The 72089-nt window shown below is 38.6% G+C and overlaps 1 protein-coding gene and 1 pseudogene across 1 annotated transcript; both read right to left on the reverse strand.

Moving 5' to 3' along the window:
- Positions 1-15770: 15770 nt before the first annotated feature.
- Serpinb3c (serine (or cysteine) peptidase inhibitor, clade B, member 3C) lies at positions 15771-22941 on the reverse strand. The gene is made up of 8 exons (NM_201363.2): positions 22897-22941; positions 21423-21609; positions 20832-20888; positions 19505-19627; positions 18668-18785; positions 17653-17795; positions 17223-17378; positions 15771-16600 (listed from the first exon to the last, which is right to left on the reverse strand). Exons 2-8 carry the CDS (start codon positions 21582-21584, stop codon positions 16199-16201), a joined length of 1161 nt encoding a protein of 386 aa, NP_958751.2. The 5' UTR covers positions 21585-21609; positions 22897-22941; the 3' UTR covers positions 15771-16198.
- An 11969-nt stretch (positions 22942-34910) lies between these two features.
- Positions 34911-46924, reverse strand: Gm8089 (annotated as a pseudogene).
- Between the last annotated feature and the right edge of the window lie 25165 nt (positions 46925-72089).

The raw sequence follows: 72089 nt of genomic DNA on the forward strand, positions 1-72089 counted from the left end.
GTGTGTGTGTGTGTGTGTGTTTACTTTATGCAAATAACACCACGAGTCAACAAGTAAGTGATTTTTATCTGGTTCAGTCTCTTGCATGGCAGGTAAGTACACTCAGGTGTTTTGTCTCATCTTTGATTTGTTTTTGACAAGGCACACAGCTAACCACTGGGCAAGTGGCTCATGTTATTATCTTTTTCTTTGAGGCAAAATATCTGCCTACACCCTATAGGACCCATGTTTCTCATTTCATAAATGTTTAGAGAAATCTAATCTTAGATAAATTCAGTCATTCTAGAGTGGGTCTGGAATATATTTCACTAACAGGTACTCAATATTCAAACATTTCAGTCCCAGCTAGTTATATTAGTTTCACTACCTGGGAATATGCTGTGTAGGATCCAAGAATTTTAACAATTTTCCCCTACAGGATGACAATTCTTCCAATGGTGAATCAAGATGTTTTATATTTATAGGTCCAAATGAATTTTTCTGCTTCTATAGATAACCAGATTCTATAGATCTAGTTTAATTACATTCAATATATATTTAAGCACTTGTAGCATAGAATGCAATCCATTGAATGGATCCAGGACAGTTCTTACCTTGAAGGATGCCAGTTTGCTACTAGAAAGAGGGAGGTGAGATTAACATCAGTAATGTTGCTTATCTCAAAGAGACTTGTAGTCAGTTCAGAGGTTAAGGTGTGAGAGTGCATAAACTGGAGATGGATCATAAATACTTTCTGGAATAGGGTTTTCACATTACTCAAAGTCATGCATGTGGTGTGTGAACTATAATCAGAAGCATTTATCGACTTAAGAGAGAAGAGCTAAGTTGTAAGCTGTGCTTAGTCATCTTGGAACCTCTTCTGGATAGGCAGGTGTGGTCACCAACAAATTATAGTATAAAAAGTAGCTTGGTAACAGAAGCATTAGAAAAGGAAACTTGAATATTGCTGAGATGATAATAACATGTATAAGCCACTTCTTTGTTCTGTGAACTGCCATTTTCAACCCACAGAAGGCAGCTATTTGAAGCTATTTGTTTGTTTGCATTTTAATATTTCTCATGTGATACCAAAAGCTTCTTTAAAGAAATACAGAATTCCACCTAGAGTTACTGTATATTCAACCTTTTACCAATGAAGTCTTCAAAAGCCCTACTTTATTTATAAATTCTAAGTATACTCCAACTTGGTTGTAATCATCCATCTCTTCAAAAATGTTATTTTATATTGGCAACATCACATCAATTGACATGGATTGGGAGAATTTGTATTTTAAGGAAGTGATAGATTTGGTCTAGTCTTAAGGTCAGTGGTTCTCTAGAGATGAGCTGCATATGGTCTGTTTTATTTTATTTATTTTTTAACAATTATTTATTAGATATTTTCTTCATTTACATTTCAAATGCTATTCTGAAAGTCCCCTATCCCCTCCCCCCACCCTGCTCCCCAATTTGCCCACTCCCACTTCTTGGTCCTGGCATTCACCTCTACTGAGGCATATATTGATTGCAAGACCAAGGGTCCTCTCTTCCCAATGATGGCAAACTAGGCCATCTTCTGCTACTTAAGCAGCTAGAGACACAAGCTCAGGGGGTATTTGTTAGTTCATATTGGTGTTCCTCCTATAGGGTTGCAGACCCCTTCAGCTCTGTGGGTATTTTCTCTAGCTCCTCCATTGAAGGCCCTGTGTTCCATCCAATAGTTGACTGTGAGCATTCACTTCTGTATTTGCCAGGCACTGGCATAGCCTCAAAAGAGATAGCTATATCAGGGTCCTGTAAAAAAAATCTTGCTGGTGTATGAAATAGTGTCTGGGTTCGGATGTTGATTGATTATGGGATTGATCTCCTGGTGGGGCAGTCTCTGGATGGTTCATTCTTCCATCTCAGCTCCAAACTATTTCTCTGTAACTCCTTCCATGGATATTTTGTTCCCTATTCTTTTTTAAAAAATTTTTTATTAGGTATTTATTTCATTTACATATCCAATCCAATAATCCAAAAAGTCCCCCAACAAATCCCCCACCCACCCACTACCACTACTTGGCCTTGGCGTTCCCCTGTACTGAGGCAGATAAAGTTTGCACGACCAATGGACCTCTCTTTCCACTGATGGCCATCTAGGCCATCTTCTGATACATATGCAGCTAGAGACAAGAGCTCCAGGGGGTACTGGTTAGTTCATAGTGTTGTTCCACCTATAGGGTTGTAGATCCCTTTAGCTCCTTGGGTACTTTCTCTAGCTCCTCTATTGGGGGCCCTGTGATCCATCCAATAGCTGACTGTGAGCATCCACTTCTGTTTTTGCTAAGCCCCAGCATAGTCTCATAAGAGACAGCTATATCTGGGTCCTTTAAGCAAAATCTTGCTAGGGTATGCAATGGTGTCAGAGTTTGGAAGCTGATTATGGGGTGGATCCCTAGATATGGCAGTCTCTAGATGGTCCATCCTTTCGTCACAGCTCCAAATTTTGTCTCTGTAACTCCTTCCATGGGTGTTTTGTTCCCAATTCTAAGAAGGAGCACAGTGTCCACACTTTGGTCTTCATTCTTCTTGAGTTTCATGCGTTTAGCAAATTGTATCTTATATCTTGGGTATCCTAAGTTTTGGGCTAATATCCACTTATCAGTGAGTACATATTGTGTGAGTTATTTTGTGATTGGTTTACCTCACTCAGGATGATGCCATCCAGGTCCAACCATTTGCCTAGGAATTTCATAAATTCATTCCTTTTAATAGCTGTGTAGTACTCCACTGTGTAAATGTACCACATTTTCTGTTTCCATTCCTCTGTTGAGGGGAATCTGGTTTCTTTCCAGCTTCTGGCTATTATAAATAAGGCTGTTATGAACATAGTGGAGCAAGTGTCCTTTTTTCCGGTTGGATCATTTTCTGGATAGATGCCCAGGAGAGGTATTGTGTGATCCTCCAGTAGTACTATGCCCAATTTTCTGAGGAACCACCAGACTGATTTCCAAAGTGGTTCTACAAGCTTGCAATCCCACCAACAATCTAGGAGTGTTCCTCTTTCTCCACATCCTCACCAGCATCTGCTGTCACCTGAGATTTTGATCTTAGCCATTCTGACTGGTGTGAGGTGGAATCTCAGGGTTGTTTTGATTTGCATTTCCCTGATGATTAAGGATGTTGAACATTTTTTTCAGGTGCTTCTCAGCCATTCTGTATTCCTCAGGTGAGATTTCTTTGTTTAGCTCTGAGCCCCATTTTTTAATGGGGTTATTTGATTTTTTGGAGTCCACCTGCTTGAGTTCTTTATATTTATTGGATATTAGTCTCCTATCTGATTTAGGATAGGTAAAGATACTTTCCCAATCTGTTCGTGGCTTTTTTGTCTTATTGACGGTGTCCTTTGCCTTGCAGAAGCTTTGCAATTTTATGAGGATTCATTTGTAGATTCTCGATCTTAAAGCACAAGCCATTGCTGTTCTATTCAGGATTTTTTTCCCCTGTACCCATATCTTTCCCCTACTTTCTCCTCTATAAGTTTCAGTGTCTCTGGTTTTATATGTAGTTCTTTAATCCATTTAGATTTGACCTTAGTACAAGGAGATAGGAATGGATCAATTCGAATTCTTCTACATGATAACCGCCAGTTGTACCAGCACCATTTGTTGAAAATGCCATCTTTTTTCCACTGGATGGATTTTGCTCCCCTTGTCGAAGATCAAGTGACCATAGGTGTGTGGGTTCATCTCTGGGTCTTCAATTCTATTCCATTAGTCTACTTGTCTGTAGCTATACCAGTTCCATGCAGTTTTTACCACATTTGCTCTGTAGTACAGCTTTAGGTTAGGCATGGTGATTCCACCAGAGCTTCTTTTATCCTTGAGAAGAGTTTTTCCTATCCTAGGTTTTGTTTTTTTTTTTTTTTTTTGTTATTCCAGATGAATTTGCAGATTGTTCTCTATTCTAAGGAGGGATGAAGTATCCACACATTGGTCTTCCCTCTTCTTGATTTTCTTGTGTTTAGCAAATTGTATCTTGGGTGTTCTATGTTCCTGGGCTAATATCTACTTATCAATGTGTGCATATCTAGTGACTTCTTTTGTGATTGGGTTACCTCAATAAGGATGATATCCTCCAGATACATACATTTGCCTAAGAATTTCAAAAATTCATTGTTTTTAACTGCTTAGTAGTACTGCATTGTGTAACTGTTCCACATTTTCTGTATCTATTCCTCTGTTGAGGGACATCCGGGTTCTTTCCAGCTTCTGGCGATTACAAGTAAGGGTACAATGAATATAGTGGAGCATGTGTCCTTATTTCCAGTTGGACCATCTTCTGGGTATATGCCCAGGAGAGGTATTGCTGGATATACCGGTAGTGCTATGTCCAATATTCTGAGGAACAGCTAGACTGATTTCCACTGTAGTGTATGCAAGCTTGTAATCCCACCAGCAATGGATGAGTGTACCTCTTTCTCCATATCCTCCCCAGCATCTGCTCTTACCTGAATTTTGATCTTAGCCATTCTGACTGTGTGGGGTGGAATCTCAGGGCTGTTTTGATTCGAAATTCCCTGATGATTATGGGTGTTGAACATTTTTTCAGGTGCTTCTCAGCCCTTTGGTATTCCTCAGTTTATAATTCTTTGTTTATCTCTGTACTCCATTTTTAATAGGGTAATTTTAATTTATTGGGTCCAGCTTCTTGAGTTCCTTGTATATATTGGATATTAGTCCCCTATCAGATTTAGGATAGGTAAAAATCCTTTCCGAATCTGTTGGTGGCCTTTTTGTCTTATTGACAGTGTCTTTTGCTTTACAGGAGCTTTGTAGCTTTATGAGGTCCCATTTGTCAATTCTTGATCTTACAGCACAAGACATTGCTGCTCTGTTCAGGAATATTTCCCCTATGACCATATCTTTCAGGCTTTTCCCCACTTTCTCCTGTATAAATGTCAATGTCTCTGGTTTTATGTGGAGTTCTTTGATCCACTTAGAGTTGAGCTTTGAAAAGGAGATAAGAATGGATCAATTCGCATTCTTCTACATGATAATCACTAGTTGTGCCAGCTCCATTTCTTGAATATGCTATCTTTGTTCCACTGGATGGTTTTAGCTCCTTCGTCAAAGATCAATTGAACACAGGTGTGTGGGTTTATTTCTGGTTCTACAGTTCTATTCCATTGATCTACCTGTCTGTAGCTGTACCAGTACCATGCAGTTTTTATGACAATTGCTCTGTAGTATAGCTTGAGGTCAGGCATGGTGATACGAACAGAGGATCTTTCATTGTTAAGAGTAGTTTTTGCTCTCTTAGGTTTTTTGTTACTCCAGATGAATTTGCAAATTGCCCTTTCTAACTCAGTGAAGAATTGAGTGAGAATTTTGATGGGGACTGCATTTAATCTGTACATTCCTTTCGGGAAGATAGCCATTTTTACAATGTTGATCCTGCCAATCCATGAGCATGGGAGATCTTTCCATCTTCTGAGATCTTTAATTTCTTTCTTGAGAGACATGAAGTTCTTATTTTACAGATCTTTCACTTCCTTAGTTAGAGTTATGCCAAGATATTTTATATTATTTGTGACTATTGAGAAAGGTGTTGTTTCCCTAATTTCTTTCTCAGCCTGTTTATTCTTTGTGTAGAGAAAGGCCATTGACTTGTTTGAGTTAATTTTATATCCAGCTACTTCACCGAAACTGTTTATCAGGTTTAGGAGTTCTCTGGTGGAATTTTTAGGGTCACTTATATATACTATCATATCATCTGTAAAAAGTGATATTTTGACTTCATCTTTTCCAATTTGAATCCCCTTGATCTCCTTTTGTTGTTGAATTGCTCCGGCTAGGACTTCAAGTACTATATTGAATAGGTAGGGAGAAAGTGGGCAGCCTTGTCTAGTCCCTGATTTTAATGGGATTGCTTCCAGCTTCTCTCCATTTACTTTGATGTTGGCTACTATTTTGCTGTAGATTGCTTTTATCATGTTTAGGTATGGGCCTTGAATTCCTGATTTTTCCAAGACTTTTATCATGAATGGGTGTTGGATCTTGTCGAATGCTTTTTCTGCATCTAACGAGCTGATAATGTGGTTTTTTTCTTTGAGTTTGTTTATATAATGGATTATGTTGATGGATTTCCAAATATTAAACAATCCCTGGATCCCTGGGATGAAACGTACTTGGTCAGGATGGATGATTGTTTTAATGTGTTCTTGGATTTGGTTAGCAAGAATTTTTATATATATATATATTTTTTTTATTACATATTTTCCTCAATTACATTTCCAATGCTATTTCAAAAGTCCCACATACCCTGCCCCCCACTCCCCTACCCACCCATTCCCACTTTTTGGCCCTGGCGTTCCCCTGTACTGGGGCATATAAAGTTTGCATGTCCAATAGGCCTCTCTTTCCAGTGATGGCCTACTACTAGGCCATCTTTTGATACATATGCAGCTAGAGTCAAGAGCTCCGGGTTACTGGTTAGTTCATAATGTTGTTGCACCTACAGGGTTGCAGATCTCTTTAGCTCCTTGGATACTTTCTCTAGCTCCTCCACTGGGGGCCCTGTGATCCAATCAATAGCTGACTGTGAGCATCCACTTATGTGTTTGCTAGGCCCTGGCCTAGTCTCACAAGAGACAGCTATAATAGGGTCCTTTCAGCAAATACTTGCTAGTGTATGTAATGGTGTCTTTGTTTGGAGGCTAATTATGGAATGGATCCCTGGATTTGGCAGTCTCTAGATGGTCCATCCTTTTGTCTCAGCTCCAGACTTTGTCTCTGTAACTCATTCCATGGGTGATTGTTTCCAATTCTAAGAAGGGGCAAAGTGTCCACACTTTGGTCTTCGTTCTTCTTCAGTTTCATATGTTTTACAAATTGTCTCTTATATCTCAGGTATACTAAGTTTCTGAGCTAATATCCACTTATCATTGAGTACATATCATTTGAGTTCTTTTGTGATTGTGTTACCTCACTCAGGGTGATGCCCTTTCAGTCCAACCATTTGCCTAGGGATTTCATAAATTCATTCTTTTTAATAGCTGAGTAGTACTCCATTGTGTAAATGTACCACATTTTTTGTATCCATTGGTCTGTTGAGGGGCATCTGGGTTCTTTCCAACTTCTGGCTATTATAAATAAGGCTGCTATGAACATCGTGCAGCATGTGTCCTTCTTACCGGCTGGGACATCTTCAAATATATGCCCAGGAGAGGTATTTCGGGATCCTCCTGTAGTACTATGTCTAATTTTCTGAGGAACTGCAAGACTGATTTCCAGGGTGGTTGTACATGCCTGCAATCCCACCAAAAATGAAGGAGTATTCCTCTTTCTCCACATCCTCGCCAGAATCTGCAGTCACCCAAATTTTTTATCTTAGCCATTCTGACTGGTGTGAGATGGAATCTCAGGGTTGTTTTGATTTGCATTTCTCTGATGATTAAGGATGCTGAGCATTTTTTTCAGGTGTTTCTCAGCCATTTGGTATTCCTCAGGTGAGAATTCTTTGTTTAGCTCTGAGCCCCATTTTTTAATGGGGTTATTTGGTTTTCTGGAGTCCACCTTCTTGAGTTCTTTATATATATTGGATGTTAGTCCCCTATCTGATTTAGGATAGGTAAAGATCCTTTCCCAATCTGTTGGTGGCCTTTTTGTCTTATTGAAGGTGTCTTTTGCCTTGCAGAAATTTTGCAGTTTCATGAGGTCCCATTTGTCGATTCTTGATCTTACAGCACAAGCCATTGCTCTTCTATTCAGGAATTTTTTCCCCTGTGCCCATATCTTCGATGCTTTTCCCCACTTTCTCCTCTATAAGTTTCAGTGTCTCTCCTTTTATTTAGAGTTCCTTGGTTAGCGAGAAATTTATTGAGTATTTTTGTATCTTTATTCATAAGGGATATTGGTCTGAAGTTCTCTATCTTTGTTGGATATTTCTGTGGTTTAGGTATCAGAGTAATTGTGGCTTCATAAAATGAGTTGGGTAAAGTAGCTTCTACTTCTATTTTGTGGAATAGTTTGTGCAGAACTGGAATTAGATCTTCCTTGAAGGTCTGATAGATCTCTGCATTAAACCCATCTGGTCCTGGGCTTTTTTTGGCTGGGAGACTATTAATGACTGCCTCTATTTCTTTAGGGGATATTGGACTGTTTAGATCATTAACTTGATCTTGATTTAACTTTGGTACCTGGTATGTGTCTAGAAATTTGTCCGTTTCATCCAGGTTTTCCAATTTTGTTGAGTATAGCGTTTTGTAGAAGGATGTTGTTTTGGATTTCTTCAGACTCTGTTGTTATGTCTCCCTTTTCATTTCTGATTTTGTTAATTAGTATGCTGTCCCTGTAGCCTCTAGTGAGTCTAGCTGAGGTTTTATCTATCTTTTTGATTTTATAAAGAACCAACTCCTCGTTGGTTAATTCTTTGAATAGTTCTTCTTGTTTCCACTTGGTTGATTAAGCCCCTGAGTTTGATTATTTCCTGCTGTCTACTCCTCTTGGGTGAAATTTCTTCCTTTTTTTCTAGAGCTTTTAGATGTGTTGTCAAGCTGCTAGTGTGTGCTTTCTCTAGTTTCTTTTTGGAGGAACTCAGAGCTACGAGTTTTCCTCTTAGAAATGCTTTCATTGTGTCCCATAGGTTTGGGTACGTTGTGGTTTCATTTTCATTAAACTCTAAAAAGTCTTTAATTTCTTTCTTTATTCCTTCATTGAACAAGGTATCATTGAGAAGAGTGTTGTTCAGTTTCCACGTCAATGTTGGCTTTCCATTATTTATGTTGTTGAAGATCAGCCTTAGTCCATGGTGTTCTGATAGGATGCATGGGACAATTTCAATATTTCTGTATATGTTGAGGCTTGTTTTGTGACCAATTATATGGTCAATTTTGAAGAAGGTCCCATGGCATGCTGGGATGAAGGTATATTCTTTTGTTTTAGGATAAAATGTTCTATAGATATCTGTTAAGTCCATTTGTTTCACAACTTCTGTTAGTTTCACTGTGTCCCTGTTTAGTTTCTGTTTCCACTATTTGTCCATTGATGAAAGTGGTGTGTTGAAGTCTCCCACTATTAGTAGTGTCTTTCTTTTTCCCTGAGGTGGGTTTCTTTTATGCAGCAAAACGTTGGGTCCTCTTTATGTAGCCAGTCTGTTAGTCTGTGGCTTTTTATTTGTGAATTGAGTCCATTGATATTAAAAGATATTATGGAAAAGTAATTGTTGCTTCCTGTTAATTTTGTTTGTTAGAGTTGGGATTCTTTTCTTGTGGCTGTCTTCTTTTAGGTTTGTTGAAGGATTACCTTCTTGCTTTTTCTAGGGTGTAGTTTCTGTCCATGTGTTGGTTTTTTATTATCCTTTGAAGGGCAGGATTCATGGAAAGATAATGTGTGAATTTGGTTTTGTCATGGAATACTTTGGTTTCTCCATCTATGGTAATTGAAAGTTTGGCTGGGTATAGTAGCTTGGGCTGGCATTTCTGTTCTCTTGGGGTCTATATAACATCTGTCCAGCTTCTTCTGGCTTTCATAATCTCTTGGGAGAAGTATGATATAATTCTAATAGTTCTGCCTTTATATGTTACTTGACCTTTTACCCTTACTGCTTTTAACATTCTATCTTTATTTAGTGCATTTGTTGTTCTAATTATTATGTGTCAGGAGGAATTTCTTTTTTGGTCCAGTCTATTTGGAGTTCTGTAGGCTTCTTGTATGTTCTTGTGCATCTCTTTCTTTAGGTTAGGGAAGTTTTCTTCTATAATTTTGTTGAAGATATTTACTGGCACTTTAATTTGAAAATCTTCATTCTCATCTATACCTAGTATCCATAGGTTTGGTCTTCTCATTGTGTTCTGGATTTCCTGGATGGTTTGAGTTAGAATCTTTTTGCATTTTCTTTGATTGATGAGTCCATGTTCTATATGGAATCTTCTGTACCTGAGATTCTCTCTTTCATCTCTTGTATTCTGTTGCTGATGCTCACCACTATGGTTCTTTATTTCGTTCTTAGGGTTTCTATCTAAAGAGTTTTCTCCCTTTGGGTTTTCTTCATTGTTTCTACTTACATTTTTAGATCTTGGATCGTTGTGTTCAATACCATCACCTGTTTGTTTTTGTTTTCCTGTAATTATTTAAGGGATTTTTGTGTTTCCTCTTTCAGTTCTTCTACCTGTTTAGCATTGCTTTCTTGTAATTCCTTGAGGGTATTTTGTACTTACTCTTTAAGGGCTTCGACCTGTTTAGCAGTGTTCTCCTGTATTTCTTTAAGTGAGTTATTAAAACCTTCTACCAGCATCATGAGATATGATTTTAGATCCAAATCTTGCTTTTCAGGTGGGTTGGGGTATCCAGGATTTGCTCTGGTTAGCCTACTGTTTTCTCGTGATCCCAGTGGTCTTGGTTTCTGTTAGTAAGATTCTTTCATTTGCCTGTCACCATCTGGTAATCTCTGGTGTTAGATTTTCTAGCTGTCTCTGGCTGGAGCTTGTTACTCCTGTGATTCTTTAGCCTCTGTCAGCCCTCCTGAGAGACCAACTCCCTTTTGAGTCCCAGTGGTCAGAGTACTCTCTGCAGGCAAGCTCTCCACTTTCAAGGAAGGTGCACTGAAGTCTGGAGCTCAGATCCATTTCCTGAGTCTTGTGGTCTGATTCCTCCCTGGTGGCTGACTCTGTTCTGGCAGGGAAGGTGTCCAGGGGTCTGGGTCTCAGCTCTGTCTCCTGGCTGAGGATGAAAGGCTGAAGAGATCCTGTCTAAGAAGCTCTGTTGCTTCTGCAGCCCATGTGCTCTACTGCATAAACTGGTCTCAGTGCTCCCAAGGTTCTGGATGTTCTAGGGCCTGCACTTGTCCTTTGATCCTGTTGCTACTAGCACCAGACCCTCTGGGATTTTTGAAACTGATGTTGCATTCCACTCACCAGTAATCTCAAAGTCCAGGGTGTGATAAGGCGCCTGCAGAATAAAGAGTCCTCTGGGGACCTTGGGACCGTCCGCTGAGATCATGCCAAAGATGGCACAGGGGGTGGCGCTGACCAGAATGAATCCCAGCCACTGGTAGAGCAGGTGTACTCTGTCCCTGTTCCTGCTAGCCCAAGACCCTCTTGTATTTTTGGAACTGATGTTGGGTTCCAATCTCCAGTGATCTCAACATCCTGGGTGTGTTCGGGTACCTGTAGAGTAGAGAGTCCTCTGGGGACCTTGGGGGTATCTACTGAGCCCTACTTTCACTACTATTAGTTTCAGTGTATTTGTATTAATCCTACTAATCCATGAGAATGGGAGATCTCCTCATATTCTGAGATATACTTTGATTTATTTCTTAAGAGACTTGACATTCTTCTCATACAGATCTTTCACTTGCTTAGTTAGAGTCAAACAAAGGTATTTATACTATTTATGACTATTGTGAAGGTATTATTTCCCTAATTTCTTTCTCAGCCTCTTTATCCTTTTGGTATAGGAATACTACTGATTTGTTTGAGTTGATTTGTATCCAGCCACTTTGCTGAAGTTGATTATCAGCTGTAGTAGTTCTCTGGTGTAATTTTTGGGGTCACTTAAACATCCATTAATGTCATCTTCAAATCGTGATATTTTGATTACTTTCTTTCTAATTTGTGTCCCTTAATCTCCTTTTGTTGTTTAATTTCTCTGGCTAGGACATTGAGTACTATATTGCTTAGATAGCCTTGACTAGTACCTGATTTTAGTGGAATTGCTTCAAGTTTCTCTCCATTCATTTTCATGTTTGCTACTGGTTTGCTGTATATTGCTTTTACTATGTTTACATATGGGCCTTGAATTTCTGATATTTCTAAGACTTTTTATCATTAAAGGGTGTTGAATTTTGCCAAATGCTTTCTCAGCATCTAATGAAATGATCATGTGGTTTTTTTCTTTAAGTTTGTTTAAATAGTAGATTATTCTGTTGGATTTCCTATATGCTGAACCATCCCTGTGTCCCTGAGATGAAGCCGAATTGACCATGATGGATGATCATTTTGTTCTGTTCTTGGATTTTGTTTGTGAGAATTTTATTGACTATTTTTACAATATTCATAAGTGAAATTAGGGCAATGGCACACTTTACAATAGTCACGAACAATATAAAATATCTTCGTGTGACTCTAACTAAACAAGTAAAAGATCTGTACAATGAACTTCAAATCTCTTAAAAAAGAAATCAAAGAAAAGCTCAGAAGCTGGAAATATATCCCATGCTCTTGGATTGGCAGGATTAATATAGTAAAAACGGCCATCTTGCCAAAAGCAATCTACAGATTCAATGCAATCACCAATAAAATTCCAAATCAATTGTTCATAGAGTTAGAAAGCGCAATTCTCAAACTCATTTGGAAGAACAAAAAACCCAAGATAGTGAAAAGTACTCTGAACAATAAAAGAACTTCTGGGAGGATTACCAAATCTGAACACAAGCTGTACTACATAAAACTGATATGGTGATAAAAGTGCTAAAAACTGCATGGTATTGATATAAGTACAGGCAAATAGATCAATGAAATAGAATTGAAGACCCAGAAATGAACCCACATACTATGGACACTTGATCTTTGACAAAGGAGCTAACACTATTCAGTGGGAAAAAAGACTACATTTTAAACAAATGGTGCTGGTTCAAATGGTGGTCAATATGTAGAAGAATGCGAATTGATCCATCATTACCTTGCTGTATTAAGCTCCAGCTGAAGTGTATTAAGGACATCCACATAAAATCAATTTCAATTAATCTAATAGAAGAGGAAGTGTAGAAAATCCTCAAATATATGGGCACAGGAGAAAATTTGCTAAACAGAACACCAATGACTTATGCTCTAAGATCAAGAATCTAAAAATGGGGCCTCATAAAATTTTCAAATTTCTGTAAGGCAAAGGACTCTGTTGAAAGATCCTGACAGAATGTAAAAGGACACAGAAGCCCTGAAATTGGCAAGATAGATGTCAGTGTTAGCAGAACTAGCTTCACTGATTTAGAAAAATAGAGGTGCACAATGCTCTGGCCACTCCTTGAACCTTTGTGTCTGCCAATGTTCTGACCAGGTGTGTGCCCATTGCTGCACCTTCATTAGACTCTTTCCTTGTACCCCTCCCATACCCATTTCTTGAGAATAGACATTGTTTAGATCTGGAAATCCCCTAATCTCCCCCTTCTCCTTTCCCCCCTGAGGGCCTATAAAAACTGGGAACTCTTTCCCCTCGAGGACGACTCCTCTACCCCTGCGTGGGATATGAGTCATCCCCAGAGCTCTGGCTTTCCCCGAATAAAGCCTCATGTGGTTTGCAACAAGCTCGGTCTGTCGTGAGTTCTTGGGTGTCCGCTATTGTCCTGAGGCCTGAGCGAGGGGCTCCTCTCGGAGTCTTTCACTGTCAATAGGACAAAACAACAACAAACTGATTGGGAAAAGATCTTTACCAACCCTACATCTGATAGAGAGAGAATATACAAACAACTCAAGAAGCTAGAGAACTAAATAATCCCATTAAAAATGTGGTACAGAGCTAAACAGAGAATTCTCAATTGAGAATAACAAATGGGAGAACAATACCTAAAGAAATGTTCACCATCCTTAGTCATCATGGATATACAAATCAAAATGACACTGAGATTCCATCTCACTCCAGTCAGAATGATTAAGTTCAAAAACTCATGTGACAGCAGATACTGGCAAGGACTGGAAAAAGAGGAACACTCCTCCACTGCTGCTGGGATTGCAAGCTGGAACGACCAATCTGGAAATCAGTCTGTAGGTTCCTCAAAAAAATTGGAAAATGTACTACCTGAGGACCCAGCTATAGCACTTCTGGGCATTTACTTAGAAGATTCTCCAACATTTAACAAGGACACATGCTTTGCTACATTCATTGCAGCCATATTTATAATAGCCAGAAGCTTGAAAGAACCCTCAAAGAGGAATGGACAAAGACAATGTGGTCCATTTACACAGTGGAATACTATACAGCTGTTAAAATTCAATGACTTCATGAAATTTGCAGGTAAATGGTTGGATCTAGAAAATACCATCCTGAGTGAGGTAACTCAGTCACAAAAGAACACTCGTGATATATATACTCACTGATAAGTGGATATTAGGAAAAGAGTGAAATACCCACAATACAACTCATGGTCCACATGAAGCTCATGAGGAAGGAAAACCAAAGTGTGTATGCTTAGTAGGGGGAACAAAATAATCAAGGGAATTAGAGGGTGTGAGGGATTTCAGAAGATGAGTAGAGGGGGAGGGGAAAAGAGGTGAAGGATCAGGTATGAGAGGAGATGGAGCAGATGTACAGAGGGTCAGGAAATTGAACAGAGGTGTGTAGCAATGGAGGATGGAGAACTAAGGGTAGCAACCAGAATGCTAGGAAAGAAAAAGTCTCCTCAGACAGAATGGGAATGACATTAGCTGAAATACTCCACAGAGGGGAGGGAGAATCTGTTGAGACCATATCCAGAGGTTAGGCATGGACACCTGGTTGAGGGATGGGCCACCCACCCAACTCCAAAAGTTTAACTCAGAATTGCTCCTTTCTAAAGGAAATAGAGGGACTAAGAGTGGAGCAGAGACTGAAGAAAATGTCATCCAGAGATTGCCCCACCTGGAGATGCATCACACGTGCAGACACCAAACCCAGACTCTATTGCTGATACCAAGAAGTGCTTGCTGATAGGAGTCTGATACAGTTGTCTCCTGAGAGGCTCCGCCAGTTCCTGACCAATACCCTTGCAGATGTTAGCAGCCATCCATTGGATTGAGCACAGGGACCCCAGTGGAGGAGGTAGGGAGAGGACTGGAGGAACTGAAGGGTTCTTATCTGGTATCATTGAGAAGGAGGCCATTAGTCCTGTGGAGGCCTGATGCTCCAGTGTAAAGCCAAGCTAGGGGGTGAGGCATGAGTGGGTAGGTGAGTTGGGCAGTACTCTGGTAGAAGCAGGGTAAGGGGGGATGAGATAGGGGTTTGCAGAGGGGAATCCAGGAAAGGGGATTACATTTTAAATGTAAATAAATAAAATATCCAATTCAAAAAAATAAAGGGTGAAAAATAAACAAAAAGAGTGAAAACCACTTGTTTTTCTCTTGTAGTACTTTGGTTTCAAATGTTCCAGTGATTTCTATTCAAACCAAGATTGGATTTGAATTTTAGATAGCTCTATTTTAACTGTTAAGGAGTCAAATCCTTATGTTTTTATTTATTAAGAGCCCTCTTAAGGTACTGATGTTAATTTTTGTCACGGTGTTATCTAGATTTTTAAGCTGAACCATTATGTGTTCTGTGGTGATGGAATCAGAATGATAGAAGTGTTGAAAATTCCAGGGTGCAAGATAGCATATACTAGCCACATCAGCTAGTGGTAGAGAAAGTAGGCTAATTAGGTTAATGTATCTTCATTTAATTTACATGTAACAGCAGCTTTTGAATGATTACTACACTGGGCAACACGGATCTCTAGGAATATCTCACTGGTGCTGCTGATAAAATAAATTATATTACTATTAATATGTTTCTGATCGATCTGTCCTTTGATGAAATTGCTAATTTTTTATAGTATTTAAAATTTTATTTTGGCCTGAGACTTGGCTTAGTGGTAGAAAACTTATCTGATATGCAAGAGGCCTTTGAGTGGGACCCCCGGTACTACAACACATAAGATGTAATTCCACAAAATTTTCTTTCTCTTAAAAATAAAAAAGCATGCACACAATCCCAGAATTAACACAGGCGAATTTGCTTTTAACATTCCCTCCATGAATAACTGACATCTTTCAGTTAAAAGGATGATAAAGTAATAAATAAGTTGAAAAGATCATTATTTTATTGAAAATGTATTTTGTAAAATCACAACATTTATAAGCTTATGAAATTTCCAGATATCTCATAAAGCAATGTAGATGCTAATATTAATCAGTTTAAAAGGAAGGTCTGATTTTTCTCTAGCTCACTTGACACAGGGCACAGATACATGCTAGATTAGAAGAACCTAGATTAAAATATCCCTTCATCCTTTTGTTGAACATTTTCCCCAAGAGAATGTATGGATATATAGAAAAAAATAAGGGAATGAAGAAAAATAGAGTTGATAGAGCTATCCTGGCCCAACTAATGCATTCTTAGCAGAGACTTGGATATGAGAAAAAGAATGAAGGAAGATAAACATGTTTCCATGCCTCAATTAGCTGTAGCAACCTTGTTAACTTTCTGGACACATGGAAGAGACACCACACTTAAGGGGAGGAGATTCTGCCAAAGAAGAGGATGCTGTTGGTCTTGCTGTGAATGATGAAGAATAGGAAAGGATGATCACAACGGAAATCTGCTACCTGTGCTAATCTTAAAATGACTTCCTCCCCCGAGGCAGGATCAGCTTCTGTTCCCTCTTCATTTACCTCCACAAAGGACTTGTGTAAAACTTTAGACACCACGAGACCTTGAGTGCTGCTCATGCCAGAGAAGTCAGCCTTCTGTGGATCAAAGGCATTGACCATCCCCATGCATTCCAATGGGACTGGGAGGTCATACTTCTCTTCCACTTTGAACCGAGGCAACCATAAATACAATTCAGTCAAATGCATGTTTTCTGCTCTTGTCCACTCTAGTAACTTGGCAGCAGTGAGTTGTTTTTCAAGCTTTAAAAGTGGAAGAAAAGAGATTGCCATGATTAACTGAAACACTGCAACTTACATGAACAATGAATTAAAGTGAAAACTCCAGCAATACATAAGTACTGGTTTTTTGGTTTAGATATATTTATTTAGATAAATAAAGTTAGATTTTATTTCCAATATACAAAAATCAGAATCATTGTTTTGAACAAATAAACTGTATACATTATTGTTTATGCTCCCAGCCTACTATATTATTTTGAATAGAGGTTTCTTTATATTTTCCTGAACATAGTATTACATATATCATTGTCATATAATGCTCTATGTTTTTCTTTTCATTAAAAATATTTACAAACATTTTCTAGAGTGCTGTATATTTCTTTCAACCAAGTTTGAGTTGTTCTATATGAGTGGCATCATGTTGATATTTAGTATTCATAACTGCTTAATTTCTGATTAGACAAGTCTGCATTGTGATACAGGCTGTGTGTATAATAATTACTTTACAGGGTGAGACACAATATCTCCCTTTAAACTTTTCATTATTGTCATGTTTTCTTATTTTCCTTAGTGTCTTACATGAATTTGATACATTAGGAGGAAATCAGGTAATAGAGTGAAGAAAAGGAGACACAAGCCTTACCTGCTTCAGACCATCGATTTCCATTGGCAGCAGGACAAACATACTTAGCTCTTTGCCTTTGTATGGTATTTCCACAATCTGGGCCTGCACATCCTCCAGAAAGCTGAACATAAATTTGTTTCTTTGTTTCATCATCGGGACAGGTATACTTGTGTTCTGCAACAAATCAGGATGTCAAAGCATATCCTGGGAGATGTTGGACAGCACAGGTAGCACTGTAGAGACTCCAAACAAATCAGCATTCTTTGAAGATAGAACCCTGAGGTTTTTTGAGGTCTACACAAAGTTATTTTATCATTATTCCAAGTTAAGTTACAAAAATAAAATACATGATATATTTTATATTCGATTTCTGTGATATCACTTTTATTTAAATTAAACCATCCACAAATCACCATATGACATTATGTAAATAAAAGGCCAACAGTACCTTGTTCAGCCAAAACATTTCTTCTATGGTATTGTTTTCATCAAATTTGTGATTCCATCGTCCTTTGAAATACACTGCATTCACCAGAACCAGTTTAGTGCTACTGCTCAGGCTCCCACTAGGAAATAAGTCTTTGATTTTTCCTTCAAGGGATAGAACAAAGTGTCTATCATCAGTACAAGGAGCTTTCCTGGAGGATGCCTTATAAGAGTCACCACTGATCACTGATCACTGTTTATTCAAGTCATTACAAGAAGAAGTTGTTGATCTGTTCATAGGATATAGCCTTCCTCAATGTGCTCTATGAGCTATCTGGAATGGACACATCAGTTCTTGTCATAGGAAAGGCTGTCAGTCTTTCTATCTGGGTGATTATGGCCAACTCTCAGTGAGTACTGAGACACACTGGATCTCTGCTGTCAACTTAACTCTTAACCTTGTTTTTCTAGCCTTCTGCCCAAGGCTTGATTTGTTGTTTTACCCAAATGACATGGATTCTATAGTCTGAAGCACATTCCTGGTAATATCAGAAACTACTTCTGCTGTGTCCTCCTGTTAGCTTTCATAACTGATTGCTGCAGACTTAGCCTATGGTCATAGATGAGATATAGGATAGGTATCTGGTGAGATCTCTGTGCAGGTTGGCAAAGACAATGTAATAAATTCTTTCCAAATGTCCAGGTTAAGAAATAGTCTGAGATCCAGCTGTGGTGACAAAAAGTGCCTTGCTCTTCTAACTGACAAAGGAGAAGGGGACGTTTTCTAACATTTACTCATAGTTTTCCAGAATTACCTGAATCTTAGAGAAACTGATATGATATGAATATATTCCACAGTGGAGGCTCCTGATTCTCAAAGATTCTAGTAACTAATCTATATGTAAACAAATCTCCTTTTATATTTAAACTGATTGACTTTCTGCTAAATTCTCCATACTTCCTCTTGGCTCATTTTGCATTTATGGAGAACATCCCATCTTCTCTGGTGCTTTCTCCATGACCCTTTCACACAATACCGTTTGTTTCGTTTTTCACCCAGAAATTAATCTTCTTTTCACTCTCTTCTGCTGCATGTTCGAAATCCAGTGATTCCACGTTAGCATGATAATATTCCTTAATGTCTTCCAAAAATGTCTTGGAGATGTGAAGGAACCAAAAGGAATTAAGGACAACTTAGACATTACTCAAATTTCATTAGTTGTGATGATACTATAATCTGAGTGTGGACCCTCATGGTAAGTATTAGGCTAGGTACACAAAGATTTTTTACTCAGGTAAAAGGTAGGCAATATGAAAACACAGTGAACTGAAGGCAGCCTTATAATAATATAGCACGTGGCAGATGACAGGTAGAAAAGAAAGCCTGACTTGAAAATTTCATAGCAAAATGTCCTGAAAGAGTTGATTGGCTGATGAACTTTCCTACCACTAAGGTCAGACGTTGCAATTGTCCTTTGATCTTGTGTTCAATGGAGGAAATGCTATATTATCTGCTACCTCCTCAGTTCTCTCCAGGGTTTCCGAAAACCTGCCCAATCCAGAAACATACCACTTGTCATAAATCTCATGCCACAATCTCTGTGATCTAGTTAGTGCTCGTTCATTACTAAAGTCTAATGGGAAATTCTGGTGACATACATTCTCTCCTGGAAGTGTTCCTGAGCCCATGCTTCACACATAGGTCACTAGGCTTGTGGACAATTCATCCAGTTAGAATTTTGATTATGAAGCTGGTGCTCCTTGAGCAAGTGTTGTCTATGTGAATCTGCCTGGTATTATGTTTATGTATGGTTATTTATATATGTAAGACCTAGGATGGAGATTAAAGGGATGCAGAGCCAGGAAAAACTTACCTGGAGTAATGGGAAACCCTTTGCTCCATAGATACTGTTGGCAGCCTTCAGGTCATAATCATCATTGGATTTGTTTAACTGAGTTATAAGCTTTTGAAATTGTTCATGGACATTATCTTCATCCTTCAATGTCAAAAAAGACGTTCATTGAATTACTATGCTAATGCAAATACCAAACCCACAAAATAAATACCCAAACACTTGTAATCTCAATGACAATTTTGAACATTTTCTGATATTTGGTATATTTTAACTTAAATATCTGTAGTTTACATTCAACATTTTTCAGAAATGTCTGTTTTCTTTCTTTCACATTATCTAGTTTTTCATCTTTTGAACTAAATATGTAGTACTTTTAGGTTGATTTGTCTTAAGTTCTTTAAAGCTATAAATCTTGTATCATTTCTAACAATCACAAATATATGGTTATGCTGTTTGCCTATTTCAAATATATTATTATATTCATCCCTGATATATACATATATGTATATGTGTGTGTGTATGTGTGTGTATAGTCTTTAATGATATTGACTAAAAGAAATTGAGTGCAATTAATATTTCTTCTCTCTTGGTAGATATCCTCTACCTATAAGATAGCATATGCCCAAAATTAATCTAAGGACTAGACTATATGTAAGTAAAATAAATCTGAGTACAGTGTAGATAAAAACAAAAAGGTCCAGAGAATTTAATGATCTCTTCAACGAAATGATACAGAGCCAAATTGTGAATCTAAGTATCTCTGAATCAGGACACTTCTGTTTTCCTGCTAAGAATGTAGCATGGTTAAGGTTTTAAACATGTATAGGTTTGATAACAGTTATTTTCAAGATATGCTTAGTTCTCTTAATATGTGAATATGTGATTATTTATCTTAATCCAATTGTTGAATGAAAATACAATTGTTTTAGTCACATTATTCTGATAATGACAGTACTGTTATCTTGCAATATTGTATAACATTTTACGTGTAGCAAGCCAGATATTTTTGTGTTTGTATATGATGAATCATTTTCCTTTCTACTCCCAGTTTACTAGAATCCTTCCCATTGCATCAGGGCAGAGCTTTGGTCATGTTTCCTACCTGTGAGGGTTAGAGCTAGAGCTAAATCTTGACTATCCTCCTCTCCATCCAATACTGACCTTCTTTTGTAGTTAATGAACTAAATGACTACAAGAAAGAAGCATGACCCTAACCTACATCCAAATCTCTTTTGTTTGGAAATTCCCCTCTAGACTGATTCTTTTAGGTGTAAAATGGTCACTTTAAATTATAATGCTGTCAAAAATCTGCAGCTCTTCTAGGCATGAGGTACCCTGCACTTACATCGCAGTGTGCAGATTTTTCTGTTGTCTTCTCGGTGGTTTCATTGCATTGAAGAACCTGGGAGAGACATTAAGTGCAACAAGAAAAGTTCACTTAAAGTTCTGTCTAAATCCAAGGAAACAAAAACAGAACAAACCCCTGAAAAGTAAAGGCAAAAAACTTAAAAATTTGGGAAAATATATACTCCCAATATTTGTACAAGTGTTTGTAAGAAACACTATAAACCCAATCTATCACCAGTCACACAAATAGATGCCCATTCTCTCAGTGCTTAGGGAACACTTCAATTCTCATCACTCAGATCTGAGACAATCTATTTCTTGTATCAATAGTCTCTACCACTTAAGAAATTTCTTGTTGTTGAACACTTGAAGGCAATTATTCTAGCCTAGTGCCCAAGGAATATCAGGAATCACCTGGACCATGTTTGGGAAGGGTGTGCCTCTCCCTTAGTTTCATGGTCACAGTCATGGCAATGCCTACTCAGCATCTTCTTCTCAGGCATCAAGCTTTATGCTCATTTGCTTATACACTGACAGAGTGCTAGGGAGACAAATTCAAGCTGGTCAACAAAACAAAGCTTAGACCTACCTTCTCAATTTGTATTTCAGTGTTTCCTTTGGCTCCAAGCTTGAGCATTCCTAGTGCTGTTATCATGCTGATCGGGGAATAGAAAATGTTCTTGTCTGATTCTCTGAGCTGCCTGTACATTTCAACTGTGAATTTACCATCAGCTTCAGGAAAAAGAATCATGGTGGCTTACTGGGAACTTGAAGTCCTAGAACAGTATAAAGTCAGCAAAAAGATTAGAACGATTTCACTAAATAAAGCATCTCTCTGTAATTATCAGTTCATAAAGAAAATGACATAGCTGTATTATCAGATTATGAGAATAAATTTATTATTTTTAAGCCTTCGGCAATGTACTTCTAACTAGAAGGAATGAATTTAGTGTCTTTAAGACTTTGCAAACAGCTAATAGAGAATTATTTTATCTTTACTTCTCACCAGCTGTCCTAGTTTTGGGTTGAAAGGTTTCAAATTAATTCCAAGATAAAGATTTCTGTAGCTTGCTGGTAGCTAGTTGTCAAAACTCACCTCTCAACTTTTCCTTTTGGATTCTGTAGTTGCCAGACACAAATCCTACATGCTTGACAAGATACATAGTTTCACTGAAAATAATTAATTTAGATAAAAATCAAAATATCTCACATGATATGTACTCACTGATAAGTGGATATTAGCCCAGAAACTTAGAATACCCAAGATATAAAATACAATTTGTGAAACACTTGAAACTCAAGAAGAACGAAGACCAAAATGTGGACACTTTGCCCCTTCATAGAATTGGGAAAAAAAACACCCATAGAAGGAGTTACAGAGACAAAGTTTGAAGCTGAGATGAAAGGATGGACTTTCTAGAGCCTGCCATACCTGGGGATCCATCCCGTAATCAGCCTCCAAATGCTGACACCATTGCATACACTAGCAAGATTTTGCTGAAAGGACCCTTATATAGCTGTCTCTTGTGGGACTATGCTGGGTCCTAGCAAACACAGAAGTGGATGCTCACAGTCAGTATTGGATAAATCACAGAGCCCCCAATGGAGGATCTAGAGAAAATACCCAAGGATCTAAAGGGATCTGCAACCCCATAGGTGGAATAACAATATGAACTAACCAATACCCCCCAGAGCTCGTGTCTCTAGCTGCATATGTGTTAGAAGATGGCCTAGTCTGCCATCAGTAGAAAGAGAGGCCTATTGGTTGTGCAAACTTTATATGCCCCAGTACAGGGGAATGCCAGGGCCAAGAAGTGGGAGTGGGTGGGTAGGGAAGTGGGTGGGGGGATGGTATGGGTGACTTTTTGCATAGCATTCGACATGTAAATGATGAAAATACCTAATTAAAAAGAAAACAAATTAACTGAAGGAAGCATTTAACTTTTCTTTGGCAGATCAAGAATAGTAGAATCAGGCAAAATATTACATACACATGATATAATACAGTACTGTTATCCACAAACATAGTTCACACTGTATCAATAATAGCTGGAAGCACTTACTTGTGTTTCTGAAGGCAGAAGTTAGCAGGAAGGATAGAAGCCTGTGTGTGGCTGATCCTGAGATCTGGAATTTATACCTCTCCTCTTACCACTGTTGCCTCATCATTTCAGTTGTATTTCAAGTAAATCAACTTCAGATTTCATACTCAGATTAGTCTTTTTAGGTATGCAAATTTGTGAGAAAAGGCTGACTTCACATCCTACCACTGTACTACCTTTTGCCACAGGTCATATGATTGATAGCTTTTTAACCCTTGTGAGCTGCAGACTCATCTGAAATGTACATAGGCAATGATAGTACTTTAAACTTTAAGCCTTGTTACACTTCTGACAGCTTTATTATTCTGCACGACCCCAAAAATTACCTTATTTTAAACTGTTGAATTGCCTTAAATGAATACCTATGATACCAAACAACTAAATAACCTACATTAGGTACTTTTTCTTTATGACATTTTAATGAGTTCTGTCAATTTCTTTTTCAATTACTCTATACAAATTAAAAAATAATTCTAATTCTAGTCCAAAGTGATCACCAAGGCTAGAAAAGTCTTCCAAGCAAATGGTCACAAGAAACAAATTGGAGTTGCTCTCCTAATATCCAATAAAATAGACTTTCAACTAAGTGCTATCAAGCAAGATGAGGAAGGACACTTCATATTTAGGGAAGGAAAATACAACAAGAAAAAGACACAATTCTGAAAATCTATGCACCACATTCAAGGGCATCCACACGCGTGCAAGAAACTTTACTGAAGCCCGAATTCTCATTGAACCCCACATAACAATAGTGGAAAACTTCAATAACCCACTCTTACTAATGGACATGTCATGGAAACAGAAAATAAAGAGAGACCCAGTAAAATTTATAGAGATTATGAACCAAATGGATTTAACAGATATCTTTAGAATATTTCACCCTGAAATAAAAGAATACACCTTCTTCTAAGCACCTCATGTTACCTTCTCCAAAATTGGCCATATAATCAGTCACAAAACAAGCCTCAACATATACAAGAAAATTGAAATTATCTCATGCAAGGTATCTCATGCAAGCAGTGGGGATCAGAACTTGGGGTAGTCACTAGAGAGTCCAGTTGCCAGGGAAAAAAAAGGCCACCAAAACCCAGTAGGGAGACATTAGCTGAAAAAGAGGAGAGAGAACTGTTAGAGACCATATCAAGTTGTTAGGCACAGCCCTTGGTTGATGGATGGGGCCACTCCCCCCCCATCTCAATAATTTTAACCCAGAATTGCTCCTTTCTAATGGAAATACAGTAACAAAGAGTGGAGTAGACAGAGTCTGAAGGAAAGGCCATCCAGGGACTGCCCTATCTGGGAATCTATCTGATATGCAGCCACTAAACCAAGATATTATTGCTGATGCCAAGAAGTCCTTGCGGACAGGAGCCTAATATAGCTCTCCCTTGTAAGGCTCTGCCAGAGCCTGACCAATACAGATGGTACTTACTGAGCATGGGGACCTCAATGGAGGAGTTAAGTGAAGGAATGAAGAAGCTGAAGGTGTTTGCAACCCAATAGGAAGAACAACAATATCAAACAAGCAGAACCCCCAGAGCTCCCAGGGACTAAACTGCTATCCAAAGAGGGACCCATGACTCCAGCTGCATATGTAGCAGAGGATGGCCTTATCTGGCACCAATGGGAGGGTAGGATCTTAGTCCTTTGAACGCTTGATTCCTCAGTGTAGGGTAATGCTAGGGTGGGGAGGTGGGAGTGGGTGGGTTGGGTTTACCCTCATAGAAGCAAGGTGGATAGGGGATGTGATAGGTTGTCTGTGGAGAGGAAACAGGGAAGTGGGTAACATTTGAAATGCAAGTAAATAAAATAAACAATAAAAACATTTTCTACATCATAAGAAGTAATGTCCAATAAAGAAATGGTAAAGTGATGGGAGTATATAGTTCTCTAAAGAGATAGAAATGTGATGTGATGTGTGTGTGTGTGTGTGTGTGTGTGTGTGTGTGTGTGTGTATCTTAATTGTCAATAGCTTTTTCCAGAATGGAAATGCACATTAAATCAAAATTACATCTTATGATACTCATACTTATTGTCTTCAAGGAAACAAAAACAGGAACAACATACTAGGAAGTGTTTGGAAAGAAGGAGTACTTGTATAGTATTGGACGGGATGTAAATTAGTATGTGAGTCACTTCCAAACTGAAAACTGGAGTTACCATATGAGGCAGCTATACTACAATTGGATAGTATATGGATAAAAGAATCATGGTCATCCCACAACAGCTAGGTACTCATGCTTACCATGGCACCATTCACGACAGACAAGAAATATAATCATCTTGATTATTTATCAGTCGATGAACAGATAAAGAAATGTATATAGATTTTTCAGCCAGCCATCTCTCTCCCTCTCCCTCTCCCTCTCCCTCTCCCTCTCCCTCTCCCTCTCCCTCTCCCCCTCCCCCTCCCCCTCCCCCTCCCCCTCCCCCTCCCCCTCCCCCTCCCCCTCCCCCTCCCCCTCCCCCTCTCCCTCTCCCTCTCTCTCTCTCTCTCTCTCTCTCTCTCTGTGTATTCTAGGTATACTGTCTCAGATATCCTGTTGTTTGTTGCCCTGTGTCAAGAAGATCCTGAACTTTGGATCTGTAGCCCCTTCACATGCTTCAGCAGTTGACCAATGGAGCAGATGTTGGGGTAGGCCAACTCAAATCATGAATCCTGGCCTGGGGAGTATCTGAACTAGTCAGCCTGCCAATTCCCCCCCCCCCACACACACACACGACTAGGAAAGCTCTCAAGCACTGCTTCAGCTAGCTTACCCAGTAAGAGTGAGAGCACTCTCCCATTGTAATGCCTTCAGGCTGGCTCACCTGTTCCCCTGCCAACAGGACCAGGACTAAGTGCAGGGCCAGAGCCTGAAGATGGGAAGGGGCAGAGCACATCCTTCAGAACTCAACATAGACACAAACAGCAGCCCAGATTAGGGCAATTCACCTGGTCTTTGTTGTTAACAGACACCCAATGTTTCAAGACCAGAGTCAGACACAGTGGCAGCATGGTCCAGGCTCTCACCATTTCCTATGTGGCATCACTGGCTACTCACATCAAGTTATTCTACCCTCAAGTCTCCAGCTCTGCCTCTCTTTATTGTGAAGAATCCTCTGCTTCACTTTTCCAACTCTCCACCAATTACTTGTTCCTCTTAGATGAGCCTGGGGCCTCTAGGTGTCTGGGTCCTTTTCAGGAGTGCTATACCCTGCCCTTGCTATTTGGCAATGGGCAGGTATCATTTCAAATATAGTCTTTCCATGCCTGTAGTTCTAGAATGGGGGTCATCTTGGGAGTAGTCTGTCTGCCCAAGAACACTGGTGCTGGACTAGGTGTTGTCTCAATCTTGGTCTGCCTGCCTGTGCTGCTTGGCGCCTGGCTGGGGATCTCATTAATCTAATTTCTAAGGATTATTCATTTATATTAAACAATCATTGAGCAATGAATGAGAGAAATAGTGTATATGCACAAACATGAAAGACTTGTTATTATATTGTTCAAGCCCACATAATTGGATCTCAGACATTTTATCTCATATTACCCAAATGTGTTTTATAAATAGATATTATACCTAAATTAATATGTAGATCACATGTAGACAAATGGTTATAGGAGGTTCAACTTGCCAAATATTAATCTAGTATATCAAACTGCAAAGTAAATGGAGAAATCTTGGATCTTGAGATTTCTGAATGTGTATTGACTTAGAAAATATTCTCACATAGTCTCATCTATAGCTTTGGTAGAGCCACGTATTTTACAACATAAAACAAATTATTTGAATCAATGAACCTGAAAGTTTTGAAATTTCAGGCTTGTTTCTGTTGTGTAATGTGGGGTTTGGATTTATAATCCAATCATGCCTTATTTCAGGGTAGAGATATTTCTAGTATAAACCTTCTTTCCGCTGAAAGCATATTCATTACTCTTAATTGAACTGGCATCGAGTGGCATCCCAGGTTGTTAGACTGGTATATTAGAGGTGTGTCCTGTCATGGTCCAAGACACAGCGGTTCCCAAACCAGAGCCAGATTCCCAGAATCACCACAGTGTTTCCTGATAACTAAAGAACATGTTCTGAGAAGGTAGGTGTAAATATTTAATCCATTGTAGTATCTGATAAAGGAGTTGAATAGTGATGAGGACTCCACTAAGAGTGAAGACATTGATGGTTGGAGTCCTACTTGGAGTCTTTGGCGAAATCCTGGTCTTCTGTTAGTTTCTGTCTCAGGTCTAGTTTCTGGTATGGGGGTGAATTCTGATGGAGACGGCTCCCTGGAGACTTCCTACACACATTTTAGGAATCAACACATTGACCAGGAAAAAAGGGTTAATGTAATGCTGCAACATCACATCCCAGTAAAAGTTTCACTTAACTGGCTCCAGGCGTTCAAGAGTTGCCTCCCTAAAAGACAGCATTTCCTCCATGTCAGATATACAACAGGAATGTGCAGCAGGATAGGACTCTTAGCCAACGTTGAGTAAGATGCAACTATACAAAATGAAAGCTGAATTGGGATTTCCTAAATCCATTCATCTGTTGAGGGACATCTAGGTTGTCTCCAGGTCCTGGCTAATATGAATAAAACTGTAATGAACATGTTCAATCAAGTGTTCTCTTGGTAGAAAGGCACATCATTTAGTAATATGTCCAAGAGTGCTAGAGCTGAGTCTTAAGGTAGATAGGTTTTTCTTACTGACTTGACTCATACAGTCTTGACATGAGATTCTGTACCTGGTTTTACTGTAACTTGTTATGCCATATTCAGTTGATATCCCTGAGAGGTCTGCCCTTGTTTAATAGGGAAGTAGAGGAATGGATCTGGGAAATAGGGAATGTCAGAGGTACTGGCTGGAGAGAATGGAGAAGAAACTGGAGTGGGGATGAGAGAAAAACAGAACATAAGGAGCTGGAACAGTCACACTCGGTTCTTGTTTGTAGTGCAGTTTGTCAGTTCTTGTCTTTGAAATGATGCACACAATGGGGGGGGGGTGTTTGCTATCATCATTTCTTGCTTGTCTGCCTTTCCTTTTCTTCTTTTCTTGGAAGTTTAATTATTTTTAGAGTTCAATTTTGTCCTCACTATTGCCTTTACTGTGTTTGTTCTTGGCTTACTCTATGGACTATAATAAAGTTGGTTCAGGATATTTCAAGACTATGTTCTCAGCACAAAGGGGAGTCTATTTGTCCCAATGGGACAGAGGGCAGGGATAAGGGACAAAGAAGAAAGAGAAGGAGAAGGAGAAGGGTATAGAAACGAAGGAGGAGGGACGAAAAGGGCAAGGAAGACTGCGAGATGGATATTTGTATTGGAGGGACAAAGAACTGCCTGTGCATAAAGACTATGTTGATCATAGGAAAATGGCAGTTTGTAAAGGTAAAAGAGAAACTCCTGTGTTAGGATGAGGTGATTAATTTTAATTGGGTCTGTTAATTAGGCGAGACAAAGGGGGCTTTTGATTGCTGGACATCAATACTTTGACAGCTTAATTTTGGTATTCAGCCTCAGGAGGAGGAAGTGGCCAAATAAGTGAATAGACCTTGGATATAGCTAGCTTTAGAAATGTAATGGTTTCTAGTGAGGCACAGTAGAAGCAAGGGAAAGACAAGGCCTGCCAGAGCCATGTTCACCAAGCTCTGGCTGGCTATACTGTCTTTACTTGCAACAAGACCATGAAAACACCAACAGCAGCAAGGCTATCCACAACATTTTCACCTTTTTGTCCAATTAAAAAGCTTTCTCTCAGATATAAATTGATCACATTGATTACCACTATGTAATTTATGATGTATACGATATACTTAATACCTAGTCCATCAATTATGTTAATTTAGAAAAACCACTCTATCATCTATCCTAACTTAAAAGGTTTACAATTTTACACTTGAGTTATGTCCTGATTTTTTAGCTTGTATACCATCTGAAAACCATCCTCTCAATCTGAACAGCTTGGGTTGGTTATGAGACTGTGGCAAGTCTTTAATCCCACTAGAAATCTAAGTGCGACATAATTATTAACCTGAAAAATATAGGAAGCACTAACATAGCTTCCCAAACTAAAACAAATTGTAGAAACAGCTGTGTACCTAGACAGTGCTCTATTCCTCAAAACATTAGAGCAATTGTCTTCATCCTTCTAGCCTAGAATATCTGATGGACCTTAAGTGAAACAGGAAATATCATGAAGGACTAACTTATTCTTTCTTGGCAGAACCAAGCTGTCAGCTATTCTGCATCTTGTGTCCTTTCATGGACAGTATTGGTCTGCAGAATACATAGGCTATTTCTGCCCAGTGGCTGCCTTGCCATGATAAGCAACCTTGCCTGCTGGTGAAGATGCTCAATTTCTTCTATAAACCAAGAAGGGGTGCTCTCAGGCGCCGATATGTCTCAACATCAAATGATTAAATAACATTAAATGTCACATACTGTGGATTTGAAAACTATCTATGTAAAGTATATCTGAACTATTGCTCTTTACTTGCTTTCTGCTATGTCTAATTGAAATATCTCAAAAACATCCTTTTATTATTAACTCAGAGCCATGAGTTTGCTATCTTACCCTTACTTCATAGTGCTTAATCATCTAAAAACAGTTTATAATAGCAGTTAAAGAAGGACTGAGTCTAAGCTTAGTATTTTTAACTTTTGTATCAATAGAAGAAATTCATACCAACAAAAACCTTAAATTTGTACAAAATAAATTCTCTACCAATGTAAGAAATTATAACTTCAACTTTGTAACAATTATAAAGATTTCTGCCAATTAAGATTATAGCTACACAACCAATCTCAGCTATTTTCTCCATGTTAAATTTAAGAACATTTTCAAATTCCCTAGAATGATAACCTTTAGAATAATCACTTCCAGACTCCCAAATCAAGAGAATTGGGATAACTACTATCCACAACTTCTTCCTCCTGAATACAGGCGATGAAATATCTTTAAAGGGGAGGGGAAGGGTAGAGAAAATAGATTTGGCTAGGCCTCAAGAAGGCCAAGTCAACAATTGCTATTCAGTCTCTGATGCCTAAATTCTGACTGAATCTGTCTGAAAGGTCGAATGAGGCAAGATGACCTGCAATCCATGCTGCTGGAAATCCAAGCAGGTCAGTTCAATATGTCTGAGGATGAATTTCGCCAAAGCTGAAAACTCGGTAGGATACAAATCTCAGGGGAATGCCAGGACCAGGAAGCAGGAGTGGGTGGGTTGGGGAGCAGGGCAGGGGGAGGGTATAGGGGACTTTGGGGATAACATTTGAAATGTAAGTGAAGAAAACATCTAATAAAATGTATAAGGAACAAACAAGGAAATAAATAAGTAAATAAATAAGTAAATAAAAAACGAATTTAAGTGCTACCAAGTTATGTGTATGGATTGTGTTAGTCTGTGTAGGGTGCACAGACTAATTCAGAATGAAATTCTGCTCCTTGTTTGAGCATGAGAAAGACAGCTGTCTTTTTATTAGACAATGTTAATAATAACCAATCATAAGTCTTCATTTGTGCCATTTGAAGATGTGATGGCACAAAGAATCTTTACCTTTTCTGTTTGATTCTCTTGAACTTTTCTAGTTCTTCAGGGGGTCCCCCTCTGTCATAACTGATCATATTCTGGAAGGAGTCCAGGTCCATTTGCCTTTTCTATAAACACAAACATAAAGCCTTTCTCCCAAATTAGCATATTCCTTAGCCAGTAACTTTTAGTTTCACCTCTCTCCCAGAGGAATAATAAAGTAACCACAAAACACAAACTCACTTCCATTTCAATATTAATAGTTAAAAACAAATTAAGTAAAGTAAGCAAATGCCATATGAGCCTATTCGTAGACCTTTTTCGTGCTCTGTCTTGCCAGAATATTTAACCCAACATTCCTAGGTAGCCCATATTTGGAGAACCTGGGTTATCCTGAAAGACCACCTGTTTTACTGAGAGTGTTTTATTTTCATACAATCTCCATATATCTTTTCATGGAGGTTGAAACCTTTCTGCCTACAGCAGGGGTCCCAGTGCCTCTGGACCCAAACTCTTCTATTAGTTCAGAACTGTTGGGAGAATTCCCCATGTGGCTTGGGCAAAATCTGCATTCCCTCCTATCTTTAAAAACTATTAAAAACCAAAACCAAACCATTAAACCAAACTTAGAATTCTATTCTATTATTCCCTGCTTGTAGGGAGCAGGCAGATTTTATTATGGCTGCCTGCCTAGAGCCATTATACTGTTACTTTTAACAGTAGGGGAACTCAGAGCCTGATCTGAGTCTATTCCTGTGTTTCATTGTTTAAGGTTCCCTGTGCTTGAGTCACCACATGACTCCTCCTCTCAATGAGGACCCCCCTCTCCCCTCCTTTCAGGCCTACATTACTGTGTTTGAATCAATCTGGGAATCCTAAATAGTGGATTCTCACCTACCATCTTGGATATCATGTGTTGTGTGTAATTTTAATAAACTCATGCTAGCTGAGCCTAGATTCTAGAATCAGTAGCCACCTGTTTCTCCTTGCCCAATGCCAGAAATGGCTGTCTGGCCGTGTTTCCTGTGGCTGACTTGCTAATCCACCGAAACCCAGTCTTACTTTGAATACCTGGATTTACCACTTGAGTTCCACAGACTGACCACCCTGTTATTGGCAACACTGACCACCAATGACCACTCTGCTGTTTCCCCCTCTCTCTTGCTCACCTAAATCATTGCAAATGGAAAAATCGCAGACAGCCTTAATATTTGTATTGGTAAATCTCCAGCCCCAATATGCCCATGCAAAGAACATACAACTCTGTTATATTATTTATAAGTAGCATACCTAGATTGGGCAGATATACCACCACACTACTCTACTCCCCAGCTATGAGATCCCTTGCTACTTGTGGCTCATACAGGCTACTTGTGGTTCTGTTCCATGTCCAATCTCTTCTTCCTCCATCTTCCTCTCTCTCCTTCCCTCTGCCTCATCTCCTTTCTTTCTCCTTCCTCTCCTCTCTCTAAAGCTTCTAGCCCAACCTTTTTCTTCCACTGCCAAATTACAGGCTCTATCCTTTATTTGACCAGTTAAAATTGGGAGCAGGGTTTACATGCAATCACCTGAGTATGTGATCCACTACTTGTTGGGGGCAGGATTAGCATTAAATACAAACAGCACCAAGGCAATCTACAACAGGATGGCAATGGTTTCCATAGGAAATCATCATGCAATTTGTAGGTGTGCATGTTGTACAAATCAAAGACCCAGAGGAACAAGGAAACCAAAGAAGCAAAACGAAATGGAACCCACTGTTATAGTCTCCTTATTCAAGTGAGACACAGAAATCAAGAGAGAGCAACAGCAGAAAAACTTTATAATCAAAAAAGCTCCAGTCCATGTTCAGGTTACTCATCATTAATCATTGTTCCATATACTTGGTCTTTGTAGTCCTCAGATTAGAAACCCTGGCATTTTTTCCAGTGTGTTGCTCAGTCTTCTATCACCGAGATGAAATATCTGACAGATACTACTGAGAAGAAGGAAAGGCTCATCTTGGCTTGAAGTTTCAGCCCATGGTTCCTGATCCATTGCTTTTAATCTTTTACAAGGCAGAAATGTGATGGCAGAAGGGCAAAGCAAAAGGAAGCTGTTTATCTAATGATGGCCAGAAAACAGAGAGTGAGCACAGGATACACCCTTCAATACTTTATGACTAATTCCCCCATTCTGGTAGCACTTCCTAATGTGACCACCTTCTAATATTGCCACTAAATTATGAACCTTTAGCAAATTACCTGTCAGTGTGTTTGTGTGTGTGTGTGTGTGTGTGTGTGTGTGTGTGTGTACTTTATATGCAAATAACACCATGAGACAACTAGTGAGTGATTTCTCACTGGTTCAGTCTCTTGCAAGGTAAGTATGCTCAGGTTTGTTGTCTTAGCGATGATGTACTTTTGACAGGACACACAACTAAACAGTGCTAGAACTAGACAAATGGGCCCTATTAACTTTTCATTTGAGGCAGGATATCTGTCTATGCCCCATAAGACTGAAGCCTGACCTCTGGGTCTTATAACACAAAGATTTAGATAAATCTAATCTGAGATCAATTTAGTGATTCTAGAGTGGATCTGGAATATATTTCACTAACAGGTACTAAATATTCAATCATTTCAGCTTCCAACTAGTTGTATTAGACTCACTACCTGGGAGTATGCTGTGCAGAATCCAGGAACTTAAAAGAAATTTCCCCTACAGGCTGACAAGTTTTTCCAGTGATAATCCAGCATGTTTTAAGACATAGTTTCAAATTTATAGGTCCAAATGCATTTTTCTGCTTCTGTAGATAACCAGACTTTATAGATCTAACTTAATTACATTCAATCTATATATTTAACACTTGCAGCATAGAATGCAACATGGATCCAGGACAGTTCTTGCCTTGAAGGATGCCAGTTTGCTACTAGAAAGAGAGAGGTGAGATTAACATCAGTAATGTTGCTTATTTCAAAGAGACTTGTAGTCAGTTCAGTTAGAGGTTAAAGTGTGAGAGAGCATAAACTGCAGATAGATCATAAATACTTTCTGCAGTAGAGTTTTCATATTACTCAAAGACATGTTTCTGGGGTGTAAATTATAATCAGATGCATTTATCGACTTAAGAGAGAAGAGCTAAGTTGTAAGCTGTGCTTAGTCATCTTGGAACTTCTTCTGGCTAGGCAGGTATGCTCACCAACAAACCATAGTTTGAAAAGTTGCTTGGTAACAGAAGCATTAGAAAACTTGAATATTGCTGAGATGATAATAACACAGGTAAGCCATTTCTTTATTCTATAAACTATCATCTTCAACCCACACCAAGCAGCTACTTGAAGGGATATTGGTTTATTTGCACTTTAATATTTCTCATGTGATACCAAAAGCTTCTTTAAAGAAATACAGGAGTCCACCCAGAGTTAGTGACTATTCAACCCCTTCTAGATGAAGTCTTACAAAGCCTGAAATTATTTCTAAATTCTAGGCTACACGACAACATTTTTTGTAATCAACTGCTTATTCAAAGAATGATATTTTATGAAAGAAGGAAGGCAACATCACATCAATTTTACATGGTTTTGGAGAATTTGAATTTTAGGAAGTGATAGCCTTGGTCTGGAGAACACAGATCTCTAGGGATCTTTCACTAAGGCTGCTGATGTTATATTAGTTAATAAATATATTATATTAATAAGAAATTATATTAACATTAATATGTTTCTAATCTGTTCATTTTTGATAGAATTTTCTTTCACACTGTAGTTTTTAAATTTTTATTTGGGCTGGATGCTAGCTTAGTGGTAGAGAACTCTTGTATGCAAGAGGGCTTGAGTTGGGTCTCTGGTTCTACAATACTTGGTCCTTAAATACACAAAATTTTCTTGATCTTAAAAATAAACACATCCATATGTAGAAATGCATCTGCACACGACCCCAAATTTAGCATATGTAAATTGCTTTTGACATTCCCTCCATATTCCTCCTGAATGATTGACATCTTACAGTTGAAAGGATGATAAAGTAATGAATAAGTTGAAAAGATCATTATTTTATTGAAAATGTATTTTGTAAAATCACAACATTTTTAAGCTTATGAAGTGTCCAGATTTCTCATAAAGCAATGTAGATACTTATACTGACCAGTTTAAAAGGCAGGTCTGATTTTCTCCAGCTCACTTAACACAGGGCACAGATATGTGATAGATTAGAAGAAACTATATTAAAATATACCTTCATCTTTTTGTTGAACATTTTTCTGCAGAGAACCTATGTGCAGAGAAACTAGGTTGGTATGGATGTACAGAAAAATAGAAGGAAAGAAAGAAAAATAGAGATAATAGAGCTATCCTCGTCCAAATAGTGTATTCTTAGCAGGGACTATGAGATTGGAAAGAAAATGAAGCAAGAGAAACTGTTTCCAAACCTCAATTAGCTGCAACAGCTATGTTTATTTTTCTGGACACATGGCAGAACCACTCCACTTAAGGGGAAGACAGTCTGCCAAAGAAAAGCATGCTATTGGTCTTGTTTTGCTTCATAACAAATAGGAAAGGGTGATTACAAGAGAAATCTTTGGGCTTTGGTGCAGATAATAAGCGAGATTCCACACTCATGGCAGTGGCCGCTTCTGCCCCCTCTTCATTTACCTCCACAAAGGACTTGTGTAAAACTTAATCACCATGAGACCTTGAGTGATGCTCATGCCAGAGAAGTCAACCTTCTGTGGATCAAAGGCGTCGACCATCCCCATGTGTTTCAATGGAACTGAGAGGTCATACTTCTCTTCCACTTTGAACCAAGGCAAAGATAAATACAACTCAGTCATATGCATGTTCTCTACTCTTGTCCACTGTAGTAATTTGTCAGCAGTGAGTTGTTCTTCAAACTATAAAAATGGAAGAAAAGAGTTGCTATGGTTAACTGAAAGACTGTAAGTTACACGAACAATGAATTAAAGTGAAACCTTTAGCAATAAATAAGTACTGATTTTTGGTTTACATATTATTTATTTAAAAATTTAAAGTTAGATTTTACTTCCAACATCCAAAAATCAGAATCATTGCTTTATACAGAATAAACTATATACATTATTGTTTATGCTCCCAGACATCTATATTATTTTCAATGGAGGTTTCTTTATATTTTCTGGTACATAGTATTACATTTTATAGTTATCATATAGTGCCCTATGGTTTTTCTTTTCCATTCAAAATATTTATAAACACTTTCTAGACTGCTATAAATCTCTTTCAACCAAGTTTTACTTCTTCCATATTCGTGGCATTATGTTGATATTTAATATTCATAACTGCTTAATTCCTGATTAGGCAAGCCTGCAGTGTGATTCAGGATGTGTGTAAAATACTTATAACATTGTATGAAACACATTATTTTCCTTTCAAGTTTTAAATACAGTATTATTTAATTCTTTTACTTAATGGCTTACTTGAATTTGAAATGATACCAATAAATAAGGTACCAGAAGAAAATGGGACACAATCCTTCCCTTCTTCAGTCCATCGATTTCTACTGGCAGCAGGACAAACATACTTAGCTCTTTGCCTTTGTATGGTATTTCCACAATCTTGGCCTGCACATCCTCCAGGAAGATGAAGTTAAATTGTTTCTTTGTTTCATCATCTGGACAGGTTTACTTGTGTTCTGCAACAAATCAGCATGCCACACACATATCAAGGGAGACACAGGAAGCGACAGATAATATTGTACAGAGACAAAGCACATTAATATTCTATAAACAGATAAACCTGATGTTTAGTGAAGTCCATCCCAAAGTTTTTAGTTATTCCTATTCACATAAAGTTATAAAAATAAAGCACATGATATATTTTATTTTGGACTTTCCATGGTTTCACTTTTATTTAAATTAAACTATCCACACACATCACCATAAGGCATTATATAAATAAACCACAAACAGTACCTTGTTCAGCCAAAACTTTTCTTTTGTGGTATGCTTTTCACCAAATTTGTGATTCCACTGTTCTTTGAAACATCCCACTTGCTGTAAGTCATCTGCCATAATTTTTGTGATCTAGTCAGTGCTAGTTCATTACTAACATCTCATCTGAAGGTCTGGTGACCCACATTCTCTCATAGAAGAGTTCCCAAGCCTATGCTTCATATACAAGTCATTAGGCTCTTGGACAATCCAGTGAGTTAGAATTGTGATTATGAAGCTGATGTTCCTTGAGCAAGTGTTGCCTATCTGAATCTGCCTGGTCTTGTGTTTATATTTGTAGATATCTATCTATCTATCTATCTATCTATCTATCTATCTATCTATCTATGACATAGGATGCAGATTATATGGATGCAGAGCCAGGTGCAACTTACCTGGAGAAATGGCAAATCCTTTGTTCCATAGATACTGTTGGGAGCCTTCAGGTCATAAGCATTATTGGAATTGTTTAAATGAGTCATAAGCATTTGAAATTGTTGATGCACATTTTCTTCATCCTTTAATAATCAATAAAGGTGTTCAATGAATTACTCTGCTAATGTAAATACTAAACCCATAAAATAAATACCCAAACTCTTGTAATCAGAAAGACAACTTTTTGAAAATTTTGTGGTATCTTTTATATTTTATCCTAGACATTCCTAGTTTACATTCAACTTCTTCCAAAATGACTTTTTCCTTTCTATTATAACCTGGTTTGCTACTTGTTGAAGTAAATATACAGTACTTTTAGGCTGATTTTGCTTTCAGTTCTTCAAATGTGTAGATCATATGTAATGTCTAACCACCACCTCACTCAGGATGATGCAATCCAGTCTCATCCATTTGCCTAGGAATTTCATAAATTCATTCTTCTTAATAGCTGAGTGTAAATGTACCACATTTTCTGTATCCATTCTTTTGTTGAGGGAAATATGGGTTCTTTCCATTGATATTGTCTTAGAAAAGTTGACTGTGATTTATGGTTGTTCTCTGATGGTGGATTATCTCTGCCTATAAGACAGCATATGCCTATGATTAGTCTAAAGACTGGACTACATATCAGTCTGAGTACAGTCTAAATAAAAATAAAAAGATTCCAAGAAATTATGATCTCTTCAGAGATGTTAAAGAGCCAAATTTTGAATCTAATATGTTTGAATCAGAACACTTCTCTTTTCTGCTAAGAAGTTAGTATGGTTAAGCATCTACAAACATATAAGTTTGATAGCAGTTATTTTGAATATGAACTTATTTCTCTTTCTTTAAATTAGGTATTTCTTCATTTAATTTCAAATGCTATGCCAAAAGTCCACCAGAACACCCCCCACTCCCCTACCCACCCTCTCCCACTTCTTGGCCCTGACATTCCAGAACCCTGAGGCATATAAACTTTGCAAGACCAAGGGGCCTCTCTTTCCAGTGATGGCCAACTAGGCCATCTTTTGATACATATGCAGCTACAGACACAAGCTCCTGGCATACTGGTTAGTTCATATTGTTGTTCTATCTATAGGGTTGCAGACACCTTTAGCTCCTTAGGTATTTACTCTAGCTCCTCCATTGGGGGCCCTCTGTTCCATCCAATAGCTGACTGTGAGCATCCACTTCTGTGTTTTCCAGGCCCCGGCATAGCCTCAAAAGAGATAACTATATCAGGGTCCTTTCAGCAAAATCTTGCTGGTGTTTGGAATGGTGTAAGTGTTTAGAGGCTGATTATGGGATGGATCCCCAGGTATGGCAGTCTCTAGATAGTCCATCCTTTCGTCTCAGCTTCAAACTTTGTCTCTGTAACTCCTTCCATGGGTATTTTGTTCCCAATTCTAAGAAGGGGCAAAGTGTCCATACTTTGATCTTCATGCCTCTCGAGTTTCATGTGTTTTGCAAATTGTATCTTGTATCTTGGGTATCCTAAGTTTCTGGGCTAATATCCACTTATCAGTGAGTACATATCATGTGAGTTCTTTTGTGATTGGGTTACCTCACTCAGGATGATGCCCTCCAGGTCCATCCATTTGCCTAGGAATTTCATAAATTCATTCTTTTTAATAGCTGAGTAGTACTCCATTGTGTAAATGTACCACATTTTCTGTATCCATTCTTTTGTTGAGGGACATCTGGGTTCTTTTCAGCTTCTGGGTATTATAAGTAAGGCTGCTAGAACATAGTGGAGCATGTGTCCTTCTTACCAGTTGGAACATCTTCTGGATATATGCCCAGGAGATGCATTGCAGGATTCTTTGGTAGTGTTATGTTCAATTTTCTGAGGAACTGCCAGACTGACTTCCAAAGTGGTTGTACAAACTTGCAATCCGACCAACAATGGAGTGTTCCTTTTTCTCCACATCCTTGCCAGCATCTGCTGTCACTGGAACATTTGATCTTAGCCATTCTGACTGGTGTGAGGAGGAATCTCAGGGTTGTTTTGATTTGCATTTCCTTAATGATTAAGGATGCTGAACATTTTTTCAGGTGTTTCTCAGCCATTAGGTATTCCTCAGGTGAGAATTCTTTGTTTAGCTCTGAACCCCATTTTTAATGGGGTTATTTGATTTTCAGGAGTCTACCCTCTTGAGTTCTTTATATATATTGGTTATTAGTCCCCTATCTGATTTAGGATTGGTAAAGATCCTTTACCAATCTGTTGGTGGCCTTTTTGTCTTATTGACGTTGTCTTTTGCCTTACAGAAGCTTTGTAATTTTTTTTTTTTGGTCCCATTTGTTGATTCTCGATCTTACAGCACAAGCCATTACTCTTCTATTCATGCATTTTTTGCCTGTGTCCAAATATTTGTGACTCTTCCCCACTTTCTCCTCTATAAGTTACACTGTCTCTGGTTTTATGTGTAGTTCCTTGATCCAGTTAGATTTAACCTTAGTACAAGAAGATAGGAATGGATCAATTAGAATTCTTCTACGTGATAACCTCCAGTTGTGCCAGCACCATTTGTTGAAAATGCTGTCTTTTTTCAACTGCATGGTTTTAGCTCCCTTGTCAAATATCAAGTGGCCATAGGTGTGTGGGTTCATTTCTGGGTCTTCAATTCTATTCATTTAGTCTACTTGTCTGTTGCTATACCATTGGTCTACTTGTCTGTCAGTATACCAGTACCATGCAATTTTTATCACAATTGCTCTGTAGTAAAGCTTTAGGTCAGGCATGGTGATTCCACCAGAGGTTCTTTTATCATTGAGAAGAGTTTTTGCTATCTTAGGTTTTTTGTTATTGCAGATGAATTTGCAAATTGCCCTTTCTAATTCATTGAAGAATTGAGTTGGAATTTTGATGGGGATTGCATTGAATGTGTAGATAGCTTTTGGCAAGATAGCTATTTTTTCTATATTGATCCTGACATTCCATGAGATCTTCTTTGATTTCTTTCTTCAGAGACTTGAAGTTCTTATCATACAGATCTTTCACTTCTTTAGTTAGAGTCACACCAAGGTATTCTATATAATTTGTGACTATTGTGAAGGGTGTTGTTTCTCTAATTTGTTTGAATTAATTTTATATCCAGCTACTTCACTGAAGCTGTTCAGGAGTTCTCTGGTGGAATTTTTAGGGTCACTTATATATACTATCATATCATCTACAAAAAGTGATATTTTGACTTCTTCCTTTCCAATTTGAATCCCCTTGATCTCCTTTCGTGGTCTAATTGCTCTGGCTAGGACTTCAAGTACTATATTGAATAGGTAGGGAGAAAGTGGGCAGCCTTTTCTAGTCCCTGATTTTAGTGGGATTGCTTCCAGCTTCTCACCATTTACTTTGATGTTGGCTACTGGTCTGCTATAGATTGCTTTTATCATGTTTAGGTATGAACCTCGAATTCCCGATTTTTCCAAGACTTTTCATCATGAATGGGTGTTGGATTTTGTCAAATGCTTTCTCTGAATCTAATGAGATGATCATGTGGTTTCTTGCTTTAAGTTTGTTTATATTGTGGATTACATTGACAGATTTCTGCATATTAAACCATCCCTGCATCCCTGGAATGAAACCTACTTGGTCAGGACTGATGGTTGTTTTGATGTGATCTTGGATTCCGTTAGAGAGAATTTTAAGGAGTACTTTTTGTTGATATTCATAAGGGAAATTGGTCTGAAGTTCTCTATCTTTGTTGGGTCTTTCTGTGGTTTAGTTTTTAGAGTAATTGTGGCTTCATAGAATGAATTGGGTAGAGTACCATCTGCTTGTATTTTGTGGAATAGCTTGTGAAGACCTGGAATTAGATCTTCTTTGAAGGTCTGCTAGACCTCTGCACTAAACTCATCTGGTCCTGGGCATTTCTTTTTGTTTGGGAGACTATTAATGACTGCTTCTATTTCTTTCAGGGATATAGGGATGTTTAGATCGTTAATCTGATCCTGATTCAACTTTAGTACCTGGTAAATATAGAAATTTGTCCATTTCATCCAGGTTCTCCAGTTTTGTTGAGTATAGCCTTTTGTAGAAGGATCTGATGGGGTTTTGGATTTCTTCAGGATTTGTTGTTATGTCTCCATTTTCATTTCTGATTTTGTTAATTAGGAATCTGTCCCTGTGCCATCTAGTGAGTCTTGCTAAGGACTTATCTATCTTGTTGATTTTCTCAAAGAACCAGCTCCTCATTTGGTTGATTCTTTGAATAGTTCTTCTTGTTTCCACTTGGTTTATTTTGCCCCTGAGTTTGATAATTTCCTACAGTCTACTCCTCTTGGGTGAATTGGCTTCCTTTTGTTCTAGAGCCTTTACATGTGTTGTCAAGCTGCTAGTGTGTGCTCTCTCAAGTTTCTTTTTGGAGGCACTCAGATCTATTACTATTTCTCTTAGGAATGCTTTCATTGTGTCCCATAAGTTGGGAATGTTGTGGCTTCATTTTCATTAAACTCTAAAAAGTCTTTAATTTCTTTCTTTATCCTTCCTTGACCAAGGTATCATTGAGCAGAGTGTTGTTCAGTTTCCAAAAGAATGTTGGCTTTCTATTATTTATGCTGCTATTGAAGATCAACCTTAGTCCATGGTGATCTAATAGGATGCATGGGGCAGTTTCAATATTTTTGTATCTGTTGAGGGCTGTTTTGTGACCAATTACATATTCAATTTTGGGGAAGGTACCTTGAGGTGCTGAAAAGAAGTTATATCTTATTCTTTAGCATAAAATATTTTGTAGATATCTGTGAAATCCATTTGTTTCAAAAATTCTGTTTGTTTCACTGTGTCCCTGTTTAGTTTCTGTTTCCACAATCTGTCCATTGATGAAAGTGGTGTGTTGAAGTCTCCCACTATTATTGTGTGAGGTGCAATGTGTGCTTTGGGCTTTACTAAAGTTTCTTTAATGAATGTGGCTGCCCTTGAATTTGGAGCATAGATATACAGAATTGAGAGTTCCTCTTGGAAGATTTTACCTTTCATGAGTATGAAGTGCCCTCCTTGTCTTTTTTGATAACTTTGTGTTGTAAGTCGATTTTATTCGATATTAGAATTGCTACTACAGCTTGTTTTTTCAGTCCATTTTCTTTGAAATATTTTTCCAGCCTTTCACTCTCAGGTAGTGTCTGTCTTTTTCCCTGAGATTCGTTTCCTGTAAGCAGCAAAATGTTGGGTCCCGTTTGTGTAGCCAGCCTGTTAATCTACGTCTTTTTATTGGGGCATTGAGTCCATTAATATTAAGAGATATTAAGGAAAAGTAATTGTTGCTTCCTATTATTTTTGTTGTTAGAGTTGGCATTCTGTTATTGTGGCTGTCTTCTTTTAGTTTTGTTGAAGGATTACTTTCTTGCTTTTTCTAGGGCATAGTTTCCATCCTTGTATTGTATTGTTTTGTTTTGTTTTCTGTTATTATCCTTTGAAGGTCTGGATATGTGGAAAGATATTGTGTGAATTTGGTTTGGTCATTGAATACTTTGGTTTCTCCATCTATGGTAATTGAGAGTTTGGCTGGGTATAGTAGCCTGGGCTGGCATTTGTGTTCTCTTAGTGTTTGTATAACATCTCTCCAGGATCTTATGGCTTTCATACTCTCTTTTGAAAAGTCTGGTGTAATTCTTTTTTAAAAATATTTTTATTAGGTATTTTGCTCATTTTGCTCATTTACATTTCCAATGCTTTCATTCTGAGGTAGTGTCTATCTTTTTCTCTGAGATGAGTTTCCTGTAAGCAGCAAAATGTTGGGTCCCGTTTGTGTAGCCAGTCTGTTAGTCTATGTCTTTTTATTGGGGAGTTGAGCCCATTGATATTAAGAGATTTTAAGGAAAAGTAATTGTTGCTTCCTGTTATTTTTTGTTGTTAAAGTTGGCGTTTTGTTCTTGCAGCTGTCTTCTTTTAGGTTTGTTGAGGGATTACCTTCTTCCTTTTTCTAGGATGTTGTTTCACTCCTTGTATTGGTTTTTTTCTGTTATTATCCTTTGAAGGGCTGGATTCCTGGAAAGATAATGGGTGAATTTGGTTTTGTCGTGGAATACTTTGGTTTCTCCATCTATGGTAATTGAATGTTTGGCTGGGTATAGTAGCCTGGGCTGGAATTTGTGTTCTCTTAGTGTCTGTATAACATCTGTATAGGCCCTTCTGGCTTTCATAGTCTCTGGTGAAAAATCTCGTGTAATTCTAATAGGCTTGCCTTGATATGTTACTTGACCTTTTTCCCTTACTGCTTTTAGTATTCTATCTTTATTTAGTGCATTTGTAGTTCTGATTACTATGTGTCAGGAGGAATTTCTTTTCTGGTCCAGTCTATTTGGAGTTCTGTAGGCTTCTTGTATGATCATGGGCATCTCTTTCTTTATGTTTGGGAAGTTTTCTTCTATAATTTTGTTGAAGATATTTGCTGGCCCTTTGAGTTAAAAATCTTCATTCTCATCTACTCCTATTATCATTAGGTTTGGTCTTCTCATTGTGTACTGGATTTCCAAGATGTTTTGAGTTAGGATGTTTTTGCATTTTCCATTTTCTTTGATTGTTGTGCCGATGTTCTCTATGGAATCTTCTGCACCTGAGACTCTCTCTTCCATCTCTTGTATTCTGTTGCTGATGCTGGCATCTATGGTTCCAGATTTCTTTCCTAGGGTTTCTATCTCCAGCTTTGCCTCATGTTGGGTTTTCTTTATTCTGTCTACTACCCTTTTTAGGTCTTGGATGGTTTTATTCGATTCCATCACCTGTTTGGTTGTGTTTTCCTGCAATTCTTTAAGGAATTTTTTGCTTCCTCTTTAATGTCTTCTACCTGTTTAGCAGTGATCTCCTATATATCTTTAAGTGTGTTATTAAGGTTCTTCTTGATGTCCTCTACCATTATCATGAGATATGCTTTTAAATCCATGTCTAGCTTTTCGGGTGTGTTGGTGTGCCCTGGAGTGGGCAAATTGGGAGTTTCGGTTAGTAAGATTCTTGCCTTTACCTTTTGCCATCTGGTAATCTCTGGAGTTAGTTGTTATAGTTGTCTCTCTTTGGAGATTGTTTCTCTGGTGATTCTGTTACCCTCTATCATCAGAATTGTGAGACTAGCTCTCTCCTCTGAGTTTCAGTGGTCAGAGCACTCTCTGCAGGCAAGCTCTCCTCTTACAGGGAAGGGGCACAGGTATCTGGCGTTTGGATCTCCCTTCTGGCCAAAGATGTAGGCCCAAAACAGGATCTTTCCCAGAAGCTGTGTTGCTTTGGCCTGTCACAGAAGCTGTTAGCTTCTGTGTGCACACTCTCACCTGTGTAGACTACTTTTTGGCAGAGTCCCAGAACCATGATGGCTTCCGCCGTTCCTGTGGCAAAAGCCTTCTGGGCCGGGTGGCCACCTGTCTTCTGGCCGGGAAGGTGGTTGGATGTCTGGAGCCCAAAAATGGTGCTGCCTCAGAAGCTCTGTGGCTCCTGCCTGTCCCAGAAGCTGTCAGCTTCTGTGTGCACACTCTCACCTGTGCTGACTACTTTTCGGTGGAGTCCTAGAACACCCTAGTGTAATTCTAATAGGCCTGCCTTTATATGATACTTGACCTTTTTACCTTACTGCTTTTAATATTCTATCTTTATTTAGTGCATTTGTTGTTCTGATTATTATGTGTTGGGAGGAATTTCTTTTCTGGTCCAGTCTATTTGAAGTTCTGTAGGCTTCTTGTATGTTCATGGGCATCGCTTTCTTTAGGTTTGGGAATTTTTCTTCTATAATTTTGTTGAAGATATTTGCTGGCCCTTTAAGTTGAAAATCTTCATTCTCATCTACTTCCATTATCCTTAGGTTTGGTCTTCTCATTGTGTCCTGGATTTCCTGGAATTTTTTACTTAGTATTTTTTTGCATTTTCTTTTATTGTTGTTCTCATGTTCTCTACAGAATCTTCTGCTCCTGAGATTTTCTCTTCCATCTCTAGTATTCTGTTTCTGATCTTGCATCTATGGTTCCAGATTTCTTTCCTAGCTTATCTCCAGCATTGTCTCATTTTGGGTTTTCTTCATTGTTTCTACTTCCCTTGTTAGGTCTTGTATGGTTTTATTCAATTCCATCACCTGTTTGGTTGTATTTTCCTGTTTTTCTTTAAGGGATTCTATCTGTTTGGTTGTGTTTTCCTGTTTTTCTTTAAGGACTTGTACCTCTTTAGCAGTGTTCTGTATTTTTTAAATGAGTTATTAAAGTCCTTCTTGTTGTCCTCTACCATCATCATGAGATATTCTTTTCAATCCGGGTCTAGCTTTTCAGGTATGTTGGGGTATCCAGGAATGGCTGAGGTAGAAGTGCTGGGTTCTGATGATGGTGAGTTGTCTTGGTTTCTGTTAGTAAGATTCTTACGTTTGCCTTTAACCATCTGGCAATCTCTGGAATTAGTTGTTATAGTTGTCTCTGGTTAGAGCTTGTTCCTCCTGTGATTCTGTTAGCCTCTATCAGCAGACCTGCAAGACTAGATCTCTCCTGCATTTCAGTGGTCAGAGTACTCTCTGCAGGCAAGCTCTCCACTTGTAGGGAAGTTGCACAGATATCTGGCCTCAGTCCTGCCTTCTGGCAGAAGATGAGAGTCTGAAACAGGGCCTGTCCCAGATGGCATGCCACTTCCACCTGTCCCAGTAGCTGTGCAGCTTCTGTAGTTGGCACTCTCACCTACATAGTCTAGTTTCTGAGAAATCCTGGACCAGAGACTGCTCCCTCAGGTGCTCTGGCAAAGCCCTCCCGGGTGGGGCAGACACCTCTCCTATGGCAGGGAAGGTACCCAGATATCTGGAGCCCGAAATGGGGTCTGCCCCAGAAGCTGTGTGGCCTCTGCCTGTCCCAGAAGCTGTCAGCTTCTGTAGTCCACATTCTCACCTGCACAGACCAGTCTCTGAGGGATCCAGGAAACAAGATGTCTCCCCCAGGTGCTCTGGCACCTTCATCGAGCTTATTTCTCTTAATCCAATTGTTGAATTATGATAATATTTTTATAACATTATTGCGATACTGGAAATTTCTCTTTATTGCAATATTGTCTAACATCTATTGTGATTTCTTACTTGTAGCAAGCCAGCCAGTTGTGTAAGTGTTTGTATACATTGAATCATATTCCTTTTCATAACCACTTTGCTAGAATTCAGTCCCCTGCATCAGGGCAGAGCTTTGGAAAGTTTCCTATCTGTGAGGTGCACAGCTACAGCTGAATCTAGACCATCCTCCTCTCCATCCAATACTGATCTTCTTCTGTAATGAACATAATCACTATGAGAAAGAAGTATGACACTAACCCATATACAAATCTCTCTTTTTTTTGGAAATTCCCCTATAGACTGATTCTTTTAAATGTAAAATGGTCACTTCAAATTATAATGCTTGCAAAAACATGCAGCTCTTCTGGGCATGAGGTACCCTGCATTTACATGAGATTCTGCAGGTTTTTCTGTTGTTTTCTTTGTGGTTTCATTGAAATGAAGAACCTGGGAGAGACATTAAGTGCAACAAGAAAAGTCTACTTTAAGTTCTGTCTAAATAAAAAACAAAACAAAACAAAAACAGAACAAAATCCTGAAAAACAAAGCCAAAAGATTCAAAAATTTGGAAAACTATATATGCCAAATACTTGTACAAGAGTTTGTAAGACACACCATAAAGCTGATCTATCACCACTCAGAAAAGTTAGTGATTACCTCACTTCACATCCATCAGATCTGAGAAAATCCATTTTTGCACTAATAGTCTCCTTTATTTAAGATAATTTCTTGTTTTTGGACACTTGAGGAAAATTATTCTACTCTAGCACTTAAAGGCTTTCTGGAAGCACCTGGAATGTGTTTGGGAAGGGCATGTTTCTCCCAAAGTCCCAGTCATAGAAATGCCTACTCAGCATCATGTTCTTCATCTCAGGCATCAAGCTGTATTGCTATTTACCTGTACACTAACAAAGTGCTGGAGAGACAAATTCAAACTAGTCAATAAAATGAAGCTTAGACCTACCTTCTTAATTTGTTCAGTGGTTGCTTTGGTTCTGAGCAGAATCATTGCTAATGTTTTCATCATGCTGATGGGGGAATAGAAGATGCTGTTGTCTGATACTCTGAGCTGCTTGTACAGTTCAAATGTGAATTTAGTAGTAGCTACAGCAAACAAATCCATGATGGCTTAGTGTGACCTTGAAGTCCTAGAACAGTATAAAGTCAGCACAAAAGTTAGAATGACTTCAATAAATAAAACATCACCCTGTAATGAACATTTCTTATAGAAAATGGCATACCTGTATCATCAGATTCTGCCAAATAAATTTATTATTATTATTTTTAAGCTTTCTGCAATGTTCATCACCTAACTAGAAGGTATGAGGTCAGTGTCTTTAAGACTTTGCAAACAGCTAATAGAGAATCCTTTCATCTTTCCTTCCTCACCAGCTTGCTAGTTTGGGTGGAAAGCTTTCAAATGAATTCCAAAATAAAGTATTCTGTACCTTGCAGGCAGCTAGATGTCTAAAGTCACCTTTCAAAATTTCCTCTAATTTTCTGTAGTTTCCAGACATAATTCCTACATGCTTCAGAAGATACATATGTGTAACTGAAAATAAATTACTTAGGTAAATAACAAATTAAGTGAAGTGGCCATGTACTGTTTCTTTAGCATAGCAAGAAAAATGCATTCAGGCAAAATGTCACATACACAGGATATAAAACACACCACTGTAATTCTCAAATATAGTTCATATTGTTCAGAAATAGAATCTGGATGCTCTCACTTCTGTTACTGAAGGTAGAAGTTGGCAGGGAGGATAGGAGCCTGTGTGTGGCTGATCCTGAGATCTGGAATTTATACCTCTCCTCTTACCACTGTTGCTTCATCATTTCAATGGTATTTCACATAAATCAACTTCAAATTTCATAACCAGGTTAGCATTTTATGTATGCAAATTTGTGAGAAAATGCTGGCTTCACACCCTACCACTGTACTGCCTTTTTCCACAGGTCACATGATTGAGGGCTGTTTAACCAGTGTCAGGTCCCTAGGCTTCTGAAATGCACATATGCACTTTTCTAATAACAATGGTATTACATTAAACTTTAAAGTTTGTTACACTCCTGAGAACTGTATTCTTCTATATGACACCCCAATATTACCTTATTTTAGACCATCAAATTGCCTTTAAGGAACACATCAGATAAAAAACAACTACAAAGCTTTCATTAGGTATTTTTCCTTATCAAAAATTTCATTAATTCTTTCATTTTCTCTATCAGTTACTCTATGCAAGAGAAAAATAGTTGTAATTCTTGCTTAAATGATAACAAACATTCTGGAGGACATTTGTTGTTATTGCTCCTTTTTGTTTATTGTTGTTGTTTTTTAAAATCTGCCTCTTCAAGATACAGTATCTTAACCACAGTTGTTTCCTAAGCCTCCTAAAGCTAAACTGACTTGTACTTTTCTGTTGCTTAAAGAATGTGAGAAAATTACTTATCTTTCTGACCTGACATTATAGTTAGGAGAAGAACAAGTGAAGCAAAAGGGTTCATTTGAATGGAGGCTTTCTATGCTTTATATGAAAAGGAAGCTGGAACGTGATTGTTTTTGCATGACACAATAGGTTATCTTAGTTGTCAAGAGACAATCTCTTTCTTATTTCATTTTTAGTATACTGAATGTCAGAGTCAAACACATATAAGAAATAACGGGAGAACTTGACTTGTGTCATTAGGCTATTTATATGAGATATCCCTCATTACGTAGTATTAATAGTTCAAAACACTCCTCTTAAAACAACTATCATTTTATCCAACAGAGGCTAATATGTCGTATATCAAATATCATTTGATTGTAGTAGCTTTTAAAATTCCCTCTTGAATTATTTGGCAAAATACTAATTATTCAAGAATGTTTTCTTTAATATCTATGTGTATCTGTATTTTCTATAGTTTTTCCTTACTGTTGATTTCCAGTTTTATTCTACCATCAGAAGACAAAAAGTTGATACCAGTTTCCATCTGTGCTTGGGGGCTGATCCTGTGCCACAGCAGGTATCCCAGGAGATAACTAGATGGTGAGAGGCAAGCACAAGAACATAAACAAAAGAAACCAAGACTACTTGGTGTTATCAGAATCCAGTTCTCCCACCACAGAAAGGCCTGGATTTCCCAACAGACCTCAAAAAGCAAGATTCTGATCTAAAATCACACCTCATGATGATGGTAGAGGTCTTTAAAAAGGACATGGATAACTCCCTTAGAGAAATACAGGAGAACAGAGGTAAACAGGTAGAATCCCTTAAAGAGGAACCATATAAGTCCCTTACAGATATACAGAAAAACACAACCAAACAGATGAAGAAATTGAATAAAATCATCTAGCATCTAAAAACAGAATAGAAACAATAAGGAAATCAAAAGGAAGACAATCTTGGGGATAGAAAACCTAGGAAAGAGATCAGGAGTCAAAGATGCAAGCATCACCAACAGAATACAAGAGATAAAGAGAGAATCTTAGGTGTAGAAGATTCCATAGATAACATTGACACAACAGTGAAAGAAAATGGAGAATGTAAAAGGCTCCTAACACAAAACATCCAGGAAATCCAGGACACAGTGAAAAGACTAAACCTAAAGATAATAGGCATAAAAGAGAAAAAAGATTCCCCATTCAAAGTGCCAGTAAACATCTTCAACAAAAATATAAAAGAAAAATGCCTTAACCTAAAAAAGAGATGCCTATAAACATACAAGAAGCCTAGAGAACTCCCAGTCGATTGGACCAGAACAGAAATTCCTCCTGTCACATAATAATCAAGACACCAAAGGTACTAAACAAAGAAAGAATATTAAAAGCAGTAAGGTAAAACTGTCAAGTAATATATAAAGGCAGACCTATCAGAATTACACCAGATTTTCAACACAGACTCTAAAAGCCAGAAGATCCTGGACAGATGTTGTACAGACACTAAGAGAACACAAATGCCAGCCAGGACTACTATACCCACAAAAACTCTCAATTACCATAAATGGTAAAACCAAGATATTCCATGACAGAACCAACCTTACACAATATCTTCCCTCAAATCCAGCCCTACAAAGGAAAACTCCAATATAAAGAGTGAAAGTACTCCACCAAAAAGTCAAGAAATTAATCTTCTTTCAACAAACCAAAAAGAAGAAAGCTACAAACTTAATTTTACTTCTAACAACAAAAATAACAGGAAGCAATGGTCCTTAATATCTCATAACATTAATGGACTGAAATCTCAAATAAAAAAAAAAACATAGACTAATGACTGGATATTTAAATAGGACCCAGAATTTTGCTGCATATAGGGATGGCATCTCAGTGTCAAAGACAGATACTACTTCAGAGTAAAGCTCTGGAAAGCAATTTTTCATTTAAATGGTCACAAGAAACAAGCTAGAGTAGCCGTTTTAATGTTGAATAAAATCAAATTTTAATCAGAAGTTATCAAAATGATGAGGAAGGACATTTCATATTCATCAAAGGAAAAATCTCTTAAGATGAACTCTCAATTCTGAACATCTATACCCCAAATGCTAGACACCCACATTCATAAAAGAAACTTTGCTATAGCACAAACTGAACATTGAACCTATCCTAATAATAGTGGGGGACTTCAACGCCCCACTCTCAGCAATGAACAGATCATGGAAACAGAAACTAAACAGAAATACAGTGGAACTAACAGAAGTTATGAACCAAATGGATCTAACAGATATTTATAGAACATTTCATCCTCAAACAAAAGAATATTCCTTCTTCGCACTTTCTCATGGTGCCTTCTCAAAAACTGACCATATAATTGGTCACAAAACAGGCCTCAACAGATACAAGAAGACTGAAATTATCCCACGAATCCTATCAATTCAGCATTGCTTAAGGCCTTGCTTCAAAGACAAACAAACAAACAAAACCAACCAAACAAACAAAAAACAAACAAAAAAACAACAAAATAACAACAACAACAATAAAAATAACAACAACAGAAAGCCCACATACACATGGAAGCTGAGCAACTCTCTACTCAGTGATAATTTAGTCAGGGAAGAAATAAGGAAAGAAATTAAAGCCTTTTTAGATTTTTTAAAACAAAATCAGAAATGAGAAGGGGGACATAACAACAGAAACCAAAGAAATTGAAAAAATGATCAGATCTTACTACAAAAGCCGATACTCAGCATAACTGGAAACTCTGAATTAAATGGGCAATTCTCTAGAGAGATGCCAGGAACCAAAATAAAATCAAGATCAGATAAACCATGTAAAAAGTCCCTTAACCTATAAAGAAATAGAAGCAGTCATTAAAAGTCCTCCAACCAATAAAAACCTAGTACCATATGGGCTTAGTGCAGAATTCTATCAGACCTTCAAAGACCACCTAGTATCAATATTATTCAAACTACTCCATAAAATAGAAGCACAAGGAGCACTACCTAATTCATACTATGAAGGCACAGTCACACTGATACTAAAATCACACAAAGACCCAAGAAGGGAAGAGAACTTTAGATCAATTTCCCTTATAAATATTGATGCAAAAATACTCAATAAAATTCTTACAAGCAAAATTCAAGAACACATCAAACAGATAATTTACCATGACCAACTAGGCTTCATTACAGGGATTCAGGGATGGTTCTATATACAGAAGTCCATCAATGTAACCCACTATAAAAACAAACTGAAAGAAAAAGCCACATGATCATCTCATTAGATGCTGAAAAAGCATTTGACAAAATCAACATCCCTTCATATTAAAAGTCTTGGAAACAGTAAGAATTTCAATTCCATACCTAAAAATAATAAATGCAATATATATAGCAAACCAGTAGCCAATATCACAGTAAATGGAGAGAAACTTGAAGCAATTCCACTAAAATCAAGTACTAACCAAGGCTGACCACTCTCTCCCTATCTATTAACTATAGTACTCTAAGTTTTAGCTAGAGCAGTTAGACAACAACAGGAAGTCAAAGGGATACAAATTGGAAAGGAAGAAGTCAAAATTTCACTATTTGCAGATGGTATGAGAGTATGCTTAAGAAACCCCAATAATTCCACCAGAGAACTCTTAAAGCTGATAAATAACTTCAGCTAAGTGGCTAGATATAAAATGAGCTCAAACAAATCAGTAGACTTTCTCTACTAATAGGATAAACAGCCTGAGAAGAAATTAGGGAAACAACACTTTTCACGATAGTCACAAATAATACAACATATCTTGGCGTGACTCTAACCAAGAAAGTGAGAGATTTGTACAAGAACTTCAAGTCTCTGAAGAATTAATTTGAAGAAGACCTCAGAAGATAGAAATATATTCCACGCTCATGGATTGGCAGGAGTAACAGAAAAAATGGCCATCTTACCAAAAGTAATCTACAGATTCAATGCAATCCCCATCAAAATTTCAACTCTACTCTTCATAGAGACAGAAAGAGCAATTCTCTAATTCTTTTGGAATAATAATAAACACAACATAGCAAAAACTATTCTCAACAATATGAGAACTTCTGGTAGAATCACCATTCCTGACCTCAATCGCTACTACAGAGAAATAGTGATAAAAACTGCATGGTATTTGTACAGTTACAGGTAGATCAATGAAATATAATTAAAGACCGAGAAATGTACTCACACACCTATGGTTATTTGATTTTTGATAAAGACGGTAAAACTGTTCCATGGAAAATATCATATTTTACAAATGGTGCTGGCTTAAGTGGTAGTCAGCAGGATGAAGAATGTAGATTGACCCATTCTTATCTCTTTGTACAAAGTTCAAGTCCAAATGGATCAAAAATCTCCATATAAAACCAGATACACTGATTCTATTAGGAGAGAAATTGGGAAAGAACCTTCAACACAAGGGCAGAGGGGAAATTTCCTTAACAGACCACCACTGGCTCATGCTCTAAGATCTACTGTGAACCAATTTGATTTGAGAAAATTGAAACACTTCTGTAAGGCAAAGGACACTGTCAATAGGACAAAATGACCACCTACAGAATGGGAAAATACCTTGAACAACCCTATATCTGATAAAGAGCTAATATCCAACATATAGAAAAAACTCAAGAAGTTATAGTCCAGAGAATCAAACCTCTATTAAAACAGAGTACAGAGCTTAACAAAGAATCCTCAACTGAGGACTATCAAATGGTTAAGAAGCACCTATAGAAATGTTCAACATCCTTAGACATCAGGGAAATGCAAACAAAAAGACTCGGAGATTCTACCTCACACCAGTCAGAATGGATAAGATCAAAAACTCAAGTGACAGCAGATGCTGCTGAGGATGTGAAGAGAGAGGAACACTCCTTCCTTGCTGGTGGGATTGCAAGCTGGTAAAACCACTTTGGAGATTTGTCTGGCGGTTCCTTAGAAAATTGGATATAGTACTACCTGAGGATCCTGTTATACCACTCCTAGACATGTACTCAAAAGATGCTCCAACACATAACAATGACACATGCTCTACTATGTTCATTGCAGCCTTATTCATAATAGCCAGAAACTGGAAACAATGCAGAAGTCCTTCAACAGAGGAATGGATGCAAAAATATGGTATATTTACACAGTGGAATACTACTTAGCCCTTAAAAATAATGACTTCATGAAATCCGCAAGCAAATGGATGGAACTAGAAATTATCATCCTGAATGAGGTAAAATAGTCACAAAAGGACACACATGGTATGGACTTACTGATAAGTGGATATTTGGAACGAAGCTTGTAATACCCATGATACAACTTACAGACCATTTTTACGAAGAAAAACCCAAGTGTGGATGCTTCAGTCTTACTTAGAAGAAGAAACAAAATAATCATGGGAGGTAGAGAGTAGGAAAGACTTTGGAGGAAGAGAAGACAGTGAGAGGAAAAAAAGCAGGCATGACCAGGTGTGGGTGGAGAAGGCATAGATGTACAGAGGGCCAGGAAATTAACAGAAGTATGTAGCATTGGGAGATAGAATTCTGGGTGTAGCAACCAGAATGTTCCTGCTTCCAGGAAATCAAGAGGTATCTAGGATCTAATGGTGGTGTCATTAGCTGAAATACCCAACAAAGTGGAGAGAAAACCTCTAGAGACCACATCCAGAGGTTAGGCATAGCCCAAGGTTGAGGAATGGGGTACCTACCCTTCTTAATTTTAACCCAGAAATGTTCCTGTCTAAAGGAAATACAGGGACAAAAGTGGAGCAGAGAGTGAAGGAAAGGCCATCCAGAGACATCCCACTTGGGATCCACACTACATGCAGCCACCCAACTCATTCACTACTGCTGATACTAAGGAGTGCTTTCTGATAGAAGCCTGATATGGATGTCTTCTGAGGGACTCTGCCAGCCTTACCAATAACAGATGCAGATGGTTGCAGGCAACCATCAGACTTAGCACTGGGACCCCCCGGAGGAGTTGGGGGAAGGAATGAAAGAGTTGAATGGGTTTGCAACCCAATAGGAGGAACAATAATATCAACCATCCAGACCCCCAAGATCTCCCAGAGACTAAAACACCAAGCAAAGAATACACATGGAAGGACCCTTGGCTCCAACTGCCTATGTAGCAGAGGATGGCCTTGTCTGGTATCAATGGGAGGGGGGCCCTTGGTCCTGTGAACGTTTGAGGCTCAGCATTGGTGAGTGTTAGTGTGCTGAGCAGAAGTGTGTGATTGGCAGAGCACCCTCTTAGAAACAGGAAGGAGGGAGCATGGCATAGGGTGTTTGCAGAGGGGAAACAGAGTAGATGGATAACATTTGAAAAGTAAATAAAGAAAATAACCAATTAAAATTAAACACAGAACATAAGAATTTATCTCAATATGCTCCTTTATGACTTCCTTTATGACTCATTATGAACAAAATTTAGTTGGAGGAATCGAACATATTTTGCTACTCCTGCTGTAGATACCTGTTAAATTTCATAAAGTAGCTACAAAGCTAGAAAAATCAAGAGATAATAAAGGCCAGACCTGAAATTTATGCAACAGAAAGCAAAAGAAAAACAAAGAATCAATGAAACAAAGATTTGGTGCTTTGAAAGCAAAGCCAGTTTAACAAGTCCTTTGCTAAACTAGCCAAAGAAAAGAGAAGACTCAGTACAATTAAAAACGAAGAGGATGCATGAAGCAGATACTACTGAAATCCAGACAATCATTAGGGAATGTTTTAAAAGCTTACTGTCTTAGAATTTCTATTGATGTGATGATACAGCGTGACCATATGCAACACATGAAGGAAGTGTTTATTTTGCTTACAGGTCAATATCACAGTTCTTCATTGAAGGGAGTTGTGTCAGGGGTTCAAGCAGGGCAGGAACCTGAAACCAGGAACTAGTGCAGAAGAGTACTGCTTGGAGGAGTGCTGCATACTTTCTTGCTTCTAGGCTTAGGCGGCTACACTTCACAGCTTCTGCTGTTCCAGGTGCTTTTCCCATGCTATTGGCATCTCCAAATTGTTTGGGGTTCCTACAACAGCTGCATTTCAATTTGTCTAATAGCTTCTCTTTGGCTTGCTTCAGCCAGTCTGATACTGATACATGGCATTGAGTCTGAACTTTTCTCCTTGACCCTTTCAGTCTTGCTCTTCCACTGCAACTGAGGCTGCACCTTCACCCATGGTCTCCCCTAATATCAAGTCTGAGCTTATCTTCATGTCCCCTTTATGCCTTCAAAACCAGTACCAGCTGGATGACTCATATTTTATTACTAAGTTTGGCTGCAAGCGTGAAGTACATCATTATCTCCATCTTTAACCAAAGTTTATGTGTGCTGACCCTAAGGAAAAACTCCAAAATTTATGATCTTTAATGATGCTCTTCTCTTAATCACAGCTGATTATTCAGCTCCAGCTGACCAGACACTGCAAAATTTTAATGCAATGTACCATACAAATGGCTTTGGTCAATAGAATCCATTGGAGACTTTCACCCTTCACAAGTCAGACCTTCATTTCTCAGCATTATCTTCTAAGTCCAACCCAAGTTCCAAAGTCCTTCAACACTTATAGTCCAATACATTGGAAAACCTAGAAGAAAGGGATAAACATATGCACACATATATGCATACACACACACACACAACTTAATGAAATTCATCAAGAAGATATAGACATGTATATAAATAGATCAGTTGTAAGCAATGAACATGAAACAGCAAATTGGAGTCCTTCAATGAAGAAAAGCTCAACACTGGATGGATTCTCTGAAGAGTTGTAGATATATTTAAGTTATTATCATAAAATAATCTCTCATAATTCTAGAAAACTGAAGTTCCAGAGGCTTGAAGGATGGTTCAGTGATTAAGAGTGGTGTCTTCTGTTCTAGAGGACCAGGATTTGATTCCCTGCTCCCATATGGCAGCTCGTAGCCATATGCAACTTCAGTTCCAAGGAATCTGTTTCCCTATTCTGAATTCTGTGAGCACTGGGAAAGGAAGAACAAGATTCACACACAGGAATACAACTGCTCAGAGGTAATGAAGGAACTGAAAAATGCAAGAAACAAAAATTGTGATCAACAAAAGAAATAATTCCTGAGGGAAGAGACAGCAACAGGACAGGAGGGAATCTTTACCAGCTAGATAATAACGTGATAAGAAATTAATATCTAAAATATGTTAGACCTCAAAACTTCTACATCAAAAGACAAAAAATTAATGAATTTTTTCCAACTTGAGTTGGAAAAAACATTGACTGTTCAGAGCTTAATCAGTTGTGTGAACTTAGAAGGTAATGCAGAGATGAAGGTCTGCTTTGTGAAGTTTTAATATTTTCATAAATTATATATATATATATATATATATATATATATATATATATCCAATACTTGTCCAGCATGGAAATGCACACTAAATCAAAATTACATTCTACTCTACTCAGAATAATTAGCTTCAAGAAAACAAAAACCGTGCATAATACGAAGTGTCTGGCTAGAAGGAGCACTTGTGTAATATTGGAGGGGATGCAAATTAGTATATGGGTACTTAAAAACCTACAACTGGAATTACCACGTTATCTAGGTATATACTCTTGGATATATAGTACCATGAGAATTATGGCCAGTCAACAACACCCAGGTATTCCTGTTTACCATGGCAGCATTCATGACAGCCAAGTAATGAAATCATCCTGAGTATATATCAATGGATGGATGGATAAAAAAATACATACATACATACATACATACATACATTCATACATAATACATACATACATCCTATTTAGATATTAAGAATAATAAAAAGAATAATAAAGTCATGTCTTTTTCAGAAACATGTATGGAACTCAAAGTCATCATATGAAGTGAAATAAACTCAGAATATATCATGCATTTAGAGAGAGAGAGAGATAACTTGTAGAAGGGAGGAACAAGAAGAATAATTGTTGGAGATAGGAGAGTAAATATAATCAAGTGCCATTTATTTATTTATGTATCTAGGCATGAAAGGTTATAATAGACTTCTGTGTTTTATACAATTAATATATAGTAATGAATATATAAATAAAACATGAAGTGAGAAAAAAACAAAGATACCAGAAGGAGGCAGGGCTGTCCCTAAGAGACACAGTAATGTCGATTTTCCCTGTAGTATGGTTGTCTACAAATGCTCAGACTTCTTGTTGATAGACCAATATTAGTAAGTGTTGGTCTTATAGAGATAGAGCTTATATTTGCCTACTTATATTTTACAAGTCAATAAACTAGATGCATTGGTTACTTCTCACGATGACTAAACTAAAGCAAAAAGTGGTTAAATTCTGAGTTTTGTAGCTATGGAATTCCTCATGAACAACTTCTGGGTATGTGATCACATTAACGAACCTGAATATGAAGCAGTCTTCACATTTCTAAGCAGCACAATACCTCTTGTCAAAGTGATAGGACCCTTTACTCAATACTCTGAAGGTTTTTCTAGCTCCTAAATCTGAAGAATCGGCAGTGGTCAATAGTTTTCCCCTAGACCTATGAAGTCATCCAGAGGCGGGACTAGGACCATGGCACATGGGGAAATGAGTGGGCTGGAAGCAGGTTGGACTCTGAGTGTGAAGCCCAGAGCAACAATAAAACCCTGCCCAACTGGATTAATCAGCTATGCCACACTATAAAGAAAGACTCAACAGACTGCTTATGAAGTAAAGGGAAGTTTATTCTGACTCACAGTCTGGAAGTCTAGGTCCAAGGCTGGAGATTCCATTTGTTTGGAACATTGGCAAGCTTTCTTTCTCTCCTCAAGCTAGGATGTAGGAGGATTTTAAGAGGGAGAAGTCACATGAAAAGGAAAACTGGTTTTATAGGAATACTTTGTAACCTGAGTAGTGCCTGTGACCACGGAGATGTGTTTTCATTGAGACTGTGTACTTTGGTGGGCTGTACTATATTCACAATGTAGAATGTAGTATATTCACAATGTAGACCAACCTGACAGCATTCACAACAATTCAATCACCTCTAGAAAGAAATCTACATACTATTCTCCCTACTCTCTGGATAGTAAAAAAAAAAAAAAAAAAGCACTAATGTGCTCCCTGCCTGAATTTATTCACTAATTCTAAACAATTAATGTATGCAGAGTCATGTATTATTTATCCTTTTCTGTGTAGATCCTTCCACTTACTATAACTTCAAGGTTAATCAATGATGTAAGAAGAATCAATGTACTACTCCTCTTCATAGCACATCAATGTTCCACTGTATCATTTTCATAATGTTCCTCTGTATCAATGCCACAGTGCTCTACTGTATTGATGTAGCAGTGTTCCACTGTATCAATGCTGTAATGTTCCTCTGTATCAATGCCACAGTGTTCCACTGTATCAATTCCATAGTGTTCCAATGTATGAGGGCCACAGTGTTTTTCTGTATCAGTGCCACAGTGTTCTACTATATTGATGGAGCAATGTTCCACTGAAATGATGCTATAATGTTCCTCTGTATCATTGCCACAGTGTTCCACTGTATCAGTTCCATAAGTTCCACTGTATCAGTGCCATAGTGTATTGATGTAGCAGTGTTCCACTGTACCAATGCCACAGTGTTCCTCTGAATGGATGCCACAGTGTTCTTCTGAATGGATGCCACAGTGTTCCTCTGTATGGATGCCACAGTGTTCCACTGTATCAATGCTGTAATTTTCCTCTGTACTGATGCTGTAATTTTCCTCTGTATCAATATAGCAGTGTTCCACTGAATTGATGTTTCTGTGTTCTAATCTATCAATGCTGTAATGCTCCTCTGTATGTAAGTAGCAGTGGTCCACTGCATCAATGTTGCAGTGGTCCACTGAACTGATGTAGCACATCTTCTTACTCATTCATCAGCTAGTGGAGATTGGCACTATTTTCACTTTTGGTGTTATAAATATTGGTGACCTTTCAGAAGAATTTGGGGATAAGCATATCTTTATTTTTTTCTGTGATATATATGTATCCCAAAGCATAATTTCTGGATGTATTGCTCAGTGAGTAAAATACTTGTATAGGCATAAAGCCCTGACTTCAGATCCGAGCACTCATGTTAAAATGGGGCACTGTGGTGTTAATGTGGTGCTTGGAAGAAAGAGACAGGCAAACTCCAGTGGTACAGTGGCCTGCTAGGCTATCTAAAATGAAGAGTTCTATGTCCAGTAAGAGAATGTCTCAAAAATCAATCTAGAAAGCAGGCTTGCATGCACATACACACTCACATACACTCATACAAAGTATTATAACTAGGTCTTATAACAACTGTAAATATAAATATTATATATTTAGAGTAAATACTGCAGTCTTTCCTAAAATAGCTGGATCATCTGTAAAAATTTAATTGAGATTCTAATTACATTTCCCCTTCTCTTTCTTCCCTCTAAACCCTTTCATATACACCCTACCCACTCTTCTTCAAATTCATGCTCTCTCTCTCTCTCTCTCTTTCTCTCTCTCTCTCTCTCTCTCTCTCTCTCTCACACACACACACACACACACACACTAATTGTTACTGCCTGCACATGTGTGTTAAGTATAGCCATAGGCACAGCAGGCATAGGGGCAGGAGCAGGCACAGGGACAGGGACAGGCATATGGATAGGCGTAAGCATAAGGATAGACATAGGCATAGCCTTAGGGATAGGCATAGGCACAGGCACAAGTATAGGTATATGTCTTTCTAAATATAAATTGTTCAGTCTGTACGGTGTTCTATATGTTTTCCATATGACTGGCACTGATGTGCTCTTATATGGTGAACACATCTCTCCTGCTTCTAACTTTCCTCAGTTGCCTTTGGTTCTTTGTGTAGGGTTGAGGTCTCATGTTTTTTTCCCCATCTACACCCTTTCCAGTAGGCTTGTGGTTTCTACATATTTTCACCAAGACTTGTTAGTATTATTGGTCCTTTAAAACACCAGCTTTAGCAATACTGTTGTATTAGCACATTACAACACTAGAGGAACATTTATTCACAACAAAGCTTTGAGGTATGTGGATTGAACTTTAATCTAAAAATAGAACAGGAGGTAGAGAAGGAGGAGGAAGAGGAGGAGGGTGGAAGGAGGAGAAAGCACAGGAAGGAAGAAGAAGTAAGAAAGAGGTGAAGGAAGATGAAGAGAAGGAGGAAGAGGAGGAGAAGAAACAACACACTGTTCACGATAAGACATTCCATACAGGAAGACTATGCTTTTCCCAAGTGGGGCTTCATCTACAACCATAAAACATAAGCAAACTCTATGGAGTCAGATGGGCTTACTTGAAGAGAGAGAGAGAGAGAGAGAGAGAGAGAGAGAGAGAGAGAGAGAGAGAGAGAGAGAGAGAGAGAGAGAGATCTGATCTTGCCACTGTTCATCCTGGAAACAGAGAAAATAATAAAAATATAAATTAAGTCAAACAGGATTTTGAATCTACGGCAGAGATTAAATTAGAAGAAGTAATACTAATAGAGAATGTTTAGGAGTTTTCTTAAATGTAGACAGAACTTGGTTAGTTGAAATGAGAATCTACCCCCTGCAGTGATTGTGTTCCTCAAGAGTGTTTCTGGGAACCACAGACAGGTCTGTGATGTACATCTTGATGCTGTCACAGAAGACTCAGCTATCCTCAGACACTTTTTCATATGAAGGTCTGCCAATTGTGTCTACTGCTCTTTCACAAGCTTTAGGAGTTGTACTTTGAGGATCATCCTATATTGCTAACAGACTGATTAAGAAATGGATTGTTTGGATCCTCTCCAGCTAAAAAGGTGTGGAGAATTCCCAGCATTGTTGGTTGCAAATCAAAGAGAATACTTTTTACAACTTCCTTCTTACAGACAATGTGTTTGTGCTGGACTAACAGGCACATGTCCATGGGAAAGGGCACAAATAGCACCCTTGTCAATTACTGCAGCCCCAAGGTCTGTCTCCAGGTACCATATGGACATATGTGCAGTCCAACCTTAGCCATAGCTTTCCTTTTTATTTCTCTTGGGATAAAAGAATGTCAGGTAGTTGAAGGGGACTTAGAGTTTCTGTTACTCTGAATGTTCCCTGGAAGTATAATGAGTAATGAATCATAAAAACATGTTTCATGATTTTACACAGCTTTTCCATCTATGATATGTTATGGAATGACTGTTATGCAATCTTTCACATATATTTGTAGCATTGTTTCAGGAAAGGTTGAGGAGAAAAGAAAATTCCTTCTTCAGTTCTGGTAAGACTAAAAGAAAATAATTTTTTTTTTTTTGATTTCTGCTTTCTAACTTCTTCACAAATACAGGGAAGCTAATGTGTGTGCTAACATTTCTACTCACAACACCATACAAAACAGACATCATTATAACCTCTCATCCAGATCCAACCCTTTGTCCTCTCTCATATTCATACATTCCTCCTTCCTTACTTTTGGTAGTCTCATTCTACCAAGAACAACACATACAGATACTTTTTCTTAAAATGCTTTCGTCATCCAATTATATAAAATTCAGATTTCCCCTAATAACTATGTAAATGTCTGTCTACTTCTCTATACATGTGCCATTGGTCCAGGAAATACAATGTTATATATCTATTTCCTCTAAGTAGGAAAATTCCCTTGTGGAGGGATGATAGAGTGTCATAAGACTCCGGAAACTATGGGAATTTACAAGACTCAGGAAGCTTACAAAATTTACCAGATATACAAGGCCACTACCCAATGATATATAATCTTTAAGCGATTGCTGGGGGTAGGAGACTGTCTCTGGTGGAGGAGACTGCAGGTTTGGAGATGACTGCAATTTGGACAGACCACTATATGGATGGAGCTTCCGAGTCTTTACCCATTCTGGAATGGACTGCTTAGTGACTCAGTGGTCTTTGAGTTACCCAGACTACTAAAAGTAACTTCAGTAAACTCATTGGTTCACCAAGCTAGAATTGGTGGAATAGTTTGTTCTGCTGGTAGTGCCCTATCTAGTTTGAACAAACATTTGTCTAGGTATCTCCAAGAAATTATATAGCAAATGAGGATCGATTTCATCCCCTTTCAATGGCTTTTCTAGCTCTTCTACTCAAATTTTCTGGACATATAAGTGTAGTGACCGTCATTAAATTCTAATGTCCACTGAGTTCTGCATTCTGTCCATCCTCTGACAGCTTTCCTCACTCTCTCAGTCTGACAGACTTTGAAGTGATTTCAAAGCTTTCATTTGATTTTTAACAGATGACAGCTCATTCTAACTGGTGTGACATGCTCTTTCTAGTTTATTTTTTCTCTTGTCAGTTGTGTTTTTGCAATCTGGTACTTTCTTTTATATATCAATATCCTATTTTATATAAACCAGTTGGACCTATAAGACATATAGAGAGTACTTTATCTAATAATGGTATATACCATTGATCATAAATAACTACAAAATGTAAGGAGAGATCACCTATTAGGCCACAAAATAATGAAAATGAAAGTAGATCTTGATTACACTTTAAAAAACTATAAATTAACAACAGAAAAAAGATAGAAATTCAAGACTGTGGAAATTCAAAAATGTACTACAAATTTAGAGCAACACAAACAGCATGGTACTAGCAGAAAACAGCCACAGAGATTAAATGAACAATATAAAAAAAAGAAATAAACACATATAAACAATGGATTTTTGACAAAGCAGCAAGTGTATACACCAGAGAAAGGAAATGGCATCAATGAATGTTTGGGAGAAGGAGGACATGGGGAGGAGGATATGAGGAAGGGGGACATAGGGAAGGAGGACAGGAGAAATGGGGAATATGAGGAAGCAGGACATAGGGAAGAGGACATGTGGAAGGAGGACATGGGAAAGGGGAATCACGGGGGAAGGGGGACATGGTGAAGAAGAACATGGAGAAGAAAGACATGGGGAAGGGAGACATCGTGAAGGGGGACATGGGGAAACAGGACATGAGGAAGGGAGACATGGGGAAGGAGGACATGGTGAAGGGGGACATGGAGAAGGAGGACATGGAAAAGGGGAATCATGGGGGCAGGGGGACATGGGAAAGAAGGACGTGGGGAAGGGAGACATGGGGAAGGAGGACATGGGGAAGGAGGACATTGGAAAGGGAGACATGGGGAAGGAGGACACAAGGAAGGGGGATGTGGAAAAGGGAGACATGGGGAAGAGAACATGGGTGAGGGGAGCTGGTGAAAAGGAGACATGGGGACCTGGGGACCTGGGGACATGGGGACATGGGGAAGGAGGACATCTATGACCAGGTGATAGTTCTCAGTCTCTCTGGAGATACAAAAAAGCTCCAAATGAATCAGGAATCTAAATGTGAGATTCTAATCTTTGAAGCTTCTGGAAGAAAACATAGAAGAACTAATTGCTTAGGCAAAGACATTTTGAATATAACTTTAAAGCCATGGGGAACAAATACATTTCTGAGTATGAGATTATGTCACACTACAGTGAAGAGCTTGTGACCTGAAAGTGAAAGCAAGATGAGCTGAGTGGGAGAGAACATACACACCTGCTCACAGATAGGGGCTCAGTGTAACTAGTGCACACTCAGGGGCTCAGTGTAACCTGTGTACAGACAGAGGCTCAGTGTAACCTGTGTACAGACAGGGGCTCAGTGTAACCAGTCCACACACAGGGGCTCAGTGTAACTGATAGAATCTAGTGGGGAAACCCCCACTCAACTCCCGATTCAGCGTGCACCCAAGAATCACGAACAGACTACCATCTTGATGTAATTACATGAGGATGTTTAATTACGGAGCTCCGGACCAACATGTATCCCACACAGGAGATAATGGATGTTGGCCACGAGGCTTGAAAGCTAGGGGTTTTTAATGGGGTAAGGGGCTTAGGGGTGTGGAATTCAGCACAGCAACACACTATTGGCTTATTCAAACATTAACAGAAAGAACACAGGGCATCAGGACTTTGTTCCTGTGGGCTGGGGGCTTATCTTTGTTCACATAGCAACCAGTTGATGTATGACTTTACCCGGCACCAAGGGGCAATAGACATAAGGGAGGTTCTGGCCAGATGGTGTTGACTTAGATAATATAGCCCTGCTGGTCCTTGCATACCTTTTTATCTTTACAGTCAAGATGTTCTTAGGAATGCCTTAACAACAGCCCTGCCTTGGCATGCCTGGGGGCTGTTCTGCTTTGTTCTCAGTCCCAGGCCGGGGCTGTGGGCTCCTAAACTCACAAGTTACAATATTTTATTTTCCTTCATAACCTGTGCACAGATGGGCACAGTGTAGCCTGTGCATAGAGAGGGGCTCAGTGTAACCTGTGCACAGACAATGGGGACAATGTAACCTGTGAATATACAGGGGATCAGTGCAACCCATACTAAGTGGAATATTTCTACAGAACTTCATCTTGGCTGTCAGTAGGAAGGGGATATGCACACACTGCTGGTGAAATGTAAATTAGTGTTGTTATTGTGCTAAACATTATGGATTTCCCTAACATATTCAGGCACAGGACTTCCATCTGACTTGCAGTCCCACTCCTGAGTATAAATTCTGAGGAAATGAGTCAGTATGATGAAGACATCAACTATATTCTGCAGCATTTTCATAGTCTGGAAACAAAGTACCAGTACATCAATGGATTAAAGGATAAGAAGATAAATACTGTAAAACAACCATTTTATAGAATTCTATTCATCCTTAAAAGAACTAAAAACCTGTCATTTGCAGGAACACTGGTGTACCTAGAGATAGTAATGTTAAGTGACACAGGCCAGGCCCAGAGAAAGAAGGACTTCATGGTCCCACTCATGAGTGGAATCTAAGTAACTGATGTCACAGAAGCTGAGAGTAGTGTGGTTATTGGAAGCCAAAGGAGAGTAGAATAGAGGATCAGAGGGTGGGGGAGGGTGGTCAGTGGGTGCTGGGTTCCAGTCATATAAGCATCAAGAAGCTGCAGGTACTAGGGCACAGTACAGTAACTACAGAAATCCATGTAGTAAACCTTCTCAAAAGACAGAAGAAAGAATTTTGAGACCTTTTATGATAACTATTGTAGTATGGTGTGGGAAATATTAAACAAGAAGAGCAATTTTCCGTGCTACACCCAGCTACTCTAGAACCCGGTGGCTGGATGGTCTGTTCTTATCTTGTGGAAGACTCTCTCAGAGCTCCAAAGTCTCTCCACCCAGCTTGCTAAATTCCCACTGGTGGGATGTTATCACTTCAATCCCATGCTTCAAAATCCCCATGGTCTTTGTGGCAAACCCATACTTTGCCACTGTACCTTTCTCTGTGGAACCCAGCCTAGTCACCACATGAAGGAAAACACCACACAAACTTAGTTCACAAACAATGGTAGCTCAATCGCTGGGTACAACAACTAGAATCCTAATCTTGTAAGTCATATTAAATCTAAATCCTTTGGTGTTGAATCCTGGCAGATCTGCTCTTGAAACCAGGAGACACTAGTATCTAAATCTTGTCCTACCATTATCACTGTATAAAAAGCCCCTCACTTTCTCCAGCTTCCTCTCTTCCTTCTTCCAACCTGGAAGTCCTGCCTACTTGCCTAGTGATTGGTACCTTTATTCATTGGGGGAAGGTTCTCAAGAAGTCATCTGTGTACAGGACTCATTCCTCCTTCCAGAAAACACTTCCTGGGAAAGCAGAACTAACATCAAAATACAGGCAGCACCAGGGCCATCATCCACAACAATACAATATTGATGTACTAAAATTGATCTGAATATTATAGACAGTTCACATGCTTCAAAGATTTTGTGGCACCTCACTAATGCAAACAACTTTTACGTTTTTATGTTTCAGATAAAATTATTAGATTCTAGGCAATCAATTATCAATGCTCTAGTTAAAGCAATATGTAAGACTGGCATTAAAAATTATAAGGACCATGTAACAGCCATTAGGATGTTAAGCTGGCATAAATGGCAGCCAGTGATGAGCAGAGGAAAGATGTAAAGACACAAACCCATGTGTATGAAGAGAGTGGAAACGGGCATAGCAGCTATAGATATCTGTGTTTTCTCAAATACTTTAATATTCAGCATATGCTCTAGAAACTCCACTTCTGGAAATCCACAAAGGTTTTTAAAGTAGAAGCTTATAAATATAGGTGGACATAAGTGTTCTCAGGCATGTTATATGTATTTAATGAACAGATGGCCCAGCTGCAGTTTATGCACATTTGGAATGAAATATTATTTAGTCTTTTTTTTAACTTTTTCCAAATTTTTATTAGGTATTTTCTTCATTTACATTTCAAATGCTATCCCAAAAATCCCCTATACCCTCCCCCAACCCTGCTCCTATTCCCACCCACTCCCACTTCTTAGCCCTGGTATTCCCCTGTGCTGGGGCATATAAAGTTTGCAAGACCAAGGGGCCTCTCTTTCCAATGATGGCCTACTAGGCCATCTTCTGCTAAATATGCAACTAGAGATACGAGCTCTGGGGGTACTGGTTAGTTTGTATTGTAGTTCAACCTATAGGGTTGCAGACTCCTTCAGCTCCTTGGGTACTTTCTCTAGCTCCTCCATTGGGGACCCTGTGTTCCATCCAATATCTAACTGTGAGCATCCAATTTTGTGTCTGAACTCTTGCTGGCATATACACTAGAGTCTCCCTTTGGTGGCTGATTATGGGATGGATCCCCGGGTGGGGCAGTCTCTGGATGGTCCATCCTTTTGTTTCAGCTCCAAACTTTGTCTCTGTAACTCCTTCCACGGGATTATAGTGGATTACGTTGATGGATTTTGTTCCCAAATCCATCAACGTAATCCACTATATAAACAAACTCAAAGACAAAAACCACATGATCATCTCGTTAGATGCAGAAGAAGGATTTGATAAAATCCAACATCCATTCATGATAAAAGTCTTGGAAAGGACAGGAATTCAAGGCCCATATCGAAACATAACAAAAGCAACCTACTGTAAACCAGTACCCAACATCAAACTAAATGGAGAGAAGCCGGAAGCAATCTCACTAAAATCAGGGACTGGACAAGGCTGTCCACTTTCTCCCTACCTATTCAATATAGTACTTGAAGTCCTAGCCAGAGCAATTAGACAACAAAAGGAGATCAAGGGGATACAAATTGGAAAGGAAGAAGTCAAAATATCACTATTTGCAGATGATATGATAGTATATATAAGTGACCCTAAAAATTCCTCCAGAGAACTTCTAAACCTGACAAACAGCTTCAGTGCAGTAGCTGGGTATAAAATTAACTCAAACAAATCAATGGTCTTTCTCTACACAAAGGATAAACAGGCCGAGAAAGAAATTAGGGAAACAGCACCCTTGGTGTGACCTTGGTGTGACTCTAATTAATGAAGTGAAAAATCTCTATTATTTAGTTTTAAAAAGGGATGGGATATCTGATATAAGATATCCCGAGCTTTTGTCCCTGCCGGCAAGAACACACTCAGGACAACCGGAATCTTCTGCGGCAAAGCTTTTATTGCTTACTTATCAGGAGGGAAGACCCCGAACTGGGAAAATGGCACTGCTTATATAGCCCGCAGCGTGACGTTTCAGCACCTGATGTGGCGTGACAGCTCCTGATTCGTTGCTTGCCCACCACCCCATTACTACGCAGCGAGATGGGCAGTGACTAGGCGTGAGTTCACTCTTGCACTTGCACATAAGGCTTGTTTACTAGTTAGGCGCAGTGGAAGCCAGCACCATCTTATAATGGCGATTGCTCATGGCACACACGCGATTGCTTGCGTCACGGCTCTCCACAATAAGATACAACAGTCATGAACCCTGAAAACATTTTCTTAAGTAAAGAAACCAAAGGACAAGTTTTTTGAGGCTACATAAATAGGAATCCTGAGTAGGTGGGCTCATAGAAATGGAAAGAAGAGAAATGAATTAGGCCAAGGAAGGAGAATGTTGCCATGGTGTGTTAGTTTCAATTTGAATCCAAGGCTGGCTCCCACAGAAAGCAAGGCTCCCCCAGTGAGCCCATACAGTCATCTGCCCTTCCCATATCATCTTGAACCAGTCTCTGACTTTCTGGAAATGGACCCACCTCTCCACGGGTCCTCTATGGACTGCTTCCCTCACAGTTGTCACACTACGGTTGCCCCACTCCATATATTTTGAAATTACTCATTATTTTCTGCGGCTCCCTGAGACCAACAGTGTCTTCTCTAAAGGGTAGTAGCAGAGGATTAACATTAGTTTCCAGATCTTACATTAAACAATTCTTTAATTGTGAAAATTAATGCATTAAATGACATTGATCGCTATTATTAATTGCTAATGGCCCACAGTATTTTTCAGATACACTTAGGATGCTTTCCTTAAAAGTAACATTTTTTGAAAGAATTATTTATTTTATGTATATACACACACAGCATTGGATCTTATTATAGATGGTTGTAAGCCACCATGTGGTTGCTGGGAATTGAACTCAGGACCTCTGGAAGAGCAGTCAGTGCACTCTTAACCACTGATTCATCGTAACATTTTGTAATGCCCTCTGCTATTCTTGGTAATTCTAAAAAAGAAAGAAAGAAAGAAAGAAAGAAAGAAAGAAAGAAAGAAAGAAAGAAAGAAAGAAAGAAAGAAAGAAAGGAAGGAAGGAAGGAAGAAAGGAAGAAAGGAAGAGAAGAAAAAGAAAAAAAAAGAAATACTCATCAGGCATTTTACTTAGAGTTTCTATTTCTATGAAAAAATGGCATGACCATAAGCAACTTGGCATGCTCTGTATGTCTCACTTAGCCTGCTTTTTTATGGCATTCAGAACCACCATCTCAGGGATGGCATTATCACTGTGACCTGGCCCCTTCCCCATCAATCATCAATCAAGAGATGCACCCCAGGCTTTCCCACAGACCAATCTGATAGAGGCATTTTTTCCATTGACTTTCCCTTTTTCAAAAATGACTCTAGCTTGCAAGTTGAGATAAAACTTGCCAACACAATTAACCATTAATGAATGTGACAAATGTGTATATCACTGTTCAACTATAAACATTTTGCTGTCATGTTAATAGCATATTAGTATCCCCAATTAATATTAGGAATCACAATTGAAAGCATATTCCAATCTTTAAAAGTCTTAACAATTTTTAAAAAATTAAGCAATTTCAAAGTTAAGCATTTTAAAATATCTAAAGTTTCTTTAAGACATTTAAGTCTCTAAAACTTCAGTCTTTTTAAAAAGTTCAAAGTGTCTGAACTTCACTCTCCTGCAAAATAAGGAATAAATAAAATACTTTATTACTCCTGGAAGGAAGAACAAAGGAATAGTCACTATTTGAACATAGCAAAATTGACTTCAACTGTTCTAATAATCAGTGTTCAGTGTCTAATTTCTGGATTCCAAGGATTTGGCAGTCACTCTTTTCTGGTTCTACCATTCATAGCTACTCAGTTTGTCTTACAGACTCAGGCCACCTCCACTCTACACTACTGCTATTCTAGATGGTTATCCCATGGTACTGGAAGCTCCAAAATACTGGGGTATCCTGCTGTACCTTCCCCAGTTGGCTATCATAGGATCTCATTAGGAATTCTGACCTCATTTCATGTTGTCAGACATCAACTTCTCTTCATGATCTCTTCTACTGTAGGCCTTCTACTGCAAATAAGTCTTCTCTTTACCAATGGCCATCTCATGTTTGATGCAAGACTAATGGATGTTGGGGAGTGTCTTGTTTGTGAAGCAACTGTCCTCATTGAAGGCCTCAGAGCCTGTTTATTTTGATTCACTTTATTTAGAGGTGAATATCTAAAACACATTTAGATTTTTAACCCACTGTTATCTATGAACACCAGACACAACCCATGGGCCCTCTTTGTTCAAGAGCCACCTTTTCTGGGTAAGAGATTTCTAACTTTTCTACTCTTCTCTTAACCCATCACCATCTGGTAGCCCACAAACCTTGTTTCAGACCTTTGAATGTGCAACCTCTTCATTTCTGAGCCCCTTTGTCTGGCCTAGACCTCCACTTGTAGATTGGAAGCTCACTTTCTCTGGTCCAAGTTAACATCTTCTCTATGAGTAGTTTAGCATATCTCAAGAACCAGAATAGACTCCAGCACCGGGATGACTTGCCCGCAGAGTATCCGGACACCTGCAAGGACCCACACAGGATCCCCCTCGGGATCCTAAGACCTCTGGTGAGTGGAACACAGCATCTGCTCCAATCCAATGGCACGGGACCTGAGACTGCATTAACTAGGGAAGCAGATAATCCGGCCTGATCAGGGGCACAAGTCCCTTCCGGTTCACTCCAGCATCAGGGTGCCTTGTGCTAGGAGTTTCCAGGCACCCCCAAGGTCCTCACAGGACCCTCCATGGGATCTTAAGACCTCTGGTGAGTGGAGCACAACTTCTGCCAGGAGGCAGGTTCTAACACCAGATATCTGGGCACATTCCCTGCAAGAGGAGAGCTTGCCTGCAGAGAATGCTCTGACCACTGAAACTAAGGAGAGATCTAGTCTCTCAGGTCTCCTGATAGAGGCTAACAGAGTCACCTGAGGAACAAGCTCTAACTAGAGATAACTATAACAACTAGCTACAGAGATTACCAGATGGTGAAAGGCAAATGTAAGAATTCTACTAACAGAAATCAAGACGACTCACCATCATCAGAACACAGCACTTCCACCCCACCTAGTCCTGGGCACCCCAACAAACCCAAAAAGCTAGACTCAGATTTAAAAGCATATCTCATGATGATGGTAGAGGACATCAAGAAAGACTTTAATAACTCAGTTAAAGAAATACAGGAGAACACAGCTAAACAGGTAGAAGACCGTAAAGAGGAAACACAAAAATTCCTTAAAGAATTGCAGGAAAACATGCCCAAACAGGTGATGGAATTGAATGAAACCATCCAAGATATAAAAAGGGAAGTAGACACAATAAAGAAAACCCAAAGTGAGCCAATGCTGGAGATAGAGACAGAGTACCTAGGGGAGCCATCTCTAATCTGGGATCTCTCAGAGACTAGTCTGTGTAGGTGAGAGTGCCTAATACAGAAGCTACACAGCTTCTGAGACAGGCAGAAGCAACACAGCCTCTGGAATAAGCCCTGTTTCAGGCCTTCATCTTCTGCCAGGAGGCAGGTCTGAAGGCCAGATATCTGTGCACCTTCCCTGCAAGAGGAGAGCTTGCCTGGAGAGATTGCTTTGATCACTGAAACTCAGAAGAGATCTAGTCTCCCAGGTCTGCTGATAGAGGCTAACAGAGTTACAGGAGGAACAAGCTCTTAAAAGAGACAACTATAACAACTAACTCCAGAGATTACAAGATGGTGAAAGGCAAACATAAGAATCTTAATAACAAAAACCAAGACCACACACCATCATCAGAACCTAGCACTCCCACCTCAGCCATTCCTGGGCACCCCAACACACCTGAAAAGCTAGACCCGGATTTAAAAGCATGTCTCATGATGATGGTACAGGACATCAGGAAGGACTTTAATAACTCACTTAAAGAACTACAGGTGAACACTCCTAAAGAGGTACAAGTCCTTAAAGAGAAAGAGGAAAACACAACCAAACAGGTAGAAATTTTTAAAGAAAAACAAGATACAAAATACAACCAAACAGGTGATGGAATTGAACAAAACCATACAAAACCTAAAAAGGGAAGTAGATACAATAAAGAAAACCCAAAATGAGGCAATGCTGGAGATAGAAACCCTAGGAAAGAGAAATGGAACTATAGATGCTAGCATCAAAAACAGAATATAAGAGATGAAAGAGAGAATCGCAGGTGCAGAAGATTCCATAGAGAACATCTGCACAAAAATCAAAGAAAATGCAAAATGCAAAAAGATCCTAACTCAAAACATCCAGGAAATACAGGACACAATGAGAAGACCAAACCTAAGGATAATAAGAGTAGATGAGAATGA

Source organism: Mus musculus, chromosome 1, assembly GCF_000001635.26.
Source record: "Mus musculus strain C57BL/6J chromosome 1, GRCm38.p6 C57BL/6J".
Taxonomy (NCBI): domain Eukaryota; kingdom Metazoa; phylum Chordata; class Mammalia; order Rodentia; family Muridae; genus Mus; species Mus musculus.

What these genes read in the sequence shown, in the direction of transcription:
- Serpinb3c (NM_201363.2), bottom strand. Translation starts at nt 21,584, where the DNA reads ATGATTCTTTTTCCTGAAGCTGATGGTAAATTCACAGTTGAAATGTAC. An exon ending in AAAAATCTGCACACTGCGAT is followed by an intron (nt 19,628 to 20,831) that starts GTAAGTGCAGGG and finishes TTGACATTGAAG; the next exon opens with GATGAAGATAATGTCCATGA. An exon ending in AGGGTTTCCCATTACTCCAG is followed by an intron (nt 18,786 to 19,504) that starts GTAAGTTTTTCC and finishes CACATCTCCAAG; the next exon opens with ACATTTTTGGAAGACATTAA.